Here is a 72,089-nt window from a genome sequence, read left to right as displayed (position 1 = left end):
CGGGCTTCATTGAAGGTAGATCGATAGTTGATAACATTCATTTGGCACAAGAACTACTAAGGAAATATGCTAGGAAACGTGGCTCACCACGATGCATGCTCAAAGTTGACTTAAAGAAGGCGTATGACACTGTTAATTGGAGCTTCTTGAAACATGTTCTGTCATTCTTGAATTTTCCTCCAACCTTTGTTGATTGGATCATGGAATGTGTGTCAACAACTACATACTCAATTGTGATAAATGGGCATTTTCACGGACATTTTGAGGGGCAAAGAGGACTTCGTCAAGGTGATCCTCTATCTCCCTACTTGTTCACTTTGTGTACCGAAGTTTTAGCAAGAGATTTGAAGCGCATGTCACGTAATAATAATTTTGGATTTCATCCTAAGTGCCAAAAGTTTTCAATCACGCACTTAGCCTATGCTGATGATTTATTGTTGCTTTCGAGAGGAGATGTGTGTAGTGTTGCTATCATTATGCGCTGTTTGAATAACTTTGGGGATATGGCGGGATTAAGGATCAATTTCTTGAAGTCAGATGTTTACATTGCAAGTGTTTCGGATACTGTTAGACAGGAAATCATTGATGCCACTGGATTCACGCATGGGCAACTACCATTTCGGTATTTGGGTGTTCCACTTGCGGCAAGAAAATTGACAGCATCGGATTACAGTGCCCTGGTCGATGCAATCTCATACAAGATCTCTTCCTGGCCAAGGAATTCTTTATCACATGCAGGGAAACTTGAGCTTATCAGGTCAGTTGTGCAAGGAATTGAATGTTATTGGTTATCTATACTTCCACTTCCTTCGTGCGTTATTGATAACATTTATTCATTGTGTCGGAAATTTGTGTGGCCAACCAAACACCCACCTATTGCTTGGGTAGAACTTTGCAAGCCAATTGAAGCAGGAGGTTGGGGGTTGAAAAATTTGAAAGCGTGGAATAAATCTTTGCTTGCGAAAACGCTTTGGAATATTCATAGCAAAAAAGATTGTCTTTGGATAAAATGGGTAAATCATGAATACATCCATTTTCAGAATGTCTGGAGATGGGATTGGCACAAAGAACAATCACCGCTTATAAAACAAATTATTGACATTAGAGACGAAATGATTGCTGCTCATGGCTCAGTCTCGGATGCGTTTATAAAATTGGAGGAGTGGTTTGGGGGCATTAAGGGGTTATCTAAGGTATATGATTTCTTTGTGGGCAGATGGAACAATTGGCCTTGGAAACCTCTAATCGTCAAATCTTGCATAATGCCGAAGCACAGGTTTAATTTATGGCTTGTTGCTCATCGTAAATGGCTTACTAGAGATAGGCTGGGTTACCTTGATGATAGATCGTGTGTACTCTGCAACTTTGCTGTTGAATCTGTTAACCACTTGTTCTTTGATTGCCCAATCTCACAAGCAATATGGAACAGTATTCGATCTTGGCTTGGCATGCGAAAACTTATGAGATCGCTGTGCTTGCTGGGTTTAGAAGTGTGTACCGAGGTACATCTGCATTGAATAAGATGCGCTGTGTTGCGCTAGGGGCTACGGTTTATCAGATTTGGAACATAAGAAACAGGACATTCTTCGAACATGAGCAACTAGATATTGATCGAGCTATAATGAAGATCAAGATTCATGTGCTGCGGAACGTACCAAATGCTGACAATGTAATTTAAATTTGGACTCTGGGTTATGGTTCATATGATTAGAGACTGATTATGCTAAATTGATTTGTCCTTGCGGATGCCCAGTGTATTTGTACTTGTACTAACTTTTACCTATTTTAATGAATCATTCATTAAAAAAAAAAAAAAAAAAAAGCAAGAAAAGCTACGAGATTCCGAGAGGAATCGGTGAAGAAAAATGATACGAGGAGTAATAGTAATGAACGGTCAGGGCAAGCCTCGCCTCGTCAAATTCTACGAATTCGAGGTTATCATATTCTTTTCACAGTATATGGATAATTAAACTCGAATTTTCCTTCATTATTTAGTGTTCTTTTACGCCTTTTTTGTCTGATTTTTTTATTAAGATTGTAATTTGAAATGTAAGATTAGCCCGTGGAGAAGCAGCAGGAGGCGATTCGGAGCATCTACAGAAGTGAGTTCAGTTTTTTCATGGTTTGATAATGTCTGAATTGTCTGCAGTTCGTTTATTGTGCTTCTCCTTGCAGTTTTGTGCAGTAGAGTTGAGAATGTCAGTAATTTTGTTAAAGCAGATTCTATTTTTGGAAAGGTACGCTATCTATCTAGCATTCATATAAACCAGAGGATTTGTGTTTTATATCATATGGATTTGTTTGTGATTTAAGTTCTTGACTCGCAGGACGTGCGGCTTGTGTACAAAACATATGCTACGTTGTACTTTGTCTTCATTTTTGATAAATCTGAGAATGAGCTTGCTATGCTAGATCTCATGCAAGGTATCTTTAATTGATCATTTGATGATTTAAGTTTTTAGAGTTCAATCTAGAGGTTTGTGCTCTAATTTTACAGGTCTTATGATAGTTGAGATCGTAACTAGGAAGAGGAATGCATAGTTTAGAAAATGGGAAAGTGACAATACGACCTTAGTTGTGAGTTTCTAAATAAAATTATAAACAGGTTTTCCTGATCGTATACATGGTTTTCCTTTGTATATGTTAAGACCTGTAGTACTACTATCTCAGAGATAATTTTCAATTTCTGATCATGGAGATTCGTTTGAAAATTTTGTTTTGCTGCCAATTATGTCAAGCGGGTGAAGACATAACATTTGTTTAGAGTTGCATGCAGTCAATTGCTTCTGAACCATGTTTTGGATTCAAACATTATTTATGTGTCTCTTCGTGGTATCATGTCATAGTCTTGGATGATATAATCTTCCTAGTTTTGGTACCGACCTTTATAATTCCCTGGTAATTTGGTATCAAGTTGATAAAAGGAGATTGTTGGGATATCATAAGATGGATGCTTAAATTTTAGGTATTATTATCTTTTTCAAGGACTCCTTTTTTTCTCATTTGTTCAATATGCAGTCCCTAATTTGACTTTGTCATTTTTACTCGATGATGGAACTACTTGTAGGTTTGCACCGCTACGATGGTTAACAAATTGCTCTATATTATTTTCTACTTTTTAAAACTTGTTCCTATAATGCTGGTTTTATTTGGATTTTCTCTATTCCTTTTGCTCTGGTTGCTTACCTTTTGTTGTTATGTAAACAGGTTTTGGATTCTCTATTCTTTTCGCTTTGTTTGATTACTTTATTTATTTTAACAGTTTTTGTGGAGATGATGGACAGATGTTTTAGCAATGTGTGCGAGCTTGACGTGGTCTTCCATTTCAACAAGGTCAGACCTTTTTTATGCTTATCATAATAGAAGTGTGTGCAACATTATGGTCTTTTAAGAGCAAGTTGGTAGTTGATGTAGTAATTTTATCCTATTTAATACAACTACTCTAATTTAGCTATGACTACTCTAATCACCCACAAGATGGACCATAAGCCATAAGGGGGTGGTCCTAGTGGAACCAGAGCCTTGGAGTTTGGTGGTGAAAAATTGAGAATGATATTAGCAGAAGAAGAATGTAAACAATCCATTTAATTCACAACAGTTATGTATGTAATATTATAAAACATTGAAAATAAATCAATTGTTTGAGCTGTTAAAAACATTATTTTATTAAGTAAAATTTGTTTTTGATGCATGCAAAAGCCTCCGACATGTGAGCCTGGAGGAATGGGTGAACCAATTGTTTGTGATTGACTGAAGATATGAATGAGAAGGCTCATTTTGATCCCCAATGAGAAAAATTAATTAGTCGTTTTCACATTCTACTTGTCATGTTATCGTGCTTCAGAACAGACACCGATATTAAATCATGCTATAATATATCTATTTAATATAAAAGACAGTGGGTACGTCAGAACAAAATTTTCAAGAATATGTATATAAAAAGAACAACGTCAATATCATACATTTATGTTCTTTTTATAATTAATATATTGAATTTTTGCTGTCTAATTATATTTATATAATTATTTGCATTCTAGTTTGTGATGTGAAGCGGTTATTGAAGTTTAACATGATTAGTTGGTAAGAAGAATGTAATTCTCTCCTGCAAGCTTCTTTCTTTTATAATTCATAATAAAAATGAAAAAAATTGCATTTTTTGGTCTTATATATTTTGTATCTTTGCGATTTTGGTTCTCTATGTTATCAAATTTCAATTTTAATCCGGTATCTTTGTTAATTTTTGATAAAATCCTTTTTTTAATGTGGCGCTGACGTGTGTAGTGTCATATCAGTACTCCTGATGAAAAAAATATTGAAATTGCCAAAATTCGGAAGATACTAAGGCTGAATTTGACAACATAGATGTTCAAAATCGCAAAGAGACGTAATATGAAACCAAAAATACAAAACTATACATTTATGATTTTTTGTTTTAAATTAGAGTTTGATTTTACAATCATCATTTTAGACTTATTTTGTTAAATTCCGACCTCCTTGTATCAGTTTCTTGTAATTTGTTTTTTGGGGTGTGGGGTTTCAACATGTAAAATTCACTACATGGTGAAAATTTTATATCGCTCAAAGTTGAGGGAATTTGATTGAACCCCCATATTATAAAGTGGCTCCGTTGACTTTTGATTAGCTCATGAATGTCTCAAGTCTAAAGTGAATCATATTTAGCATTGAGAAATGAAAAGACTGCTGCTTGGGTTGAGAATGTGGTTGTATCTATCCACGAGCTTGCGAACTGATTGTCATTAGGTAGGCATACATTGTTATAGATTGTTGTTTATCTCTCTGATTGTCATTAGGTAGGCAAGGTTGTTATATATTGGTGTTCATCTCACTGATGGGCTTATTACAGAGGAATCATAATTGGTTGCTCAATTGTTGAGAAGTGGAGAGGGGAGACCCGATCTCAGTTCTATGCTAGTTGTAACCATTTTTCCGACTGGCCTGCTTCGGTATATCTGCCATGCCAAAGTGATTGGCCTTTGGCAAAGTATTCGCTTTACACCATGTCTATCATATTGAATCTCTGTTTGGTGATCAGACCTATGTCACCTTAGCTGAGGCTTGACCAAAAATGAACTTGATCAGCTCCCTTGATTATTATCTATTTGGAAGTCGTGCTAGTGACCGTGGACTGATATCTTTTGTTTGATCTGTTCTTGCAGATGCATACAATTTTAGACGAAATTATTTTGGGTGGCCAAGTTCTTGACACAAATTCTTCAGAAATTGTGAAGGCAGTGGAAGAAATTTTAAAGTCTCTTTTCTGCTCTCTCTCTCTCTCTCTCTCTCTCTCACGCGCGCGCACACACACACATCGATATAGATTGTCGAAAAATTGATGTTGACAACATATGTTAAGCAGGTTGCAGAGAAATTCTAATTCAATCACGTTAGGATCATCAACTTCTGGTTGGCAGGGTCGGTAGCAGCAGTTTAGCCTGCGCGACTTCTTACATCTCAACATATTCATACTGGGTTTGAGTTCTTGATCTGCAGCAGTGACTTGAAATGCTCAGTTTTCCATCGCTAGAGTGCAATATATAACCCGCGACAGTCGACACTGAGTAACATTATTCTGCCTATTTTGAGAAATCTGCCTGCTATAGCTGAAGTAAATCATATTTTCTTTGTAAAGTTGTGTGTGTGTAGTAGAAAATGGGGTGCAAATAATTGATCATGTGGTAATGTAAGGGATCTCACAATCTCGAGAACTTGCATCACGAGACATCGAAGGTAACATTTTGGGGGAGCAGGGAAAAGAAAATCGTTTTTCCGCATTTATTTGGAGTTTGTTTCGAAAATTTCGAAATTGGAGGCCGGAATAATTTGCCAAATGTGGATGAATGAGTTCAAATATCCTCACATTTCATGGGATCAAGTTAATGGTTCCCACAGACTTACTTAACAATTCACAACCAAAATGATGCATTACAAAAAGAATTGTAAATATTTTATGATTAATTATTGTGTGATTATTATAGATTTAAGTTTCTCGAATAAATTTGTTCGTAATAAAATAATAAATATTTGTACTTTTATCTAAATTATTACTTTAATTACATATATAAATATATTATATATTTTTGTTTAATATCATTTCAAAATCAATATATTTAAATAAATATTTGAGAAATAATGATGAATATTATTGTTGTGCCTAAAATATAATCCAAGAAGCCCACTTTGAAGCCCATGAGCAGTAGCCCAACAAAGGAAAACCCACGAGAATAGCGGTTGGCCCAGGGAAAAGCACGATGCACCATTATACGACGTGGAAATCGTGGGGAGATCGTGGAATGTGGCTGAAACTCCCCCGTGGAAGGTGACAAAAGCAGAAGGAATAATCAGAAAAGAAAGACCGACAAAATCAATTCACAAAAATCTACAACATAATTTCTGCATAATTCCATCAATTCTATGTTCATTCATTTCGATTTCCAGTAGTCAAGTATTTGAATTTTTATGTATTCCTCCGATTTTCTTGTAAGAATGTTGATCAAATTTCATAACAACACATTTAAGTTTGATGTTGTTTATGGATTTCCTGTATAATTTCTTTATTTCCCCAGTTTATGCGTTTTAGTTTGGAGCCATTTCGAAGGAATTATAACTAACGGTCGAATCAAGATTCGCAACGCTTGGTAAACGAAGTCAGATTATTTCACAAATTTGGCACGAACACGTGTCTGGCACGCCCGCAAATTTTCGTGACAAAAAAGTTGGCACGCCCAGTGGGACACAATGCCTCCAAAGCGTACTGAGAAGAGTGAAGGAATTCCTCCATCACTGGGGAAAGGTCATCGCTCACAAGAAGAGTTTCAAGAAACTGATGCAGAAAGAAGAACGGTTGAAAGGCTCGTACACCAGTTCGAGGAAGAGACTATAAAGGAAGGAATTGATGTTTCTGGTGGTGATGGGTCTTTGCCGAACTTCATGTTGACCATGGAGAAAAATATCCGCAGCGATCTCAAGGAAATGACTCAAACTTTCGCTACTGTTATGATGGAATTTGTGGCAGAAATGAAAGAATGGAGAAAGTCTGCAAAAGGCGAAGTGGTTATACCAGAGAGTGATAAACTTCAAGAGAATGACGTCAAGCTGCTGAAAGATCAAGGCCAAGTATCAGGAGTTTCTCAGGCAGGTGAAAGTCGCCACTTGGGGGAAGCACGAATTCCTGAATCTGCCAGGGAAGGGAGATACACTCCTCCGCACAAAAGGGATGAGGAGTTGGGGTTGAAATTCCAAAACTGCAGCAACAGTAAACAAATGGCTGGTAACGTGTTCTCTGTGACGTCTCCTAACTTACATCCAGGGATGTACGTTGATGGGGGAATGCGTGGATATTCAGCGCCAGGTTTGGGGAATAACACTCGAGGGGCAATCTATCCTCCTCATCAGTTAAGACAAACTCCAACGTTGGATTTTGAGATGGTACGTGATGTGATTCAAGAGTTGTATGGCCCAGGAGTGAGGCCAATCAACCGACCAGAATTCCATAAACCGTATCCTGATGTTGTGGATCGTGACAACCCTTATCCAAAAGGATACCGCATTCCAGACTTCACGTTATATTCCGGGGAAGACGGTCAATCCAGCGTGGAACATGTGGCCAGGTTTACAATTCAGTGTGGGGAATTGGCAAATTTGGAGAACTTTTCTAATTACAAGTTACGTTTGTTCCCCAATTCCCTGACCAGTACTGCTTTCACATGGTATGCAACACTACCTCAAAACTCTATTATGACTTGGCACGATATGGAACGTCAATTCCATACACAATTCTTCTGGAGAGTACCTGAGATTAGTATAGCGGAATTGTCAAGGGTGGTCCAAAAACCGGGGGAATCTGCCAATGATTTCATTTGTAAGTTCAAGAAGGTGAGAAGCAGATGCCGAGTTTTTCTCCCTGAATCAGAATACGTGAAGATGGCACAGCGAGGACTCGATTTTGAACTTAGAAAGAAGTTCCAAGGGATGGAATTCTGTGATTTTTATGAGCTTGCGGCCAAAGTGTCAGAGTATGAGGAATTGTTACGAGAAGAGAGTCATAAAAGAAAGTCTACAGTGGGCTCTTATTTCCAGGAAGTGGAGGAAGTTGCACTGGCAGAAGTAGCAAATTCCGGCTCACGCACTGTCCCTTTATTGAAGCGCAAGAGTGAAGAACTTTCCAAGAAAAATATTCCTCCAGTGCAAACTCTTTATGCTTTCGATGCATCTAAGACGGAGGAAATCTTCGATCACTTAGTGAAGGAGAAGTTCATAACATTCCCCCCAGATCACAAGCTACCCACGAAGGAGGAGTTGAAAGGAAGAGATTACTGTAAGTATCACAATTCCTTCAACCATAATACTAATGCTTGTTGGGCATTCAAGAATGTCTTGCAGGAAAGAATCAACAAGGGAGTCCTGAAATTTCCCGAGAAAAAGGAAGCGATGATAGTGGATGAAGATCCTTTTCCCCCGGTAGCCAATGTAAACATGGGCAGTATTGACTTGCATTTCTTGATCAATGAGAGGAGAAGAAACGGGTACGGGGACAGGTACATCAAACCAAGATTTACCATAAAGAAGTGTTGGGTGCCTCGAAAAATGATATTTGAGGTTAAGGAGAAGAAGACAGAAGCTGTTCATGAAAAAGACCACTATTACAGTGGAGGCGGTCTGCATTATACTGGGAGGAATATGAGGTATGACAGGGAATCCATGGCCAAAAGGCCAGGGAACCAGTACCTCAGAAGGGGCCCACATCCTTGGTCGATGAATGGCGAGAGGAGAGCTGACTGGCAGTTATTCAGAAGACAAGACAGAGGCCATCCTTTCTGGATACTAATAAAAAATATGAGAGGAAGTCCCGCTTTGTTGTTCCTCCTAGAGCAATCCCCGATGGCATATGGAAGCGGGTAGAACATCCAAAGTTCCCAAAACCTCTTTCTAGGACCCAGAAACGACGTTTGTTGAGAGAAAAAGCTGTTGAACGCAGGTCTGGGGTGGAGGAGTCATTTAAAGAGAAGAAAAAATTTGGGAGGAAGGCTACTGAAGATAATGAGGAAGAAGATGATGACTTGTTATCAGAGGAAGACAGTGAACCAGTCAAGAGGGCTACTTTCAAGGTGAGACAGATTATCGTTTCATTTGAGTGTGCCACTGGCTCGTTAATGCTGCCAGAGGAATTTAAACGCAAAAGGGTGTTTGAGTCTGATGTATCCACTGGAAACAAAAGTATTACGAAATCCATTCAGGCTGACATTTTGAATGATTGCGTTGGTGTTCTTGTGGATGAAGAGAAAAGAGTGTTGATGAAGCGACCTACCAGTGAGATGACTAAACATATCAAACCACTCCATATTATAGCACATGTTAACGGAAAGCCATTGTCTAGGGTACTGATAGATAATGGGTCAGCTGTGAATATTCTACTCTACAGAATCCTTCAGAAGTTGGGGAAGAATGTGGAAGACTTGATTCCTACAGAAGTATTTGTGGCAGCTTGTACCGGAGAATCCACCAAAACCTTGAGAGTTTTACCAGCAAATGTCACTGTAGGGTCTCGATCCTCTCTGTCAACCTTCTTCGTTGTCAATTCCAGTGTTAGCTTCCATACTTTGTTAGGGAGGGATTGGATTCACACCAATCATTGTGTGTCATCCTCCATGCACCAGTTATTGTTAATGTATAAGGAAGTTGAGTTGAAGTGGTACAGGCTGATTCACAGCCGTATCAATATAATTCCAATGTCGTGGAAGCTAGATATTATGATGGAGCTTTTGGTCTAATTATGTTTCGTAACTACAGGGTGTATGGGCAATCGGGAGCAGTATACATGGACATTCAAAAAGTTAATGAAGCAGTTGAGAAGGTGCTCAAACCTACTGCCATGGTCTCTCCTAGACCCATGGTCCGACCTATTATCGAGGAGGTCGATGACTAAGTTCACTAAAGAAGAGACGGAAGTCGCTGCAACTTCCGAGTGGAAAGACAAAATGCAGCAGCTGGTGAACGAAGAGTTGTGGGATATCGATGGAGCTAAAGTAATATTTGAGGAGGAATGTGGAGGTAGTGAGGAAGAAAATTTACATATGGAGGATTTAATCTTAGCTCTGGCTCAGATGAAAGATCGACAGCCGAAGACAGGTGGTTCATAAAGATGGAAAAGATGGGAAGTATTGTACAAAGTAGGCTGGATGACCACTTTGGTTAATTTTGTCATATTGGCCTATAAGAAGTTTATGTAAATATGTGAGGAATAGGCTTTTAAGTCATTCTTTGCTGAAGTTGTTTGTAAATAATGATGGAGCATCTGTGAATAAATAAAAATAAGTGCTCATGGAATCCGCTGTAGTTGATAAATTTTGGGGAGGAATATTTGTTGTGTTAGTTGGTCAAATTGATGACAAAATGAATTTCGTTCAGTACATGTCTTGGAACCTTGGGGAGCATTATTTAAAAAATATTGTTCAACTGTTGGTTGGTAACAAACAGAGTTGACCCGCAATGTTTGCGTCAATGTTGAAGAAAACAGGCTTTTGGCCGTTTTTTTTTAGTTTTTAGAAAAATTTTGGCAGAGTTTCCTTTATAAATGTGATATGCCAAAATTGTAAACACCTGCAAATATATCCCAAGCAACATATACAAGAACAACAATGCATTTTACCAACAAAGTTTGGCTTTCGAGCCACTTTCTCAACTCTACACATCAGAAAAAACACTTGCCAAATCATGGTAAACAAGTGTAAAAACATACACCTACTGTCCTTAGCCTACATATTTTATTTCCTCTCGATGTGTCTGACACTCCTCCATACATATATGCTCAGCCGGTTGCAGAGATATTCATCAAAGCTTGGTAATTTTCTTTTTGATAGGCCAGCGACACTACCACGAGGAATTTTCATCTCTATTGGTCTTTATGATATTTTCTTGTATTGGCCTTTGAGATAAATTCTCGATTTCTCCAACTATGTTCCTGCGAAATAAATGAGACCAAGTGATGAATAACGGAGTGTTGATCAGCAAACTATGAATGCTCAAATAATAGTGCAACATAACAGCGAGGAAGAAGAGCATCTACTAAGCAGGATGGAAGATGACCAAGTGAATGACAGTTGGATGATTTATACATACCTCATTTCCATCTTCTGAAATCCATCAGACTCTGCCATCTCAATCAAAGCTAATTTATACAGTGCTAGCTAATGATCTGGGCAAAAGAAGAGCAACTCGTGTAGTTGTGTTCTCAATATGAAGATTACAGAAGTTGCGCTAGCCATAGGCCAAGCTCTGAATATGCACAGCAAGGTAGCTCCTTTGTTGAAGTGCAACACCCATTGTTACTTATCAAAAATTCATTCAGACATATTCACAAACATCTTGCGTGCAGCATGAAATGTGACATATTCTACAATATTTTTGTGATGGAGGATTGAGAAAGATGGTTAAATATACCTACCTTGAGAAGGTGTGGTTTGATGTAAAGGAGATTGATGATGGCAACTTTCATAAACTTGGATGGCATCACAAAGTCGATGGAGCGGCAATTTCTTCGGGAAAATCGATGGGCACCGATGGAGGTTTGGGGGAAGTGAGAAAGAAAGGGATGAAGGGTTTAAGGAAGGTGAGAGGAATTAGGGGGTTCAGGGAATGCACACTTGGATTTAACCCGATGGAAAAACACGTGTCTCGGTCAATTCATATTCAAGTCCACAGAACCATTCCTTTCTTAACGATATGATTTCTACGTAGTGTATGAATAGCTAGTTTGGCCCATTGGGCCGAATTAGTGGAATTACCAAATAGCCAAAATTGGGCCAAAATTGGCCAAATTGGCCAATGGCCCAAATTGGCTAGGGGAGCAATTGTTGTGCCTAAAATATAATCCAAGAAGTCCACTTTGAAGCCCATGAGCAGTAGCCCAACAAAGGAAAACCCAGGAGTGGAAGGTGACAAAAGCAGAAGGAATAATCAGAAAAAGAAAGACCGACAAAATCAATTCACAAAAATCTACAGCATAATTTCTGCATAATTCCATCAATTCTATGTTCATTCATTTCGATTTCCAGTAGTCAAGTATTTGAATTTTTATGTATTCCTCCGACTTTCTTGTAAGAATGTTGATCAAATTTCATAACAACACATTTAAGTTTGATGTTGTTTATGGATTTCCTGTATAATTTCTTTATTTCCCCAGTTTATGCGTTTTAGTTTGGAGCCATTTCGAAGGAATTATAACTAACAGTCGAATCGAGATTCGCAACGTTTGGTAAACGAAGTCAGATTATTTCACAAATTTGGCACGAACACGTGTCTGGCACGCCCGCAAATTTTCGTGACAAACAATTATTATTTTTTAAAAATAAATCAATTAATTATATTTAAAATTGAACATTATTAAATATACACTAATTCACATTTTTATTTTTTTACCATGATTTTTTTGCGGGAACCAACAATATATAACAACTCTACTTTTATGAAATTGGTATTTGATAAAATATATCGATTATATGAAAATAATTTACTTAGAATATCGCGATTTTAAAATATCGTCAAATATTATTTTAAAAAGAAAACAAATCAATTTGGAATTGCATATTTTGTATTTGAAAGTTGATAGATATAGATTTCGATATTATGTTATATTTATGTATTTTTTTGCTGGTAAATTTCGTTACCAAAGGTCGATGATAGTTTAAAATAATTTCGATATTTAATTATTTATTAGGCAAAGAGACATTTTTGTATCATTTTATATTTGCCGAAAATCTTCCATGAAATCTAACACTACCCTTCTGCTATTACTGGTAGACGAGCAATAAATGGGAAGTCGATTGATTTAAAAGTGAATTGAAATAAAAGTGAGCATTCGAATTACAAACAGAGAGGAAAATAAAAGTTTGAAGGATAAATTTGGATTTTAACACAAGTCATATGCTAATTTGATAAATTAACTAATTCAAGGACCAAATCGATTGGCATCACATCACTTTCAAGAAGGCCATGTTAAAAAATCCCTCCACGGTAAACGAGGACATGTAATTAAGGAACAAAAATCTTATTTTATTGAGCGACCAAAAGACGTTTACATGAATACACAAAGGAGATATGCAATGTTGCTAACTATAAATTACAGACAACAATTTCAAGAAACAAAATACAGTATCCATTAACCAGAGCTTGCAGAAAGGTCACCAGAAAAACCGCTCCCATACGACGCAGAACCACCATATGATACAGATCCACCACCTCCTCGTGAGCTGGTTACGCGAGCTTTCTGCAATTGCCGAATCTTGAAAGCATCTTTAGGTAACGGTTGGCTTTGTGTGGTGGAAGTGTCATCATCTTCTTGCCCTGTGAACATAATAAATATTTGTGGTCAATTCTTTTGGGCCATTATTCTTCTCAAGAATGAAAGCAAATGATGTAAATCATTAGCGTACTCTCAGAAGCTTTTCTTTTTCCAGAAAGTCTGTCCCCCTGCTTATAATTGTTCGAACCATATATGTTGCTGGTACTTGGAGCGGATCAAACTTGCAACTGTGGACGCGCCACAGATATCGCAGTTGCTGAAGTTAAATTGCTTTGCAAACATATGGATATCACAAAGTTAACATCAGGTGATGGGCCTAGAATTGAAGCACCAACAATTCATAATCAATCAAACAAGAGATAATAAAATTCGGTCACATTAGTTGCAAGGGATAAGTTCAGATAGATACCATCAACAGCTGGCAAATTTGCAGCGAAGTTGAATAATGCCGGTGGCAAATCTTTCATGATGCCATTTGATGGATTTAATGCTCCTTCATTACTCAATGTATTACCAAAAGGTAACGTGCTTGGAACTCCAGGAAGCATAGGGGCAGCAGGGCGGCCTAAGAAATCCAGTATTAACTTTTGAAAAATGAAACAAGATTACAATTAAATTTCAAATCTGAACGGCTGTATGTTTACCCACTTAGACATCCACAAAAATAGAGTTTTCCGCGGTTTACAGGTCATTTTCCAAAACATGAGCACAAAAGTGGTCTCATTTTGGAATCGAACCCAATTTAAGAGAAGATGAATCTTACATGTGCATTATAAATAATTTTTAATACAATTTTAAACCAAAAGGAAGATTGCCCAAAATTATTGCAAGGGAGGAAAAAAAATACGGACTCTGTACCAGGAAGTCATCACTTCTCTGAACCTAATGGTTATCACAGAAAAGTAAAAAGGATTCAACAGAATCACTCGAATCCTAGAAATAGGAGATTGCCACTTAAAGCTTCTAGCTTTTGTATTAAACAGATCTACAAATGGTTGACCTAAAAAATTATAAGAAATATACCCGGCCTTTGAGTTGGACCATAAATCACCATTCTTGATGTATCTGGAAATACAATCTTCCCAAAGTAATTTGAAACATTCGGAATTCCCGAAATGCTCCTATCTGCACTTGCAGTAGCAAGATCAGGTGTGCAATGATAGTGCATGAATGGCGAGACAAGTATAATAATTACATCACCTGAAGAACTAGCTCCATTAGGAAGAACAATATTTTCAATCTTCTTGTTGATATTCTTAGAGAGCCACTAAAAGAAAAGGAACGCAGCTCTAATCATTCTTTACATGTTTATTTTCTCAACCAATGCAAGTGAATATTACAATTCATTTGACACTTGTTCCACTGTATTTTTTAGACAGGAGGGAGGGTAAATATTCAAGTACCTCTTGCCGAGTTAAATGATCCAAGTCTCTGGCTGAACATGGCCACAGATCCATAAAACTATAACGTGATAAAACATCTTGCAGAGAACTCTCCAAAACTGATTCTCCATCCTCTCCCATACGAGACAATGCTTCTTTCCTCCTCTGTTGAAAGCACGGATCAGATGCACATCAATGTGGCTAACATAATAACTCACATTTTTTTCTCAGTCCCGTCAAAGCAGTCAATGATCTTTTTTTGCTTTAGTCTCAAAAAACATGATTGTATTTTGTGAATCAAAACAAGGCACTGAGAAAATGCAAAACTACATAATCCCACCAATAAACAAAAGTAAAGACATGAAATGATGAAACTAGAACTTCACATGTAGAGATGCACAAGAATAAAATAACCTTTAACATGCTGGCAAGATCTCCATACGTCTGTTCAAATTCGCTAAATCGTTTCCAAACCTAAAACAAAATAACATCCTTTATGACACAATTTGATCAACAACTATTTCTTTTCATCTGAGGCCTCAATGGTGATCCATTTTGAAGGCATGCAGTATAAAACAGCAAACAAGAACAAAATCATGTTGCTGTAGTCTAATGTTAGAGTTATACAATGACTTTATGATTAACGTCAGAATCCTCAACAGATTCATCTCGCTGGAGCGAGCTCAACGCTCTTTCAAACAAAGCACGGATATTTCTATCATCGCTCAAACGGCACAAGAAATCCACATATCTGCAACGTAAAGCCATCAAAATAAAAGCCCCAATCACAATTTATGACATATAATGTGAAAGCACAAAGGGTCAGAAAAAGAGTCAAATACAAAATATATTTCTTTTTTCTTATTCTGTATTTTGTTCAAACAATTTAAATAGCATGACAAATTGAGATTCCTTTTAAGTTTTTTCAGTGCTCTAATAGTGTTGAATCTGCTGCATCTGTTAATATACAACTAAATGACCACAACTTGACGCATCGACAAGTGTGCCTTCAACATCATAACATGAGTAACAAACGGAAAAACCTAGAGGTGTTTAAAACCAAGACAAAGATCACCAAGACCAGCCCATGAAAAGAGCTGATAAAAATTATTTGCTTGCTTTCTTAAATGTAGCAGGGATATAATGTTCATTGAGCTTGAAAAGGGGTATAATGTTCATAAACTCAGAGAGAAACATCAGAGATTCTTTGAAACTGAGAATGTTTTCCGTTAAACTAACTTCTTCCTGAGTAAATTTTGTAAAGGAACTCACTCAAGAATATAGCCAGGCTCATGCATAAACCGTTTTAGACCCGCTTCAAAAATATTGTGTGCAACCTGCAAAAAAATGTAGAAAAATCTCTAAAACTAGAAGTCAATTTGAATGCATATATTGCAACTTATTCAGTGATCATATTTTCTCCAGCTTTGAAATGAGATTTTCACAGGAAATAAATACGCTATCATATGCAGGCGAAGGAATTAATAAAGACAGAAAGGTAAAATATTAATTTTACCATCATAAAACCGTAAAAACTAAATTAATTATACCTTGGAGTCCTTGTCAAGACAAAAGGCCATCATGGCATATGCAACATACACATGGTAACTGCAACTTGGAGATTTCCGAGCCTCCAGAAAGTATTTGCGAGCTGCCTCCACTCCTTCAGTTCTTCTAAGAAACCGTATGAACTGCAAAACAAAAACATTGTCAGTTGTAACCAATTCAGGAAGTAGATCTGTTGACATTTTACCATAGCTACTAAATACAAAACACTTATAGATGATTGGCCTTGCTCAGGTACTTAGGAGGGTAAACAATCAGTAACAGTAAAATGATACCTCGTTCACCTCAAGGAAAGCTAAAATATGTCCAAACTAATCAATTATATGGAATCTGACTTTTTTCTTTGGGGTCAGTTATGAAAATAGAATTAATTGGCAACTAAGGAGGTGTTTGAAATGTAATGGCCTAACACTGCTCACATCAAGGCTTTCGATAGAAATGAAAGAAAACATAAAATCTATAACTATATTCTAAAATATAACAGAAACTTTTAAATCCACGCGCTTAGTATCTAGCTTATAGTGAAGTCAACCGGATAAGACATGACCTGATCAATGATTCCCAATCATAAATATAAAGAAACAAATGTCATTTTCTTTTTGAGTCTGCTATTGTTATCAGCCCATGTCTCAGAGACATACAGGTTGGAGAAGATTGTTTGACCTTCCACCATTTTCACATCTTTTTGAATGTAAAGTAAAAGAAATAAGATAAGCTCATGCCTGGATATGTGATAAAGCAGTTGCATTCAAACCATCTCCTAGGAGGAGCTCGTAAACCTTCTTTGCAGCCTGCAGAAGCAATAGCACCATGGTAAGAAGTAAATAAAATGCCAATTATTATGTAGTTGAATGTCTTCAAATGAGAGAATTCATGCCTCATATAACAAACCTGAATTGCTCCATGAGATTCCTCTAGTTCAGCATAAGCATACTTCAGCATGTCTGAATCTGGCCATTAAAAATAAACTAATAAAATACCATATAAGAAAAAGCAGAAAGTGGTGTTGATAAGAAAGAGAGGCAAGCTAAAGATGTACATATAAAAAATTTTGTGAGATATGTATGCCAAACAATAAAAAAATTATTGTACTCGTGTACAATTAAAATATCAAATCACAAAGTCATTTTTTCAAAAAAGTTGTAGAAATACCAGGAAGAGCCTTCAGTGCTCGCTGGAAAACCTTAACTGCAGTTTCTATGGAACCACTTTTTGCATGCCATTGGGCATAGTCGTACCATATATCAGGGTAATGACATAAATACATGAGGCACTAGAAATCAAAGAGTTAGTAGTCTTCCCTTTTCTCTGTGCCTATAACTTACATTTTAAAAAATTAACTTATACATTATTTTAACAGCACACAGAAATTGAAATTAAGAAACCATGATCAGAAAGCACACTAATCACTGGATCTCAACACAGATGCTGTAAAGCACAGTCCACTTAAGTGGCAGGTAAAAGGTAAATCAAGAAAAAAGATTGAAACATTAAGAATAGTCATGCTATGTGACATTCTTGAAGGTGATACAAGATCCAAGTTATAAACACAAAATTATGAAATAATTCATGAATCACCATATGAATTCCAATATGAAAATAATCAGAAGCCAAAAACACTCTTCATTTATCAGCATGCATCATTCAGGAGATTGGCAGTCTGATAGAAAATTTGAGCAACGGAGATGTTCTAGCAAAGCACATATTAGAACACATACTTGTCATTGTGTAGTAGACAAATAAAAGTGAGAAAGTCTAAACATTTAGCAGGCTTCAGTGTGAGATTTATCTTGACCACAGAGCATGTGAATTTTCTTTCTTTGTGTGTTTTTTTAGTATAGAGCAAGTGAAATTTCTAACAAAGAAGAAAATGCTAGAAGGCATGAGCACCTCCTTTAATGAGGTTAAGCGTGATTACCTGCTCAAAAGCAAATGCAATTCTTTTATTTGCAGAAGCATTATCAATCCTCTGGGGGTTCCCTCTGTAAACAAAGTAAAACAAGTTTAACTAAACTTAACTTTCATGATGTCAACACCCTGAGTTGTCCAGAAATATAATGATGCCAAGCAACAAAAGGCCGTAAATGACATATAAGAAGCAAAAGTTAATTTCTGTAAAGACAAAGCACTATAACAATGAAAAGACGATTGGCAACGATGAAAGATTCAAAAAGCACATTCTTGTGCAACGTGAAATCAATGATATAAGTCTGAAAAATATTTAACTTCATGCTTTATGTGTCTAAATATACAGAAGATTCGGCAAAAATAAATCATAAATATCAAAGAGTTGAACCTCTTCCATGCTAAAATCCTCAAGGACAAAAGAATCAAGCCGTTAACTATGCATTTTGCCTGACCAAAGATATCAGGAAGCTACCCATCCAAATACCAAGGGGCAAATGTCACCAAGTATGAATGACTCTGCAATCGGGTAAACTATTTACTAGGATTCACACCATTGGTGTACCCAGAGTTCAGAATTATCAGCTTAAAAATACTAAGTTCAAGAAATCGAGGGATAATCTTCCACGAAGGGAACAATACCAATTAACCAATTGCCAATGCCCAAAAAATAAACAATTAGAAACATGAAATCTGAGCACCCTGCATGTATCTAAAACCTTCTAAATTTAATGGGTGAATGCATATAGATTTGAATCCCTCACATTTACACTGCGATATAATTCCTAATAATTCCACTTTATGGGGACAAACATAACAATAGAGGTATCGGCTTACTTCTCAAAGCTTAATAATTTATTCCATGCTATCCATTGCATTTCCTCCTGAAAAGTGTATAGTTTCACCAAATATTAACTTATAAACAATAAAAGAGAGAGAATGAAAATCTGACCATCACAATCCAAAGACATTACCAAATTCAACATATACATATGTAATCAGATGGTTCATGCACAAATACATAGTTTATAAATACATGCATGACTGTATTTATGACTATTCCCAACACATTGTAGTGTTTGAACCTTTAGATGACAGTTTTCTCAGCCCGCTGACCAAGGACCACTTAAGTAACTAAGACCATCTCTCTAATAAGAAGAAAGAAAGGTGGAAAAACATCCATGCTATAAATAATACCTTAGGAGAACCTGAAGGAGGAACAGCAAGCATATTCCAATCAATTTCATCTGCATACTTCTTCCGCTCCCGGTAAACAGCCTTTGCACTGTTATATTTTGGTTGATATTCAGACGACAACCCTTTTGCCTACAAGATTTTTTAAACATGAGATGTAATAACTTACCTTTAAAATTACTTGCAAAAGCATCGCATACCAATATACCATTACTCAAGTTAAATAATTAAACAGATTATCTATCGTTCCATTGAAAAATGATGAAAATCTTAAGGATATTTTCTGATTCTGAAAGTTAGAAGTTTGCCTAATACTCGAGTGTGAAACTCTGTTTTAACATACATCCCTTGCAGTCTTTCTTCTTCAATAACTATGTCTAGAGTTTGCTAAAATGAAAATTTTATCTTGCTAAGAAATCTCATCCAGAAGATATGTATAATACGATATTTGAGGGAGAGGGTGTCATACTAACTGCCTTGATCTCTTGGCAGGGCACTCCTTTTTAATGATGATAACTAAATATATGTGGTGATCATAATGGTAGTCTATCATCTCAAATAGTTAAGACTTTGCATTAAAGACAACTCGCGTGTATTAGTATTTTTGAAAATATAACCCTCAAATAATTATTAATGGCAGTGCATGTATATCATATCTAAAATACAAGCCTAATTGTCATTAAAACTCTATATTTTTCAATTTTAAAAAAAATTTAAATAACACTTCCCAGACTAACACATTAAATTTAGATTTTTAAAAATATTCACACATCATATTTATTAAATTGACTCAAAGTGTACATTTGGTCACTGTCAACATGATTACATGATATCAGAATGATCAAATAAGTTCAACATGCAATAAATTGTCATAGCATGATTTGTAAGCCTTTTAACAAGCATAGTTCTCAAAAGCTTATTTCATGTTGCTGACTTCTGATCGGAACTTTTACAAAGAAAAATATCACGTCAGGCTACCATTTACACTGAAGTCAGAAGCTAAAATCTACCAGGGCAACGGCTAACTGAATTTTCAAAACTCTCATAGTCCCTCCAGAGCTGTTCAACATGATGAGTAGGCAAAACAATAGCCCTTTGGTACGTCTTGCGTATCAAAGTCATCCTTTGCGACTCCTCTAGAGTTGTTTGTGCCTGCTCCATTATCATAGAAATAAGCACAAAAAAAGTGAATTTATTGCATGAAGAGAGCAGCAAACGAAGTAATGGGGATATGATAATCATACCGGCAAAGATTTTAAATATGCAAGATATTACAACCACACGGGACCGGATGCAATGTCAGCTCCTGAACCAATAGAATGAGCATAAATTCGGAAGCCAAATTACTAGGTTGAATGGTGAATGTAACAAATTGAGATGCAAGTTCATAGATACTTTATACAGAGTATTATAGAAGGCTTAAAACCATTGACATAAACACAGGAATACAGGACATTTTCAACAGGTTGAGGGCCAACAAAATTTTGTAATCAATAATATCAAAAAATCATTTTTTTACAGTTTTTTTACCAAAATATTCCGCATGTAATTGCAATCAAATAATAGCACAAAGAAGTGCAACTTAAGTTTTACAAGATCAATTCATCAAGGTCATATCAAACAAACTGGCTGAAACTTCAGGTAATTTTTATCCTTCAATTCTCACCACAACAAGACTGACTTAGAGCTAGAGAAGATAGATGAACTTTACTTTATGGATTACTATATTTATAGATGAAATTAGAAGTCTCTGTATAAATTGGAACATTTTGGGAATTTAACATACCAACATAATTAAGCATGAAATCAAATGCTTTTTTTGTCTCTTCTTGACCATCTATTCCCCTCTTGTCGTTAACTTTCTTAATGAAGCGGATATAGCAGCGCCTGAAATTGACAATGTGAAACCATATTAATCATCATCAAGTCATTTTAAAAACAAGTTAATAAAAGCTCAGCAGCAAGTTAGGAGACAGTAATAAGAAGATGTCACTGTATAACAGTACAACTATAATGAGTACAAAATCAGTGAAATTACAGGAAGATACTCAAATTATTATTGATCGATCCCTCCCAAAGCCACACAGAGCAATCAACTAGAGAGAAGTAGAACATATCTATACCAAAGAGGAACTTGTAAACAATTCAGAAGGCAACGACTAAATACTTGTCTGGTTGCTTCATCATTATTCACAGCCATGTGTGCTTCTACAAACTGCTTCCAAAATTTTGCCTGCAAGTAAGTTTAGGAAACTTGGTCACTCAATGTGTTATCTGGCAAAAACAAATATATACCAAGAAGAATGACAATAATTTGAAATAACAATGCAACACGAAGAAAGTATATTGACAAGGTTAAAAGCGTTTAAACTTACAGATATGTGATAGCTGTTTCTAAATAGAGAAACAGATAGACGATAGTCACAGAATCAAATTCGAAAGAGGGGATTACAGGTTGTAAATCAATAGAGAATTGAAAAAAGAAAACTAAGATGACAAGCGTTAAACGGCCATGCAAACCAAATATATTAGGTCCTGTATTAATGTTGGAGTTCATAACACATACATAGTAAAGTCTATATCAGGTAAATGGACCTCTTTAGTGCTTTCATCTATCAATTCATGGAATAGAACTTTTGATTATATATTCAGCAAAAAACTACCTCTGAAAACATCAGGCATGCACATATCCACATTTTATCTTTTCCGAATCAAGTTCCTATTGACACTTACCTCCACATTCAACACGATACATAACATAGACCACATACTTATTTTACATTACAATGCTGGTATTATTTATAACATTCACTATGCAATTGATATTATACAACTTTGAGAATGAGATTATGGAGAAAGGGGTTACCGCTGTGGGGAATGTGGTCACGAGTTGCTCATATATAGGCACCGCTTCTGAGATTGGTAGATGCTAAAGAAAAATTATTAAAACAATAAGTCACGCACCATATATCTTAAAAAAAACACACGCATGCACCCACAGAACAACAAACCAAACAATCTTACCAATGCCTCATTTGCAAGAGCTTCAGCGGCTTCAACATTGTACTTATCAGACATAGTGTTGTCTTGTGTCTCATTATCCTTAGACTTCCAGCCTTGTAAGATCAAGAAATAATTATCAATTTTTAATGCAACAAGAATAATTTTTGTTGAGTCCAGTAAGTTTCCAGTTTAAAGAACTACACAAGTATGAAGTAAATAATCGAAACAAAAGGAATGGTCCTGAAGATTCAGCAAACGAGTACCAGAAATAGGTATATGATCCACAGTCTAGCTTGTCTCAACCAGATTAGGGTTTATGAAGAATCACAACCCCAATTCTTCTAAACTTGAGGTTATTTTGACGAAAAAACAAACGGTTAAAAATTTTTACAACATGTAATTGCTAATCAGGAAGCGGCAAAAAAAATTTCCTGAATCCCATCAATCGAAACATTCCAATTTATTTATTTTTTGAGAACGAGAAACTCCAATTTAATGAAGGTGCATTAAAGACAGTTTAAACAAGGATGGTCTTCAAGATTCCGCTAACACAAAACTTACAAGAAATGGAAATAAAATTTGATACCACAGTCCCGTTGGTCATGAGCCTCATCACCCAATTGAGGTGTACCAAGAATCACACTGGAGAACCCTTAATACAATAACTACCCTCATTCTTCTAGCTTTGTGTTATTTCAGCAATTAAGTTCAATAAAGTATAAGTTTTACTCCATTTGACGGCGAAATTGGGAAACAACGAGAAATTTTTCTTGATTCCAGATAACAGAGATACGACCATTAACATAAAGTAATCAAGATTGAACTACCAGAAAGAGGTGTAGATTTTGATTCTGCAGTCCCGTTGCTCATGACTCAATCAGGGGTTTATCCAGAATTACACATCGAAAATTTAATTGAACGATTCTCCGATTATTCAATTTTGGTGTTAATTTTCAAAATTAGGTGACAAAGTAGAAAATTCAGCTCAAGCTAATGGCGAATTAAAGAATAATTTGAAGGCGAACACGGAAGAATGAAGAGAGGCGCCAGTTTACGGCGGTGGAAATTTGATTCGTGGCGGAGGAACGGTTGCGTTCTGCTAAACCCATTGTTTGATTTCCGGGGCCCAATGGCCCATTTTACATAGCGGGTCGTGTGGCCCAAATATAAAGACAGAAAGTGAAAACAATATTTTTTCCAAAAAATTAAATAATATTAATGAACTTTGTTCAAAATCCTTGTTAAAATATTTAAACAGGTAATATATAATATACAATTATATTATATACTTAAAAAAGAAAAAGGAAATATTTTATTAAAAAACTATGAAAATAGCATTTTGAACTATGAGTTAATGTTTTATTATCATTAAAATTAAAAATTCACTCATTGAAATAATGATACTGATGATGCCCGGGTAGATTGGGTGAGCTGAGGTAGGGGTGTCAATCGGGTCGGGTGGGTCGGGTTTTGGGTCAACATGTGAAATTTTTTTATTTTTTTTTGCAACACGAACCCGAAGCAACCTGAAAACCCCCAACCCGAACACGAACCCGTCTAACCCGACTCAACCCGTCTAACCCGCTTAACCCGAATTTTATTTATTTATTTTAAAAAAATTAATGAAAAAAATTCGAAAAAATAAAAAATAATAATATTTTAATTTAAACACATAATAACAAAATTTCCGATTTAAATTTGAAAGTTTAATTGTAGAAAATTAAAGTATATTTACTAAATCAAATAAACAATTGTTAAAAAAATTAAAAAATATTCAAAATAAATATTTAATGATGAAAATTTATCATATAATTATACAATAAATTTTGTTCAAACATACAATATATAAAAATATAGGTAATATTTTCAAAAAAAAAATTCGGGTCAACCCGCGATCCAACCCGAAACCCGTTTAATCTAGCACTAACCTGAACTCACCCAACCCGAACCCGACCCAAACCCGAAAAACCCCAACCCGAACCTGATTTTTTTCATATTGGGTCGTGTAAGGTTAACGAGTCGTGTTGTATTTTGACACCCCTAAGCTGAGGTGGGCAATCTACACGAGCAGATAAGTCTAATTTCCCTGTAAAGATTTTAATATGATAGGATGAGTATGACCTGGCCTGATGGGATTATCTCGGGTTGTCTGACCTTGTCTCCCGGGCGCTCTTTCTTGGTCTACCCGGGTGCTCTGGCCTGGTCTGTCCGGGTGCTCTGTCCTGGACTGCCCGGGTGCTCTGTCCCGGTGGGATGACCTGGGTCAGACAATCTGCACACACTCAACAAGATAATGTTAGTGGGGCGCTGGAAGGGTTTCTGGCGTAGCCACTTCAACGCTCAAGTTAATACAAGGTTCACGAAGTAGAGAGAGAATTTATTGAATGCAATTAATTGCAATGTCTGTTTAAATGATCAAACCTGGGTATTTATAGTGGAGAGTATGACCTCGATTATAGTGCATGGACACTGTTCCTGATTAGATTGCTGCACATGCCCTGTCGTCTGACAACTGCCCATACCCTGTCGTCTGACAACTGCCCATGCCTTGTCATCTATTAATAGGCATGGCGAACCATACTGTTCGGGTCTTGTCATGGGCACTGATTATCATGCTAATGATTGTATGGTGACCCATACTGGTCCGGTGAACTGAACCCTGGCGAAAGTACCATGGTCGGGCTAGAGTACTCTGATCGGGCGAAAGTACCCTGGTCGGGCGAAAGTACCCTGGTCACCCTGATCGGACGAAAGTACCCTGGTCGGGCGAAAGTACCCTGTCTAAATTTTACCCACGCTCTACTCTTTGCATCAAATTGGAATTTGACTCGTGTAAGTTTTCTTTTTCCGCTCGAGTCCAAGAATGACCCGACCCCTTTCCAGGGTATCCTCAAGCCCTCCTTAAATAGTCGGGCTATAATCATACTCGATGTCCCGATTAGTCATGCTTTGACTCCACCGGAAAGATAATTAATTTTGGCTATAAAAGTATCGGGGGCTTCATATTTTCCAGAGATGGGATGAGGTGCCGGGCCTCATGTCTCCCGGGCTTACAAGAAGGTGCCGAGGCCTCATGTCTCCCGGACTTAAGATAAGGTGTCGGGGCCTCATGTCTCCCGGACTTAAGTATAATACCGGGGCCTCATGCCTCCTGGGTTTAAATAGAATATCGGGGCCTAATGCCTCCCGGGTTTACATATAAGATGTTGGGACTTCATGTCTTCCGGGCTTACAAGATGGTGTCGAGACCTCATGTCTCCCGGACTTAAGATAAGGTGTCAGGGCCTCATGTCTCCCGGACTTAAGTATAAGGTGCCGGGGCCTCATGTCTCCCGGACATAAGATAAGGTGTAGGGGTCTCATGTCTCCCAGACTTAAGTATAAGATGTTGGAGCCTCATGTCTCTCGGGCTTAAATAGAAGATGTCAGGGCCTGATGTCTCCCGGGATTTTTATCGATACAATATGCTTCGATGGAATTATCTTTCCCTTTCACTGTCTTGTGTTTTATAAACTGAGAAAACTTGCAATATACCCGGCCTTAGAAATAATTAGATTCTTCTTGTTCATAAACCTGCTTTTGATTGCCAAATTTGGAGCCCTGTATTATATCCATAACCAGAGTGCGGAGCCCGGGGCTGGGGAGCATGTCCCGGGACTTTGGAATGGTCGAGGTGTGGTGCCCCGAGCCAGTGTGTAGAGTCCTGGGCTTATTAATAACCAAGGTACGGAGCCTTGGCCAGGGAAGTATGTCCCGGGACTTGGGAATGGTCGAGGTGTGGTGCCCTGAGCCAGTATACGGAGCCCTGGGCTTATTAATAACAAAGGTACGGAGCCTTGGGCCGGAGAGCATATCCCGAGAGTTGAGAATAGTCAGTGTTTGGTGTCCCGAGCCAGAGTACGGATCCCTGGACTTATTAATAACCAAGGTACGGAGCCTTGGGCCGGGGAGCATGTCCCGGGAATTGGGAATGGTCGAGGTGTGGTGCCCCGAGCCATGGTACAAAGCCTTGAGCTTATTAATAACCAATGTACAGAGCCTTAGGTCGGGGAGCATGTCTCGGGACTTGGGAATGGTCGAGGTGTGGTGCCCCGAGTCAGGGTACGGAGCCCTGGGCTTATTAATAACCAAGGTACGGAGCATTGGGCCGGGAAGCATGTCCTGAGACTTGGGAATGGTCGAGGTGTGGTGTCCCGAGCCAGAGTATGGATCCTTGGGATTATTAATAACAAGGTACGGAGGCTTGGGCCGGGGAGCATGTCCCGGGACTTGAGAATGGTCGAGGTGTGGTGCCCCGAGCTAGGGTACGGAGCTCTGGCTTATTAATAACCAAGGTATGAAGGCATGGGCCGGGGAGCATGTCCCGGGACTTGGGAATGGTCGAGGTGTGGTGCCCCGAGCCAGGGTACGAACTCTGGGCTTATTAATAACCAAGGTACGGAGCTTTGGGTCGGGGAGCATGTCTCGGGACTTGGGAATGATCGAGGTCTGGTGCCCCGAGCCAGGGTACGGAGCCTAGGCTTATTAATAACCCAGGTACGGAGCCTTGAGCTGGGGACCATGTACCGGGACTTGAGAATGGTCGAGGTGCGGTGCCCCAAACTAGGATACGGAGCTCTGGGCTTATTAATAACCAAGGTACGGAGCCTTGGGCCGAGGAGCATGTCCCGGGACTTGAGAATGGTCGAGGTGTGGTGCCCCGAGCCAGGGTACGGAGCCCTGAGCTTATTAATAACCAAGGTACGGAGCTTTGGGCCGGGGAGCATGTTCCGGGACTTGGGAATGGTCGAGGTGTGGCACCCCGAGCCAGGGTACGGAGCCCTAGGCTTATTAATAACCAAGGTACGGAGCCTTGGGTCGGGGAGCATGTCTCGGGACTTGGGAATGGTCGAGGTCTGGTGCCCCGAGCCAGGGTACGGAGCCCTGGGCTTATTAATAACCAAGATACGGAGCCTTGGGCCTGGGAGCATGTCCCAGGACTTGGGAATGGTCGAGGTGTGGTGCCACGAGCCAGGGTACGGAGCCCTGGGCTTATTAATAACAAGGTACGGAGTCTTGGGTCGGGGAGCATGTCTCGGGATTTGGGAATGGTCAAAGTGTGGTGCCCTGAACCAGGGTACGGAGCCTTGGGCTTATTAATAACCCAGGTACTGAGCCTTGGGTCGGGGAGCATGTCCCGGGACTTGGGAATGGTCGAACTGTGGTGCCCCGAACCAGGGTACGGAGTCCTGGGCTTATTATAACCAATGTACAGAGCCTTGGGCCGGGGAGCATGTCCCGGGAGTTGGGAATGGTCGAGGTGTGGTGTCCCGAGCCAGGGTTCAGGAGCCCTGGGCTTAGATAATGGTCGAGGTGCGGAGCTCCGAGCCAGGTTACGAATCTCTAGACTTAGAGAATAGCCGGGGCTCATGTCTCCCAGATTTACAAGAATGTGCCGGGGCCTCATACCTCCCGGACTTAAAAGATTTTTGCTTTTCTGTTGTATTATTTTTATTAAAAACCAAATCACTAACATAGAAATACTGAATCCGAATTCATTTTTGGTAAACTGAAACTTCTTTGGTTGAGCTAAATTAGGTGACTAATATAGTTGTATGCTACTGAGTGCATAACAAATGCTCTTCCACGCCAATCCGGGATAGCTGCTGAGCTTTGAGCCCATATGAAATCCACATATAAGATCTGAGTGTCGAGATGGTCGGACTTATTTTTGAATGAAAACCATATCTACGTCTATAGATATGATTTCCCACATACGGCGCCAATGATGATGCCCGGGTAGATTGGGTGAGCTGGGGTGGACAATCTACCTGAGAAAAGAAGTCTACTTTCCCTGTAAAAATTTTAATATGATAGGATGAGTATGCCTGGCCTGATGGAATGATCCCGGGTGGTCTGGCCTGGCATCCCGGGAGGTCTGTCTTGGTCTGCCCGGGTGCTCTGGCCTGGACTGCCCGGGTGCTCTGGCCTGGTTTGTCCAGATGCTCTGTCCTGGACTGTCCGGGTGCTCTGTCCTGGTGGGATGACCCGGGTTCAGACAATCTGTACACACTCAACAAGATAATGTCAATGGGGCGCCGAAAGGGTTTCCGACGTATCCACTCCGACGCTCAAGTCAGTATAAGGTTCACCAAGTAGAGATAGAATTTATTGAATGCAATTGATTGCAATGTCCGTTTAAATGAGCAAACCTGGATATTTATAGGGGAGAATATGACCTCGATTATAGTGCATGGACGCTGTTCTTGATTAGACAGCTGCCCGTGCCCTAGTCGTCTGACAACTGCCCATACCCTGTCGTCTGACAACTACCCATGTCATGTCATCTGTTAATAGGCATATCGACCCATACTGTCAGGATCTTGTCATGGGCATTGATTATCATGCTAATTATGCATGTTGACCCATACTGGTCGGATGACCTGAACCCTGGCAAAAGTACCATGGTCGGGCTGGAGTACCCTGGTAGGGTGAAAGTATCCTGGTCGGGCTGGAGTACCCTGATCGGGCGAAAGTACCTTGGTCACCCTGGTTGAGCGAAAGTACCCTGGTCACCCTGGTCGAGCGAAAGTACCATGTCTAAATTTTACTCACGCTCTACTCTTTGCATCAAATTGGAATTTGACTCACATAAGTTTTCTCTTTCCGCCCGAGTCCAAGAATGACCCGAGCCCTTTCCAGGGTATCATCAGATACAAATATGCTGGACATATTAAAATTAGTGGATTTTGTGCGATATAAATGGAACGATGTCTCCGCCATCATCCCGATTATTTTTTTGAACCAGTTCCTTCACTTAGACATTCAAATTCACGATTTTTTGTTTTGGCAATAAATCAAATATGAAATTTTATTTAAAAAAAAACTAAAATTTTTATATTTTTTATTATATATAAATAAATTTTAATAACAAAATTTTTTACCAGGAGATGCATAAAATTAACTTGTTTTTTTACAAAATATAAAATATTATTGAGATGTATTAAATTTTGATTTTCCAAAATTTTGTTAATCTTAAGCAGCAATAAAAAAAAAGGTATATTTATATTATATTATTTAAATCTTAAAATAATGTTTTTTTCTAAAAAATTTGAATGTATTATAAATTTTATAATTTTTAATAAAATGATATTTTCAACATGTTTAGATATATAAAACGTAAGTTGTTTTCTAACTAAGGGAATATATTCACTAAAAAATTGATTATTGCTTTTTTGCTTAAAAAAATCATATTTTTCGTTATTTTTAAACCCTTAATTGAAATCCAAAAGCGGATGAGACGTTCATTATGCTTCTAACAAAATGTTTCTAATAACAATTCAGTATTAGAATCAATTATTTATCAAACACTACCAACTTTTGATTTTAAGTTTTTTAAATTTTTTTCAAACACTACCAACTTTCGATTTTTCAAGATTTAAAATCTGTAGAACATAAATATTTATTTTAAACAAATATGTTCAAAATAATTGATATATATGAAATTAAACAACCAAAATACAAATTTAAATGGTTCAATATTGAAATTCAATCAATGATATGGCATATCAGAATTTGAGGTGTATTTTAAATTATAATAGTTAAATAATGAGTATTATTATTATTATATATAATAAATAATAATAAAAATAATTATTAAATTTTAAAATATAATTATTATAGTAGTTAACGTGAAAAGAATGAATAATAAGATTTGAAAATTAACTAACATTTAGAAAGAGTAATATTGTAAGTTGGAGTCTGATTAACATATTGTAGAATGCAAATAACATTATCTCGTAAGTTAGTTCTATAAATACAAGCATATATTTGGTACATAAGATAAATTTTATTTGGGAATTGTATAATTTTAAGAATATGTGGGGATCCGGACGCTAATCATGTTCTTAATCATCATTGAGACTATTTAATCAATTATAATAAACAGGATCTAAATTTTTTTAAAAAAAGAATTGCGGAACGTAATGGAATTCATCTATTATACATATCAGTATAAAATAAATTACAAGTCATGTATAGCATACATTCATTCAACTAAGGTTTAACAACTACATATCAAGTGTCCAAATCCAATCTCAAATCAAGGTCCGTAGTCTCCACTCTTATCACGATCTCTCTTCATCTCCTCGACCCTGAACATGTCCCACCTGTTGCCATGCACACATACAAACACGACAACAGCCGGATAACTCCGGTGAGAAATACATCCCAGTATAAATCAATGAAACATGCAATCATATGATAAATATAAAAGCATGGATAGATAACAGCAACATGTATCAAAATCTGAAACATAATCAATATAAAACTGTCAATCATACTCATGACTCCACGACTCAGACTAGACTCAATCGTAGTATAGGGATCCCGGTTTTCAGATGTTGGCATTCCTATATCGACCAACAGTAATAGAAGAAACTCCAATTCTATCCACGTCGATATAACCAAACATCCAGTGTCTTGACCTATCCGTCACAGACTTTGGCACTATCGCCAATTCACTATCCTGTGACATCGTGCAATGTGCCAGTGACGATTCCACCACTATCAGGCACTTCTGTCACAAGATCACTCGTCTAATACTCATCTAATACGTGCTTTCTATAAATCAATAGAACAAGCATATCAAATCAAATCAATGCATATAATAACAATAAGTATGCGATTTAGGGAAACTCAAGTATATCATACTCGAGTCGTTCTCCCGGTACCACATTGACTTATACCTTTCTTTCGTAGTCTCGGTCTGACGAATTGGGAGTTCTTAATTCAAGACTGTCTCTATCAATATGAAATGACATATCGAGAATAATAATATCACATTCTATTCCCAATTCAACACTGAATCTGATCAATCTGAATTTAATTCAAAATCAACGGCATAACGGAACAATCTGAATATCCTCATCAATACAATCTCAACAGATATTAATTACAAATCATAACTCATGTCCAATACCATCTGAAATCAGTTAACAATCCAAATCTGTCCAATTTCCAATCAATATAATCAGAAAATTATAACAATTACATAATCAATCTGTTATTTGATCTGACTTCGATTCTACGATGTCTAATATTTTCAGAACACATAATAATGATCAAATAATAATTCTTCCAACATCATAATTTCAAATGATAACAGAACCTAATAAAACTTACGTCCAGTTGTAGCTGTCGATGAGAGGGTCACAGCACTACGTTCGGATTTAAAATCGGATCGCCGAATCGCACAAATTCACGAAGCTAATATCAAATGAAATTTAAAGCTTTCCCCTGAACCTTGTCTCGTTTTCTTTGCTGGGATGCTGAATGAAATTTACCAATTTATATATATCTCATGCATGGTGTGACAAGTGTCCACTCAAGTGCTGATTGCACTTTAGCCCCTGAAATCTTCACTATTTGTAATTTGGTCCTCACAACTCTTTTTAATTCCATTTCAATCCTAATTAATTACAAAAACCGTGGAATCTAATTTATCATTCCAAAATTCGTAAATTAAATAATCTCGGATTAAAATGATATAATCTCGGGCCTTACAATTCTCCCCGTCTGAGACATGATTTCGTCCTCGAAATCGCAGGCAATCAAATCACATAAGATAAGAAGATATAACAGAAGCTAAAATAAAAGACTCACATCAGTTAAATAACTATGGGAATTCATGTCTCATATCTGATTCAGTCTCCCAGGTAGCTTCTTCAATGCCATGACGAGTCCACTGCACTTTCACAAGAGGAATAGTTTTCGTTCTGAGCTGTTTTTCTTTACGATCAATAATCTGAACTGGTTTCTCAACATAGCTTCAGTGTCTCATCAAGCTCGGCTTCGTCTGGCTGAATAACATGAGAATCATCGGGGAGATACTTTCGCAACATAGATACATGAAAGACATCATGTATTCCAGATAGAGAAGTCGGTAATGCGAGTCGATAGGCACGATCTCCTGTCTTCTCGAGAATCTCATAAGGACCAACGTATCGTGGAGACAGTTTCCCTTCCTTGCCAAATCTGACAACTCCTCTGACATAGATTTCTGCCATTTGGTCATATCTGTACGTCATCTGATACGGAATGAAGCATGCTGATTTGGTCAATCTGTCAATCACGACTCAAATTGCATCACAACCTCTGAAGGAACGTGGTAACTGTGTCACGAAGTCCATGGAAATGTGATCCTATTTCTATTCAGGAATCGATAAACTCTGCAACAATCCTCCTGGTTTCTTTCTTTCAGCATTCACCTGTTGGCAATTCAGACATTTCAATACAGACTCTGTCATATCTGAGCTCATCTGTTTCTACCAAAATCAATCTTTTCAATTTATCATTTATTTTCCTACCATCAGGATAAATGCTAAATCAATTACTGTACATATCTGACACTACCTGTTGTTTCAAATCCGAAACATATGGCACAATAAATAAATTGTTCATATACAATTCAGTATCACATACCTGATATTCTGATCGATGCCCTGCTCTGACTATCGATATCGAGTTCTGTACATTCTGATCAACTTCCTGAACAACTTTAATTCTCAAAATCAGTTCTGATTCGGCTTGCACAATATCGAGTCTCAACTGTTTACAATCTGTCTCAAATACCGATTCAGAAAAATAACAATTCTCAATCAAATTCAACACAACAGTCATATACAATAGCCTGCAAACTCATGCAACTGCAAATATCTGACACTGTCGTTAATCTCGGCCAACTGATCACGGCCTCACTGTACTCAAATCAACAGATATATCGTCTTCCGATGTCACATACTCTGAATACAATCTGTCTCAGTCCAGATTCACATCTCAGCAGTTTCTGTATATCACTATCTCAGTTCTCAGAATATTCAACAAAATCAATCATATTCTTCCAATATATCAGAATATCACAGCTAACACAAGCATAGAATCATCAAAATATTTCTGAATACAGAGTTAATCAACTCATAAACATAGCTGATACATCCCAACGATAAACACTCAATCAGAGGTAACTCTTGGCCAGTAATCTTCAAACTGATTTTTCAATTCTTTCAGTTCTGTCGGTGCCATTCTGTACAAAGTTCTAAAGAAAAGAAACTGTACCTGGTATCAAGTCAAGGCGGACATCAATCTCCCTGACTGAAGGCAAACCCGGAATATCATCTGGAAATAATAGCAACACTCATGCCATTGGTAAATCAGCCAAGAATAGACTCGATTTCAATAAATCAACTGAGTACATAAGGAGTCCCTCCGCTCCTTTCGATAATCATCGAGTCAGAAATAATACGGATATCAAAGGAATTCTAAATCTAGATTCCTTACCGTACAATGTTCAATCTTCGGCCATGTCAGGTCCGAATCTTACCATCTTCTAGGATCGGTCTGTAGTAGCTCTGTACTTGGTCAACATATCATATCAATGATGCGGTCAGAATAAGACAACACAAGTACAACACAGCCTAACTCAATCTCATTCTTATCTTACTGTAGTATACAATATTTCACAGAATTCACTGATATCAAAACTCTTCCTAAAAGGCTAAAGAGATAACAACTACCGCAGACAATGACTCAACAGATAAAGCATACATCAATGCAATTCTTTCAGAAATCAGGGGTAGGATATATGAATGTCTCTCAATACATACGCGTAATAATCATAAAAGAACAAGTACTTGCTACTATATCGTCAAGTGCATCCAGGATCTGTTCCTCTGTCACTACCACCAGATGCTTCTGCTCCCTGGAATCTTCGGGAACCTCTCAGTGGACATACTCTCGCAAAATGTCCGGATCGTTTGGAGATATGGCAACTACCAAATACTCCTTGGCATTGCTCAGTGGGATGTCTTCCTCCACAGATTCTGCAATAAACCCCAGTATAACTCTGACTCGAACTACTGGAGCTAGAAAGACTGCTGCCTAACTTCTTAAACTGCTTCTTTCGAGCTTTCAAATCGTCTTTCTTCCCACCACTGCTACTACCAGTCTCAAGTCCGAGTCTCGATGCTAGAGGCGCAAACGAAGCTCCTTTCTGTCTCATCAAACTGGCTTCGGCTCTCTTGGCTCTACCCAGAGCATCAGCAAAAGTATAGGGTCGGCCTGTGTTCACCAAGGTCAGTATTTCAGGATTCAATCCCTTAACAAACTGATCAGTCACAGCTTCATCATTCCCGGCCACGTGAGGTGCAAAACGTAGCAAGGTAGAAAATTGAGCAACATATTCTTCAATGCTTAGCTGACCCTGTCTCAGATTTTCAAATTCTGCCCTCTTATCTTCTTGGTACGAACTTGGGAAAAACCTTTTATAGAACTCAACTTTGAAGATTTTCCAAGTAATCACTATTTGGTTGCAATCCACCAACTTCTTGCGACTTCCTGTAACTGATGTCCAATCAGTTTGAGTCTACGTTCATCTGGGTACTCAAGTGAATCGAACAGTATCTCTATATCATCCAGCCAATCCTCACAATCAACAGTCGTCTCAGTGCCCTTCAAAATCGGCGGTTGGAATGACTGAAACCTCCTCAACTGTACTTCCATCGGAGTTTCTGATACATCCATCTGATCAATCAATATACTTCTCTGTGCTGGGATTCTTCGAGGAGCTAATCTAATTATCACAAGGGTTAGTAACCAGATACCACAACTTGTTTCAAGTTTCAGTCCTCCTCTGATCATCTTACAGCTGATCAAGAATCGGTTCTGATTCAACCTCAATAATGCATATTACTATATCAAATCAGATAAATCAAGTAACATGTATCAACAAGCAATAAATCATGCTAGCAATCACATGCAAGGAAAGAAAATTTGTTCTACCCCGCTCACTAGCTTCTATCTCAATCTAAAGGATCTATTGCTCTGATACCACCTGTTGTAGGGATCCGGAGGCTAATCATGTTCTTAATCATCATTGGGACTATTTAATCAATTATATTAAACATGGTCTAAATTTTTTTTTTAAAGAATTGCGGAACGTAATGGAATTCATCTATTATACATATCAGTATAAAATAAAGTACAAGTCATGTACAGCATACATTCATTCAACTAAGGTTTAACAACTATATATCAAGTGTCCAAACCCTATCTCAAATCAAGGTCCGTAGTCTTCACTCTAATCACGATCTCTCTTCATCTCCTCGACCCTGAACCTGTCTCACATGTTGCCATGCACACATACAAACACGACAACAGCCGGATAACTCCGGTGAGAAATACATCCCAGTATAAATCAACGAAACATGCAATCATATGATAAATATAAAAGCATGGACAGATAACAGCAACATGTATCAAAATCAGAAACAAAATCAATATAAAACTGTCAATCATACTCGTGACTCCACGACTCAGACTAGACTCAATCGTAGTATAGGGATCCCAGTTTCCAGATGTTGGCATTCCTATATCGACCAACAGTAATAGAAGAAACTCCAATTCTATCCACGTCGATATAGCCAAACATCCAGTGTCTTGACCTATCCATCACAGACTTTGGCACTATCGCCAATTCACTATCATGTGACATTGTGCAATGTGCCAGTGACGATTCCACCACTATCAGGCACTTCTGTCACAAGATCACTCGTCTAATACTCATCTAATACGTGCTTTCTATAAATCAATAGAACAAGCATATCAAATCAAATCAATGCATATAATAACAATAAGTATGTGATTTAGGAAAACTCAAGTATATCATACTCGAGTCGTTCTCCCGGTACCACATTGACTTATACCTTTCTTTCGTAGTCTCGGTCTGACGAATTGGGAGTTCTTAATTCAAGACTGTCTCTATCAATCTGAAATGACATATCGAGAATAATAATATCACATTCTATTCCCAATTCAACAATGAATCTGATCAATCTGAATTTAATTCAAAATCAACTGGCATAACGGAACAATCTGAATATCCCCATCAATACAATCTCAACAGATATTAATTACAAATCATAACTCATGTACAATACCATCTGAAATCAGTTAACAATCCAAATCTGTCCAATTTCCAATCAATATAATCAGAAAATTATAACAATTCCATAATCAATCTGTTATTTGATCTGACTTCGATTATACGATGTCTAATATTTTCAGAACACATAATAATGATCAAATAATAATTCTTCCAACATCATAATTTCAAATGATAACCGAACCTAATAAAACTTATGTCCAGTTGTAGCTGTCGATGAGAGGGTCACAGCACTACGTCCGGATTTAAAATCGGATCGCCGAATCGCACAAATTCACGAAGCTAATATCAAATGAAATTTAAAGCTTTCCCCTGAACCTTGTCTCGTTTTCTTTGCTGGGATGCTGAATGAAATTTACCAATTTATATATATCTCATGCATGGTATGACAAGTGTCCACTCAAGTGCTAATTGCACTTTAACCCCTGAAATCTTCACTATTTGTAATTTGGTCCTCTCAACTATTTTTAATTCCATTTCAATCCTAATTAATTACAAAAACCGTGGAATCTAATTTATCATCCCAAAATTCGTAAATTAAATAATCTCGGATTAAAATGATATAATCTCGGGCCTTACAGAATATATCATGGAGAAATATTCCTTCGACATTATAATTTTTTGAGACGCTCATATTTCATTAATTAAAAATCTCGATCACGAGTTTCTACTTCATAAAAAAATAAATATCACTTAGGTAGATCAATAACGAGACTAGTTCTATTATTTTTATTTTTTTCATCAGAGAAAGACAATTTGAAACTATGTAATTTAATTAGGAGGCGATTCTTAACAATTAAAAATTAAAATACAATTATGTTTTGAGAGTAGGGATGTAAATAAACCAAACCGTTAGCAAGTTATTCGAAGCTCGGTTCGATAAAAAGCTCGTTTGAGTTCGTTTGTTAATCATATCAAGTCAAGTTCAAGCTCGATTTTGAGTTCGAAAATTTAATCAAACCAAGCTCAAGCCTAAATATATTCGGCTCGGGAGCTCGCAAACATGTTTGATAATAGACTCGCGAGCTCGAGCTCGGCTCGTTTATGTGGCTCGTAAGCTCGAGCTCGGGACCGACTCGTTTAGGTGGCTTGTAAGCTTGAGCTTGACTCATTTGTTGAGTTGACAAATAAAAATATTAGTACTAATGTCCATGGAAGGAATTGAACACAAGACAAATAAAAATATTAGTACTAATGTTATTATGAACTTTGCAGGGTAGTTGACTAGTTGTTATTGGAGATGATTTTGTAATTCCTGATTTTAATGGATTCTCTAACGTCCTCCATACTTTCTCACCAGAATTAGTTGAAGTATTAAAGGGGTGCAATTATTTCATTGTTATTTATATGGTGATATCAGTGTATGATGAATATTCTAGATGTATTATTTTCTAAAATTTAATAATATATTGATTTATGTTTTTTTAACACTTATTTGTGTCGTTTTGGTTATTTATGAATGAATTTACATTTTTATGTCTGATTTAAAATTATTTTGTAGATATATTTAATTTTTAACAAGCTTGAATCAAGCTCAAACTCGATCTCAATTCAATGCTTTACGAGCTCGAAAACGAGCCGAGCTCAGGCCAGGCTTGTTAAACATGCTAAACGAGCTATTAATGAATCAAGCTCGAGCTCGACTTGATTAACATGCTAAACGAACTTTTAACGAGCCGAGCTCGAGCTCGAGCTTGGTAATTTCAAGACAAACCGACCTCGAGTCTGATATTAAAAGCTCGAATCGAGCTCGAACCTCAAACAATCTTAAACGAGCCAAGCTCAAGCCTGCTACTATTTGGTTTGGTTTGGATCATGATAAAAAATATTTTTTATATTATTTTTATATTCTACCTATAATATTAAATAATAATAATAATATATTATTATTATTAATAATACATACAATAATTCAAGGGTCATAATTTACATTAATTCAAATTTTAATCAAAGTACAGTTAAATAAAGTTAATAATTTAACAATACACTTTTTATGAAGTAAAATTTATTAAACTAAGGCCATCCACAATAGTAAAAATATTTTCTCCAAATATTTGTAGGTCTCATGTAAAACTCGGGATTTTGTTCAATCGTGATCTTATCAGATTAATAATTTGATTATACTAGGATGATGTAATCTTTGATGTTGATATTATTATATAGAATATAAGATTTCTTTTGAGATTATCTAAGCCGTATAGATAATTTTATCGTGTGCAGAATTTTGAAGCTCGAAATTTAGATGATATTATTTATCGTGCAACTTTAAATTTTGGGAGGAATAAATCTATCTCCATCCAAGAATTTAATCAAGGAATTTCGAAAATTAGCAGATAAGAGATCTAAGATTTGAGTTGAGATGGAGATATCGGGATAAAAAATCAAGCATGAGATAATAAAATCACTAGAATTCTAATTAATCAGTGTACATATATACTATGAAAATTTCGAAATCTTAAGGGATGGAAGATTTGGAATTCGGTTATCACCCAAATCACGGATAGATAGATCACGATTCGAGATAAAAGATTTGAGTCAGATTTCAACGCGATATCACTCGATCCCAATAGCAACCAACCCCTATAAATAGGAGGGCCCTATAGCTCGAAAATTACACCATAATTCTCTCTCAAATTTCGAGACTCTCCTCTAGTGTCCCTAGGATTTTCGAGTACAGCGAAACGTTGCCGCCGTCCAGCCACCGGAACAGGAATTTCGAAAATTCCAGTGCAGTAAACCCTAGCCGTTCACGTTTATTTTCATCAAGAACTTAAGGTAAGTGGGCTTGTTTTAAATTATTGAATTTTGATGCATGTATGTTCGGTTTTTGTAAAAATTCGGGCGAGTACAATTCTTCTTCTACACCCTTCTGGTTACGATGTTTTTGGCATGATGTAAATGTTTTGGCACTGTGAGAATTCAACTCGATATGGGTGGGAATCACAACCATACGTACCCTTACGCGGTGGGGGAGATAACCGCTATACGGCCTCGTCCCCTTAGAGGAGTAAAAATTAGGGACTGATATCAGTAAATCATTGAAAGTAGCTGAATCTCAGTGTCGGGTTAATGATGCGTACGTGATATGAATTATGTTGCATGGTATGTATATTTTCGAAAATTGCATGTTGTTTTTTATTGTACTCGAACGGCCCCCACTTGCTGAGTGACGACCATATCACTCACCCCTTACAACCTTTCCCCAGATAAATCCGAAGAACAAGTGGAGGAAGAGGAATCCGAACAATTTTGGGGCTGGTGATTTTATTAATTTCGAGATTGGCTAGTATAGAGATTCTCGAATTTTTAGTAATTTAAATTTCATGTAAGACGTTTCCGCAGTTTTAATTTATTTCAGTTGTAAAGACTTTGTTTTGAGAAATTATGATTAATAAACTGGCTTTCGATTTATACTATGCTATGAGGCTGGTTGTTTTCAATTGTGTGATTGTTAAACGACGTCGGTGTCAAATCCCGAGTTTCGGGGCGTGACATCTCATGATCCACATCATCAATCAACTATTTCATTATTCAAATATCTCAAATTTCACAATCAAATATCACACCAACCAAATATTTATTGGTTACACTGTCACTTTAATTAATAGTTTATTTTCATTTAAATAAAATAACTTACAATTTTATAAAAATTTATTTCACCAATTTAATTAATTTCATCTATTATTTAATATGTAATTTTTATTCGAATATTTAAAAAATATTAAAAATATTTTTGAATATTAAAAAAATATTAAAATGATTATTAAAATTAGAAAGTTTAATTAAAAGATATTAAAAATGAAAAAAAAAATATGAATAATCGGTTACAAATTTGTAACCTGGTTATTAACTTGACACACAAATCAAGATAACACAATTGTGAATAGTTGGTGGTGAAAAATATTTGGATGATATGGCACCCACAATACTCACTATTGTGGGTGCTCTAATAATAAGAAAAAAAAAAAACTAAACGAAAGGAATAAAATAGGTATAAACAGGCATTTGAGTTTTTAGAAATAACGAACAAAAGCAACCAATTTTTTTTTAAAAAAAAATTAATTCCATTTTTGAAAGAAGCAAATAAACAAAAATAACATAATTCCACCTTCTATATATACATATATACGGATCCTTTGGTTCATTTGACATGATGACAAAGAATGTATAATACTCGAATGATAAACCAATATATACAAATAACAAAATGATATACGACTTCAAATATTTATAGAGCCAGACGTTGAATAACGTGATATGCACGATCATTTGATATTTTATATTTCACACCAAACGATATCTTAGTATATATTCAGGGTACATAGAAAACAAAATGTCATGTTAGTTAAGAGTACTAAGTAACACTGCATAACCACTGTAAAGGGTAAATATTGCTTTATATATGGTAACTAATATTACAACTAAACAAAGAAAAATAACAACAGTGATTCAGATGTGATGAAGTTACATCATGTTATATCATAGAAGGCAATTTTTTTAATCTTCTGCAAGCTTCGACCCCTGAATATGAGTATGAATCAAAGTGCATAGATGATCTCACCACTGCTATCGATGTCGAGATCAGGGTCACTCTCAAGATCTTCGTCCATGTCATCATCGATGTCTAGACTTCCTGTAAGATAGTGATTCAGGCTGTTAGTTCCAGCAGCTGGAATGGTTGCCTCGGTTATTATTTGCATTATTTCATCGTCACTTTGCATAGGCTGGTCTGGCTCCTCGAATTGACGGTTCACTGTTGTCGTCCATGAGATCAGCAGGAAGGTTCTTGAGAAACCATTCGTGGGTTGTTATCTCGGGCATTGTAATTCTCTGTCAGTGTTAAAGGAGTTGGAATACGTTATAGCCAAATGAAACGCTTCTCCAACTAAAAAAAATACACAAGATATTTGTTTTCATTTTCTGAAAACAATACTTTGCATCCCAAAAATGACATCAAATATCCCAGAAACTTATTTCATCTATCATTATGATCATTACTTTCGGTTCAACTTTTCATCACCCAACAGAATATCGAATAATTGTTTTTGATGCACCATCATTTCCTCTACATATCTTTATATGATACTACGTCCATAATAAAATTGTACACACACGCATATATATTATTCGGAGATTGAAACCAAATAGGCAAAATGCACCATGTTATCAATATAATCTCCACACATTTAGAGACAACACATCTTTGAAACCGTTGGGAATTAAACAAGTAGCAAATGATCGTTGCAGATCGATCATGATGAAAATGAGATAAACACCAGCGGTAACTTACCTTGGCAGGGTCCGCCACAAATATCCTTGAGATTAAATGATGGCATTCTGGAGATATATGAACATAATCAGGAATTGAATACTGGACATTCAAAATTCGCTGCCAATGTGCCAAACCTTGAATAAGTAAGATATAACAAAAGTAATAATAAATGAAATTATATTGTGTAGAGAATAGTACCTGTATGGTTTTTCTAAAGTTTTTGGGTTCATCGGGATCCTCGAATGGGTATGCGCCCACCAACATGACGTATAAAGTCACTCCACAAGACCAAACATCTGCAATCTGGATAACCAATAGTAGATATATGATTACCATGTATAAAAGTTCATTTCATTTAACTGATTGGGATGGAAAAAAAAACATTTTAATGTGAGAAGATAGTAAAAGTTAACCGATGGGTATCTGCCAATGGAAAACGATGGTTCAACAGTGGAAGAACTTAAAAATTATATTGTAGACACGTAGGCTTGTCTCCTAGGTACCATGTTATCAAATAATATTTCCGGATCATGCATGAACATGCATGTTTGCTAGGTCAAGCTAATACCGAACTCTTTAAGAATCTTCAGTAGACTTTTAAAGTTGCCCAATTCTCATCTAGATAGTAAAGCTCTAGCTTGGCTAAGATTTCACACCAACAACTCAAGTTCAGCATGGCCAACTTAAAGCTTCTATAAGTTTAGCTCAAATCCTGAGCTGAACGAGAACCCTTCCTCTGGCTGGGTAAAGCAATAAATTGAAGTTAATTATGGTTAACCTAAAGTGTATCCAAGGTGCACTGGCTCCATTCAGCCACTTTTGGTGTATTTTCTTTTATGTATTTATTTATTTAGTATGGAAAGGGGATATTTTAACTTATACCTCTCCCATAATTAGAAGATATTTATGATATTTATGCCATTGCACCATATGGGAAAGGTGGCGATGCATTTTATCTCGCATAACTTAAATGTCATTTTCTTGGCATACTCCATTTGTAGAGCACAATGTTTTTACTCACTGCCGACTCCATTCACTTCAACTCCGCTCTCGAATATATTCTACGATAACTCAAGGAATTCTATCATATAAACTTTTTGAAAAATTGTATGTTTTAATATGACACCAAACACATGCAAATAGACTTCAAAAGAATATAATTAACAAGTAATATGTAAAAAATTAAGTCACCAGTTCAACATGACAACTCGCAAAACAGACAACCAACTCAGTAGTATCCAATGAAAATACTACAAAGTACTCACCTTTCCATCGTATTCTTTTTTAAGCAACACTTCAGGAGCAATATAAGCAGGGGTACCAACTGTTGATTTTGGTTGTGAATGCAGCACTGAGGACTGAAATAAGGTAAACATAACTGTTATGAGAATGCATGAAGAAAGGGCAAATTAAGAGAAGAATGAACGACGTACTGTCCGAGTAATTCGCTTTGCCATCATATAGAATTGCCGGGGCAACGATAATTTTATTTAGACAACTAAATATAATCATGGTTTGGGAAATTGAGTTATATCAAAGTATGATCTGTTTATCATCTAGAAAGCTTAAATGGGATGCAGAGAAATTACGATGTACCTTTGAATACCCAAAATCACAAATTTTCAGCCGAGGAACTGGACTTCCATCCAGTAATGTATTTTCCAACTTCAAATCACGATGGCATATTTGCTTCATACAGATTATGTATATCTCAATTAAATGAACAAAAAATATGTATGTCTTGTTTAAAAATGCACAATTTGAAAAGGGAGTTCGACCAAGTACCATAGAATGACAGTAGCTGACTCCTGATACAAGTTGCTGGAAGAAAAACCTTGCCTGCAGCAAAAGTCATAATTTTAATGCTAAATATAAACTGAGACCAAGAAAATAAATTTAGCGAGAGGCTGTACCTCATCCTCACCGAATCGACCTGCATTGCATATCCTTTCGAAAAGCTCTCCCCCGGAGGCATATTCCATCACAATAGCCAAATGGGTTGGCGTCAGTATGACCTGGAAAAGCTTTGCTATAATAAACACTGACTAGCAAAACTTCAAAATCTCGGGTACCAGGACTGATTAGATACATATTTACCTCCTTAAATCTAACAATATTGGGATGCCTTAGAGACCTGTGGTTAATGATTTCCCGCTGCACATTCTCATCAATCTACCAAAAGCAAGAAGAAGAATAAGGTAAAAAGAAGTCGATATAAAATGGTGAAACAAAAAAAAAACTCTAAAGACGAACACAACCATCTCGCTTCACAGTTAGTCGTACCAATTCCGAGTGATAAGGAATCCAACCAAAGAGAATCTAGTGGTGTTTCGATGGTGAAATTCGACTTTTTATTCAACTCAATAACTTCAATATTTACCCCATAATTCTCTAAAAATGATTCAGATCATAAAAAGAAATGGTAAAACCAAGCCGTAAGAAGGGCCTCACCTTCTCGCCCCTTTCGATGTACTTAACAGCAACAAGCTCGTTGGTTTGCCGATCCCTCATAAGCCGAGCCACCCCAAAATTACCCGACCCGATTTCCTTAACCAGCTCATAGCGATCGCTGTCATGCATTATCGGCATGTCCAAACCATGGCCCATCGCCGCCGTCGGTCGATCCATTCCCAGCTATCAACCCTCCCCCGAAGAACCAAAAATCCACCCCCACAAGAAAAAACCAAAAAAAACCCACAAAAATTCCGAGTTTCACGTGGCAAGAAATCGGTCACAAATCTGGCTAGTGATCAATCCCGTGAAGAGCTCACTTACCCGCACCACACACAAGAAAACACACGTCACCGTTCACATTTCTCATAATTTATTGAGTTGATTTAGCTCGGATTTCAATCAAAGTGCGTCACTTTATTGCACAAAAATTTGGTAAAAGTGGCATTGCTTCCAGGGTTTATCTATGCTTTTATGTGTGGGATTGAAGGTGTACAGGTGCTCTTGAAGGAAGCTGCCTATAAGTTTGTTCCCCAATTATTGGTGCCCTGTTCGCCTTTAAAATATTATTAATTATTAAATATTTTTTTAATAATATAAAATTTTTATAACTTTAAAAAATAAAACTATCATCCAATCAAAAAATAAATAAATTTTTCATGGCCTTTTCGAAATAAAATCATAAATTTTAAAAAGTATCATAATCACTTGGTCAATTTTAAAATTTATTGACAAAGGGGAGGAATTAACCAAAATAGAATGTTTACTTAGTTAATATCCGGTATCATTAAAATCACTTGATCGAGAAATAATTACAGTTATATTTGGATTGAGATATTCCAAGATGACAAAAATTTGTGTGAGACGGTTTCACGGGTCGTATTTTGTGAGACGAATCTTTTATTTGGTCATTCATGAAAAAGTATTACTTTTTATGCTAAGAGTATTACTTTTTATTGTGAATATCGGTAGGATTGACATGTCTCATAGATAAAGATTCGTGAGACCGTCTCACAAAAAAACTACTCTTCGAAGATAGTGATTTCAATTTTAATTTATTATTTGTTTAAACAAATTCACATAATTAAATATTTTAAATATTAAATAATTATTTTTTGATTAACATAAAATCATCATCTCAAATCTAAAATCTTGCAATCCAAGCATAACTTTGAAATATAAAAAACAATTTATTTATTACATCGTTGGGTTAAGCGTACATGAGTGAAAGTGATAATTAAATGAATGACATCTTATGAAATTCTGTACGTCAAGCTGTTGACGTTGTGTCGCTTGATTTAGTTGAATAGATGAGCCGCGAAGAGTGATGTCAGATCTTACCAGATAATATTGTTTATGCTGGAGACATTATACTCAGTAAGGAAAAGATAAGACTGATATCTGAAGAGACATCATCATCAAATAGGCACGCATCTCTCCGGACTCATGAACCTAACAACAAGACTCATCAGCACTCATGTGTTAAGCTGATAATGTTGCGTCATTTGATTTGGTTGGCTAGATGAGCCGTAAAATAGTGACCAGATTTTTAACTAATAGTATCCTATATGAGAGGGACATTTGATATTAACATATACTAATTCAAATTTTTATTATTTGGAGATAAAAATAAAAGTAGACCAACTTATAATAGTATTTCATTATTTCCAAAAGATTTTAAAATATGTCGAAGAAAATTATTATAATCTAAATAAAGACAATAATTATAGCATTTCTGTATCGGTACTATATACCACCAAAAAGGAAAATACAAAACAGATCATTAGTAATGGTGAAGATTTTTATGTTTCTTCTAGAATAACCTGCACTCTTTTTTCTCGTGATGATTTTTTTTCTTCTTTCATAAATTAACTTCATTCTTTTAACTTCTAAAACAATTTTAAAAAGGAAAATAATAATAATTTTTTAAAACAATCAATATTATTTAATTTATGTTCATTTCTTCATAATATATACATGATTAGTAATAGTTTCTTCATTTTAGTTTAGGTCATAAAATATTAAAAGATTAATTACATGTGCTATTTTTATGAAATACTGAAATTACTGAAAACTCTCGTGAAAAAAATATCTATTATATTGGCGTATTTTTAAATCTTGAGTCTACATATTTTTTAAAACACATATAAATAATTGTACTCAATATTTTAAAACATAGAGAGTTAATAAAAAAAATGAACAAACTCAATATTTCACATAAATAAGGTAGTACAGGTCTCTTGTGATACGGTCTCACGAATCTTTATCTGTGAAGAGGAGTCAACCTTACCGATATTCAGATACGGATTTATGTTAGGGGCCATGAGGGCCACGGCCCCCACAAAATTTTTAAAATTTTGTGTTGATATTAACTTTTGAAAAATTGAGTATATATATATATATATATAAAAGTAGCCCACCACAATAAATTGAAAGAGTGTATCTATGTGGTAAGGCAATTAGGCAAGAGTTTTTTTTACGTGTAAATCCGGGTTCGAATCATCAGTTCCAGTCCTAGATTTTTTTTTCCTTTTTAATAATTTATTTAATTTTAATTTAATTTTTTAATACTTTATCACCTATGAAATACCATTTCTACTCTCAGTCTATCACTACGCTCAAATAAAACTCTTCCAAAAATCAATTACCCTAATTTAGTTTTTTCTCAAATCAATTCTTCGTTGGTGGTGCAGTGGTTTTGTAGAAGATCCAGTGAAACCGTTATTTGTGTCTATGGACTATGAGGTTGGAGTTTTTCTCCAGTAATTTTTTCAATTCGGTTTGTGGTTTTGGAAAATTTTCCCGTTCTTTTCCATGGTTAGATCGTTAGAGGAATGCATTAGTTTCAATTACATTAATTAATTCATGTGACACAGTGGCAGCTATTGTTTGTATTCAAGTGAAACATATGGAGAAGACGAATTCAAGTGGGTCCTTTTCCATGTTTGTGTGATTGCAAATGGTCGAGGGCCGAGGTCGGTGCGATGATTGGCATTTTCAGAAATTTTCATCTATCATTTAATAATATGTTGGGTTAAATTTTGCATTTTCAGAAATTTTCATCTCAACATGATATATGATTATTTGAGATGATACTAATATGGACTATAATTTATTTTCGTACTTAATTTATGTAGTGATTGATGTTTGTTTGTTTATATTTTTTATACACTTTGTTTATTATATTTTGTTGAGATTTTGAAGTTTAGCAGTGAATATTGATAATGTATTATTGCATATATTTTATTTATGGTGTTAGTATATTTAAATGACTAGATTTTATTGATTGTGTCAGGTGTGATTTTATTCATAAATGGAAAAATTTGTTACAATTGATAAATTCTTTCAGAGGAAGAAATCAAATCAATTAGATCTTCCCATTTCTACAGGCCCCATCTATACCATCAGATGATAATCTTCCACCCGAGGTTCATTCTCAAAAGTTAAGAAAGGTTGAAAATGCAGGGGTTGATCTTAACTTCTTAGAGCGTGATCCAGGATTACGTCGACAATATGGGAATACTCTCCCAACGAGCAAGAAGAAATTCGTCGAGCTTATCTAAATCTGAAAGCATATAAGCCTATACTTTCAGAATATCCACTAAATAAAAACAATCTTCATCTTCGCAGGTTTCAATCATCCTGGTATGAGCTTTTTCCTTGATTGGAGTATTCTCCAGCAAAAGATAAAGCTTTTTGTTTTCCTTGTTTTATTTTTAACAAGCCATTGGGATGTCTTAAGCAAACTGCATTTACTATTGTTAGATTTGATAATTGGAAGAAGGCTCGAAGTGGAAAAACGTGTTCTTTCCAATGTCATATTGGGAAAGATAATGTATCTTCATCCCATCATATGGCCGAAGAGGCATGTGAGGATTTAATTAACCAACCTCAACATATATAAAGATTTTTTAACAAAATTAGCTCAGAAGCAGTTGCAAGGAATCGCCTTTGGTTGAAAGCTGGTAAACATGTAGTTCGTTTGCTTGCGCTTCAAGGCGTTCCTTTTAGAGGTCATGATGAGAGCTCTAATTCATCTAATCGTGGAAATCTTTCTTGAATTTCTTGATGTGGTGGCCTTGTATAACGATGAGCTTTCAGATGCAATACAGAAAGCTCTGAAAAATACCAAGTATACATGCCATGATATTCAAAAGCAAATACTTCATATGTTCTCAATGAGAGTGAAAAATGTAATTCGTGAAGAAATTGCAGCTAGGAAGTATTGCATAATCATCGATGAAGCCCGTGATGAGTCAAAAAGAGAACAAATGTCTATAGTGTTGATGTTCGTGGAAAAAAATGGATGCATACAAGAACGTTTTTTTGGGCTTGTTCATGTGTCAGATACGACATCTTTGAAATTAAATAATGCTATATATTCTTACTTGAGTCGTTACAATTTGGATGTCCAAAATATTAGAGGTCAAGGTTACGATGGTGCTAGCAATATGAGAGGTGAGTTCAATGGACTGCAAGCTTTGATTCTGAAAGATTGTAAGAGTGTTTATTATGTTCATTGCTTTGCCCATCGATTGCAGTTGGCTCTTGTTACAGCAGCAAAAAATGTAACTCATATTCATCAGTTTTTTGATAAGTTAACTTTCATAGTTAATATGGTTGGTGCTTCGTGCAAGCGTAATGATGAATTGAAGGAAGCTCATACAGATGACATTGCTTATTTGATTTCTATTAATGAACTCGAGACAGGGCATGGACTTAATCAGATATGTAATTTACAACGAGCAGCTGATAGCGTTGGAGTTCTCAGTTTTAGATCATTATCGAGCTTGATTAAGATGTTTAGTACAGCATATACTGTATTGCTCAAAGTTATGGAAGATAGACTTCCTTCCCAAAGAGCAGATGCAACATCTATTTATGATGAAATGAATTCATTTGATTTTGTATTCATATCGCATCTAATGAACGAGATTGCAGAGATCACAGATGTGCTTTGTCAGACATTGCAAAGTAAGTCTCAAGATATTTTGAATGCAATGGAGCTAGTTTCATCTAAAAAAAATTAATTCAAGAGCTAAGGGATGACAAATGGGATTATTTGCTTGAAAAAGTGAAGTCTTTTTGTGTGGCTCGTAATATTGATGTTCCTGATTTTAGTGCTCAGTGTGTGGATAGGCGAGGTCGAGCCCGTCCTCATCAAGGAAATTTCACCATTGAGCATCATTATAGGGTAAATGTTTTTTTTATGCCACGATAGATTCACAAATGCAAGAAATTAATGTGCGTTTTGGTGAAGATGCAATGGGGTTACTCATGCTTAGTTCTTCTTTAAATCCTCAAAATGCAAGTGATTCATTGAGATATCTGGACATATGCAAATTGGTTACAAGATTTTACTAGTGAAGAAAAAGAACGGTTAGAAATGCAGTTGAAGTACTATGAGCATAATGTAGTCAAATGGTCATACTACAAAAGTCTTTCAACCATTTCCTAGTTGTGCCAATGGTTGGTGAAGACTAAAAAAGCTGCTACGTATTACCTTGTTTTTAGAGTGATCGTGCTTGTGCTGACTCTTCCAGTTTTCACCGCTACTACAGAACGGTCATTCTCAGCTATGAATATAATCAAAACTAGGCTTCAGAGCAAAATGGAGGATGATTTTTTCTCGGATGCATTGACGATATTTAATGAAAGAGAAATTGCTAATAATATTTGTATAGATACTATTATTGAAGATTTTGAAAATTTTAAGGAATGTCGAATTCCTTTTAATTAGAAATTTTCTTGTTAAAAACGTACTCTTTATGTTTAGTTGAATATAAGCGATTGAATTTTTGTCTTTCTTCTTTTAAAATTTTGTCCGTATTTTATAAGCGGGCCCCTATAGAGTAGAAATCCTAGATTTGTCCCTGTCGATATTCACAATAAAAAGTAATACTCTTAGCATAAAAAGTAATATTTTTTCATGAATGACCCAAATAAAATATCCGTCTCACAAAATACAACAGGTGAAATCGTCTCACATAAGTTTTTGTCAATAAGATATGTGATTGACCCATCTATAAATTTATCAAACCTATGCTAACGTGCAATACTTTAACTGCAAGATAAGGTATAGCACCGTAGGACACTATAATTTGGTATTGTGCCTTGGGAAGCCAACTTCTTTATCTTTTCATCATTTATAAAACGAGTAAAATTTAATTTTATACACGAACTATTAAATTGACACATAAATTATTATAATAATAATTTAATTAATATATAAAGTATGTATAAATTATTAAATTATCAGAGTAGTACATGATCAAATTTTAAAGTCAATTTTACCAAAATCAAATATACAACTAAATTTTTTTTTATCATATCGATAAAAATATAATAAATAAGTATTGTCACAAGAGAATGTAGATATTGTTTTCAAACTACCGAAGAAAAAAAATCACAATTTTAATTTTGTCAAAATCTGATACCCAATTTACGTAACTAAAAAGGACGAAATCTTCTGCATTTGATTTAGACATTTCTGATAAGTGCATAAAATTTTGGTCATTAAAGTTACGTAAATCGGAAATGAATGAGATTTTCATGCGCTCTCGTATTGATGATGCTTTGGATGCCACACATCAATTTTTTCCCAAAAGATTTGTGTTTTAACGAGTTGTACATTTTCTCGAATTTCAACGGATCATTATCAGATTTTGACAAAACTAAAGAGATGTTTATTTTTATTTGGTTATCCGAAAACAATACCAGTAATCTCTAGTGATGATAATTATTTATTATATTTTAATATGATAAAAAATTATTTGTATATTCTAGTTGATAACTATTCATCATAATATAATTTTAAAAAGTTAAACATGTCCTTAATTGAATTTATTAATGGTAATTGGATTTATAATATAATTTAGGAAATTGACTTTAAAGTTTGATCACATACCAGTTTAACAATTTATTAATATTTTATTTATCAATTAAGTCATTTACAAAATGTTATGCATAAATTTGACATTTAATCATTAGTTCGTGTATCAAATAAAACTTTACACTTTATAGAATAGATTTTGCATTTTTCTTTTGGAAAATCCATATAAAAATAAAATTTTAATTAAAGAGATTTATATATTAATATTAAATTTTAAAAACTGCAATTTAAAGCATAAATCCAAAGTATATACTTAATTTCAAATGACAACTATGTCTTAGTTAAATTGTTTTACATTTTTAAAAGAAAAAAAACTATGCCGTATAAAAGTAAAGAACTTAAGCTAATATACATAGAATTGAATCAATCGATTTAAAATATATGACATAAAATAATCGAATGGAAAACACAAAGACGAACTTTTTTACCAATATATTTAATTTCAATCGTGTTGAGCTATAACTCTCCTCAACCAGGATTGTAATACTAAACTTCACATGATTTCATGTGGATACACAATGGGGACATTTAGATGAACACGAAAAAGATTTTTACTACGTAGAGTTTTTGGTAAGAAGTTAAATAATAATAATAATAGTAGAAACAATAATAATTTTTTTTGTTTCTGTTGGATTTAAACATTGCAAAAGATATATACATGACAATATGAGAAAGAGGAACAATTTAAGTCAACATGTAATTTGTATTGTCAAGAACTATACAAAAAAAAAAATTGTTGCACAAATAGAGAAAAAAGATTCATCCGTCAACACAAGTTCCTATTGATGTATGAGTTACATGGCAGATTGTTTAAAGCGGGGTAAAATGGAAAAAAATCAGAGATAGCTATGAAAGGAATATTTTATTTCTTTGTTATTTTGATAAATTGATATCATCAATTTAATATTTTGTCTTTCTAGATTATGAAATCTTGATTGATTTATTTCTAAATGATAAGATCTTGGTTGATTTATATCTAGATATTATAGGATTTGTTTTTAATATTATTTTTATCTCCAATATATTTTATCTTTGTTTGAAAGAGTTTTATATCTAATGAAAATCTTGTTTCCATATTTTGTAGGATTCTTCTATGGAATAACTTTTAGGTTAAACCATTTATATAAATATGTATAGCCTCACAGCCGTACAAGGGTGGTTGAGGAGAGAGAAAAAAAAGGCTTGAGAGAGAGAGGTTTTGGAGAGAGAAAAAGTGTGGCAGAGAGGGACTTTTCATAACGTTGGACATAGAGCTTTTCATTGAGAAGAAAAATCACAAAAAGTCCAACATTTATTTTGCTCTACAATTTTTGTGTGATCGTGTGGTCACTTTGTTGTGGGGAGGAGCTGCTGGAGTTTTTGGGAGTGCACGTGTAGGTCGGCTAAGGAGCGCATACATAGAAGAAAAATACAAAAGCCGAACCTATATTTTGATGAGACGTTTTTGTGTGATCGGTTGATCACTTTACAGCGTATGAGAGCTGCTAGATTTTTCTGAACACACAGAGAGTTCAGATATTGAAAATTTTCGTGTTGAAGATTTTGTGTGATTGATTCACATATACCGTGTTGCTGATTGGTGTTGCCAACACTCAATAACAACATTGACGCAGAGTGTTGATCGAAGAGTGGTTTCTTTGGTTTTAAGCAATACGTTTTTTTTATTTTATGCATCTAGTTTTTATGTGATTTATTTTGATGCATTTTTAATTCCTTGGAGTGTCAAGGAATTTGGTTTTGTTTTCTCACTAGTATTGTTTTAGTGTAAACGATTTACATAATTTTTCTAGTGAATTTTTTGCCATGAGGCATCGCAGAAGTATTCGTACTTGTGCATAATTTAATCCAAGTGTTAATTTATTAAAGTTATATTTGTGTGTTAATACTTAATTTCCGCTGCATATTGTGTGCTCGTGTTAACTACACCAGAGCATAACACTAACTTCTGATACACACATTATAATATTTTAATTAATTTCCTGTACGTTTACAAGCAACAATTCCTTTCAAGTGGTATCAGAGCCAACGCTTGATACACTAAGTGATTGATTCTGGTTTATTGTTGTTTTTGTTTGCAGGAAATTTTACAGAATCCCAATGGACGTACGATCTACAAACACTGCTGGTTTGAAGGAAAAATACTGGCTGCAAGTCAACCCGCACGGTGTTGCCTCTGGTGTTGCAACACCGGGCCGCAACACCACTTCAAAATCCTTGTGTTTCAATGCTAAATCTCACAATGACTCAGGTAATCATGAAATCCAGGATACTGATTCTGATGAACTCACCTTTGAAAGTGTGCATGCTATGTATGAAGAGTTATACGAAGATTGGATCAAAAGAAATAAAATAAATTCTATGCTCTCAAAGGAAAATACTGAGTTAAAGAGTAGCATGTCTCGACTGTAAGTCTTGTTGAGTAAGAAGGACCTCGAACTGTGCAAAGTCAAGGATGATCTTGAGAAGGCCACAAAGACTATTGCTAAATTCAGCTCAAGTTTATCAAAACTTGACTCAATGCTAACTATGGGAAAGGACAATAGAACTGGTCTTGGATATGTTGAAAGCGCATATGAACATGGTGAAACTTCCAACTCTAAATCAAAATCAACCGTGTTTGTAAAGGCAAGTGAAGACTGCTCTGTCCCCTTAATAGTGAAACCTCCCATGAAGACTCTGCCAATCTCAAAGCAAGCCTCGGAACGATTGGTGAAACAAAACAGAGCTTCCTCTTCTCATTTGAAAGTTGACCCGCTAGTGAAGATGTCACAAACCAAGAAGCCAGTGTCAACTTCTAAATCAAAGCAAAGAAAGCGACATTTTATTTGCCACTACTGTCATAAGCCAGATCACATCAAACTTTCTGTTTTAAACTGACAAATGACTATATGAACTGGCATGCAAATCTAGTGTTGCCCACTGTGTTGCCCAACACCAGGCGCAACACAACAGTCAAAAACCTCATGTGAAGAAAGTTTGGGTACCAAAAGCTGTTATTCATTGCAATGTCATTTATACTTTTTTAAAAACTAACATTGCAGGTGCATGGTACTTTGACAGTGGGTGCTCACACCACATGACCGGATCTAAAGAACACCTCACGGATTATGTTAAAGTAAAAAGTGGGCGTGTAACCTATGGTGGTGGTGCCAAAGGAAGAATTGTAGGCAAAAGAACCCTGAATGTTGACGGACTTCCTGAACTTCATAATGTTCTACACGTTGAAGGACTTAACTCAAACTTAATAAGCATAAGTCAACTTTGTGACAATGATTTACATGTTAAGTTCAATAAAAATAATTGTGAAGTTTTTAATGATGTCAATGTTTGTGTAATGTCAGGTACTCGTTCTGCTGACAATCGCTATCAATTGGGAGAAGTGATGGTTGCCGAAGTGCCAAGGTGAGTGATTTAGACCTATGGCATCAAAAATTGGGACATGTGAGCTTCAAGACTTTGAAGAATCTGTGTAAGTTTGATGCTGTGAGAAGTATGCCAAATTTAAGTTCAGGTAACTCATATGCCTGTGGACCGTATCAGAAAGGTAAACAAACCCGTGTTGCGCACCCGGTGTTGCAACACTTTGGGACAACACGGTGCCTTGAACTCTTGCATATTGATCTAATGGGTCCGATGGAAGTTGAGAGCTTGGGTGGTAAGAAATATTCGTTTGTTTGTGTTGATGATTTTTCGCATTTTACTTGGGTAAGTTTTCTTAGAGAAAAATCTGATACATTTGATGCTTTTAAGAAGTTGCATGCTAGGATAACAAATCTGTATGATATGAGGGTGGTTAAAATAAGAACCGATCATGGTGAGGAGTTCGAAAATTCTCATTTTATTTCTTTGTGCCATAAAAAAGGTATCACTCATGAATATTCATCTCCGAAGATCCCTCAAAAAATCGGCATAGCTGAAAGGAAAAATCGAACCCTCCAAGAAATGGCTCGGGTCATGCTTAGTTCTAAGAATGTGTCAAAATGTTTTTGGGCTGAAGCTTTAATACGGCGTGTCACATTTCCAACCGTGTTTATTTAAGGAGTGGTTCTACAATGACCTCATATGAGATTATCATGGGAAGAAAACCAAACCTTAAATATTTTCATATTTTTGGATGTGTAGGTTATGTGTTGAATGATAGAGATCATCTAGCTAAATTTGATTCCAAAAGTGATAAATGTCTTTTTCTTGGATACTCTACTAATGGTCGTGCTTATCGTGTATTTAATTTGAGAACTAAGACTACAATGGAATCAATTAACATTGTGTTTGATGATCTTGCAGATCTGACAGTTAAAACACCGGAGGATGATGTAGAAGAATTGCTGGATATAAGTGAGCCACTGACCAGAAACAGTGTTGAGTCTGGCGTTGAGACCAGGGAGGCAACACCAAGCACAACACCGCCTCTGAACCAAACAGAAACTGTGGATAATGATAATGATAATGTGGTGATCAATTGTGAAAAAGAAATTCCCAGCAAGATTCAGAAGAATCATCCATCATCACAAATCATTGGTGAACTACATGAAGGTGTGCAAATTAGAAAAAAAGAGAAGGTTGACTACCGAAAGATGATTAGACTAATCTGCATGAGCTCCACGTTTTCCCAGCTAAGTCACTCATTTTTTGTTTCTCAAATTGAACCCAAGAATATTAATGATGCAATAAAAGATGAATTATGGGTCAATGCAATGCATGAAGAACTTAAACAATTTGTGCGCAATGATGTATGGGATTTAGTGCCTAGACCTTTAAATATCAATGTTATTGGAACAAAATGGATTTTCAAGAATAAAACATGAATCTGGTAACATTGTTCGGAACAAAGCTCGGTTGGTAGCTCAAGTGTATATTGAGTCTGTCCGATTGTTGCTTGCTGTAGTATGTCACATGCGTATTAAAATGTATCAAATAGATGTAAAAAGTGCTTTCTTGAATGTAATTCTGAATGAGGAGACCTATGTGAGTCAACCTAAAGGATTTGAATATCCTCACCACTTGGGACCATGTCTACAAATTGAAGAAGGCTTTGTATGGACTGAAACAAGCTCCACAGGCATGGTATGTTAGGTTGGCCGAATACTTGATAAACCTGGGCTTCAAACGAGGTGAGGTTGACAAAACCCTTTTCATTCAAAAACTGAAATATGATATTTTGATCTGTCAAGTATATGTACAGAATATTATTTTTGGTTCTTCATCTCAAATACTTGTGAATAACTTTGTGGATTGCATATCATCACAATTCGAAATGAGCATGGTAGGAGAACTAAATTTATTTTTTGGATTACAAGTTAAGCAATTACATGATGGTATATTGTGATAACTCAATTGTTATAGACATTTCTAAGAATCCTGTTCAACACTCTCGAACAAAACACATAGACATAATGTGTCACTTTATTCGAGATTTGGTTGAAAAAGGCATAATTCGACTGAAATTTGTTAGGACTGAGAATCAACTGGCTGATATATTCACGAAACCTTTGAACTTTGATATATTTTTCAATCTTCGGAAGTCTCTCAGTATGCGCGTACAATAATCACACACACATGTTGTCATTGGTGTATTGTGATAAAGTCTGAACAGTGAAGGCAATTTCTGAAAGGTACTATCTGAGTGTTCATACTTCCAATCAAATGTTGAGGAATAAATTATGCTCAATCCAAGGCATCGAGTAGTTGAGGATATTCATGGAAATCATGATCTTATCTAATGTGAAAAAGTGACTTGGAAAATGTGAGCATAAGGAGAAAAACAGAAAAGAGGTAAATAAAAAAAATTGTTTAGAAGAAAATGAAAAAAGCTACCTAGAGGAGTCCATTGAAGACCGTTCTTCTAGTGTGGAAGCTACCACTTCTAAGTAAAAATAGTAATGGAAAAAGCTACCTAAGGGAGTCCATTGAAGACCGTTCTTCTAGTGTGGGAGCTACCATTTCTGAATCAAAATAAAATTTTATGGAAGTTTGAATAAAACTCAGTGGTGTTGCCAGGAGGTGTTTCCAACACCAAGTTTTAACACATCAAAGTTTATACACTGCCTGACATTTTGATAATTCATCATATTGGAGGCATATTTAGGACATGCATATTGATTTTTGTTTCGTGAATTCATCATGTGCAGTGACATATCAGTGTTGACCTATGACAGTTGATAAAAACCTTGATTACCTAGATTTTGAATTTATGTGAATAATTGTGTCTGTGAGTTATAATCGACGTGGGTTTTACTGGATATTCTTTTGAAATCGTTGTAACACGAGTTTGGATCAATTTTACTGTTTGTTTTTGGGATAGAACCGTAATTAGTGATTTGGGTAAATTTTGGAAATATTACCTTTATCATGTGGATTTTTTTGAGCTGAAGAATTGAATCGGTGTATTTTTTTGAGTAAGACCATATATGTTTTGTTACAGTTGAATACCTGATAATTACTCTTGCTTGTTCTCATTTACCCTTGCAATTTTTTCTTACTCTCGTGATTTCTCTTGTGCGTCTTTGTGTATAACTCCTGATATACTTTTATAACTTTCTCTTACGTTCTACAGATGGCTGAAGATATTGCTGATGTTAAGTCCAATGTTGTCAACATTGTGGACAATATTGACTCTTTTTGATTATGATGTTCTTCAAAGATCGATGACTGCTTGCTACAATTGTCAAGCTCTCCCCGACTGTCATCAACGAATTCTACAATACCCCCGCGGATGAAGAAAATGAAATCACAGAAGAAATCAATGCTTTCACTGACAAACTCCTTTCTTCTTCATGACCTTTGGAATACTGGAGTTATAGGGGTTTCTCAAAGAAGATGATGAGACTTTTTTGATGCCCAAATTGAGTTTGTTCAATAGCAGATTCAAAAGCCCAAAGAACCCATTGCTTAATAAGAAGAACAAGTGGCTGAGTAGAGGGCACTTTTGGAAGTTGGCTTACATTCTGGCCAAAAAGGGGGAGTAGGAGAACCAAAAATGACACAGACTATGGATGGTGCTGAAGCATCTCGAGTTGCTGAGATTGATGAGCTTACAGACACAGAAGAAGATAAAGGATGAATACTTGCCTTTAATGATGTTTTTGGATTGCTCTTATATCTGTTTGCGTGATTATTGAATTTTTCTTTCGCATGTCTTCTTATGTTTTCAGGTGCTCTAACGATGGTGTTGACAACAATGTCAACAACACCAGTGCTCTAACATGTTTAATTCAGGGGTGCTTTGCGTGATTAATGAATTTCTCATTCGTATGTCTTCTTATGTTTTCGGGTGTTCTAATGATGGTGTTGACAACACTGTCAACAACACCAGTGCTCTAACATGTTTAATTTAGGGGGAGATACATTCTAACGCAGGGGGAGCTTAACTGACTGTGATGCTTACCAAGATTATCATTTTTGGATGTTTTGTCCAGAAATGCAAAAAGGGGGAGATTGAAAGGAATATTTTATTCCTTTATTATTTTGATAAATTGATATAATCAATTTAATATTTTTCCTTTCTAGATTATGAAATCTTGATTGATTTATTTCTAAATGATAAGATCTTGTTTGATTTATATCTAGATATTATAGGATTTGTTTTTAATATTATTTTTATCTCCAATATATTTTATCTTTGTTTGAAAGTGTTTTATATCTAATGAAAATCTTGTTTCCATATTTTGTAGGATTCTTCTATGGAATAACTTTTAGGTCAAACCATTGATATAAATATGTATAGCCTCACAGCCATACAAGGGTGGCTGTGGAGAGAGAAAAAAAAGGCTTTAGAGAGAGAGAGGTTTTGGAGAGAGAAGAAGTGTGGCAGAGAGGGGCTTTTCTTAACGTCGGACATAGAGCTTTTCATTGAGAAGAAAAATCACAAAAAGTCCAACATTTATTTTGCTCTACAGTTTTTGTGTGATCGTGTGATCACTTTGTTGTGGAGAGGAGCTGCTGGAGTTTTTGGGAGTGTACGTGTAGGTCGGCTAAGGAGCGCATACATAGAAGAAAAATACAAAAGTCGAACATATATTTTGATGAGACGTTTTTGTGTGATCGGTTGATCACTTTACAGCGTATGAGAGCTGCTAGATTTTTCTGAACACACAGAGAGTTCAGATATTGAAGATTTTCGTGTTGAAGATTTTGTTTGATTGATTCACATATACCGTGTTGCTGATTGGTGTTGCCAACACTCAATAACAACACTGACGCAGAGTGTTGATCGAAGAGTGGTTTCTTTGGTTTTAAGCAATACGTTTTTTTTTATTTTATGCATCTAGTTTTTATGTGATTTATTTTGATGCATTTTTAATTCCTTGGAGTGTCAAGGAATTTGGTTTTGTTTTCTCACTAGTATTGTTTTGGTGTAAACGATTTACATAAATTTTCTAGTGAATTTTTTGCCATGAGGCATCGCACAAGTATTCGTACTTGTGCATAATTTAATCCAAGCGTTAATTTATTAAAGTTATATTTGTGTGTTAATACTTAATTTCCGCTGCATGTTGTGTGCTCGTGTTAACTACACCAGAGCATAACACTAACTTCTGATACACACATTATAATATTTTAATTAATTTCCTGTACGTTTACGAGCAACAATTCCTTTCAAGCTAAAAATAACAGAATAGTGATGTGACTGGCACATGCACTGAAGTTACTGAGCACACGGCTGGATCACGTTCTATAATTGAGCATACTTTGAAATTGGTGAGTTTCAGCGAAAAACTGATTGTTGGGAGGTGTTTCCAATTACACATCGTCACAAAGATGAAACATTTGTCGATGCTCGATCTCAGGCTATAGATGTAAGTATTAAAAATTTATTTAGTAAATAATATAGTTCCACCATTTTCAATGCTTGAGTGCTAAAAGCTCATCTTTTTCTATTGGATTTAATTTTACTTGCTGAATTTTTTTCTTTTACATAGGATAATATGACCACAAAAATTTCCGATATATCTCAAACTACTACAGAGGGGGAGAAACCACATACTTGATCACAAGATGCCATGAACGACATATATTATGAGGTTGTTGGAGAGATGAAGAAAATATGCATTTATGGACTTGGCTCCCAAGCAAAAGTTGTCTTTCCTCATGCGATGTCTACTTCTACAGGAAGTGTTCGTCCAAGTAGCTCATGTGTTGAGATGCAAAACTTGAGGGCAAAGAACACATATTTGAAGACTGGAGTTACTGAATTGGAGGAAAAGATGCGTGGATTTATGCGCTCGTATGATGTTTTCTCAAACACTAGACCGTCCTTCTGCTTTTCCAGACTTTTCTTCACCCATTATAGATTCTGATGAGACTCAAGCCCCTTAGACACCATCCCAAGAGTTAAAGTTTGAGTTTCGATTGGATTGACTTGGAAATGTTTGGAAGTGGTTGAACATTTTGTAGAATAAATGGACATTTGTTTTGAGATATTTCACACTTGAATAGTTGGTATAAATATTTGTATTAATTTTGGTGTTGATAAGTCGCGACTTGGAGTAGTTGTATTGATATTAATATTGTGTTTTGCTTTTTGGATGTTTATATTGATTGATTATGGATATTGTGTTGTGATTGTTTGGATTGGTGTAAATAAAAGAGATTGAAGATGGAAAAACAATATCTAATTTAGAAACCGATTTCATAAATTCGGTCTCTAACTTAGAGACTGATTGTATGACACCAATCTCTCATATAGCGACCGAATTATGAATCGGCCTCAACATTAGAGACTGACTTTTTTATCCGGTATCTAAAATAGAAACCACATATAAAATGTCGGTCTCTATTTTAGAGACCGATGACGTAAATGTGGTCGCTAATTTAAAGACCGATTAATGGTACCGGTCTCTCATAATTAGAGATCAGTGTTATTGATACCAACCAAATTGATCGCTAATCGGTCTTTATTTTGCGAGAGAGACCAAGTAGATAAAATGATTTTTCGGTCTCTAATCCGTGTTTTTCTTGTGGTAAACCAGACTAAATAGTGGTGTGATGGTGAGAAAAAACCCAAGTAAAACTCCACGTGTAGCATAATTGTTGCCTCTTTTGTGTCATGCTAATCTTCATTAGCCTCATTTAATAATGTGCTCGACTCACCATTTCTCCTTACTTTATCACAATACATGTCTCTCCAATCAAATCATACGCCGTCTACCCTCGAGGTGGCAGCGAGGCAACCAGCACCCATGATCCAATGTAGCATCAACGGGTGCAACATTTTTGGTTAATGAATCTCAGCCACATGTGGTCGAACCAAATAAAAATAATGATATCATTGTTTTGTTCATGTACCGTTTGGTGTTATGAATGTGATCAGGGCCGTGCTTATTCAGAATCAAATGAGTCTAATGACTCGAGCCCATCTCTTTTTTGGGGCCCCAATTTTTTTTTTAAAATTATTATATGTAATACTAGATAGCCCAAAACCATCTTTGTTGTCCTAAGGTTATGTCATTTTTTGGATTATTAAAAATGATATTAATGGATCAAGCAATAAGGTGTAGGCAGAATGTCCAAAATTTAGTAGCCCCAAATTTGCCTACGCTGCACTTCTGAAATGGATCCAAGCAATTAGGTGTAGGCAGAATGTTGAAGAAGCTCAAAATAGAATTTTTCTGATATTTCCAAAAGGATTCGAATTACACAAATTTAAAATTATAAAAAAAAAAGTGAAAAATTTCCTGGTTTGAATCCGATTTTGAGTTTCATACTACATATAAACAATAAATAAAACATAATTCATTTTAATTTCACAAGAAAAAACAATATTTATTATCAACTATTTATTTGGATAAAAACTAATACACTTCATTCTTGAGAAATTTTTTATATTCATTAAATGAATTTAAAATAGTCATTTTATGCTATAATTATTGAAAAGAATAACCTTGCAAAACGATAAACTAAATATAATATAAAAACAGAAAACCACAACATAACCTTTGATCTAGCTTCAATCTAGATCTAATCATGTTTGATGACATGAAATTTAATAGTATAGCTCATAGTTCAATTGATCATTTAATATTAGAGCTTATATCACGTAATAACTTTATTTTTCCTATTAAATATGTGATTTGTTTAAAACTGTGTTGTTGTCCTAAGGCTATGTCATTTTTTGGAGTAATACAACGGATCTATACATTATTCTCCTCTTGTACCAAGCGGTGGAAGATTTTCAAAGATCGCGTGAAGGATTTGACAGTTAAGCCATTGTCACAAACACGATGAGAAAGTCAGGTTGAGAGTGTTAAACCTATAAAGGAGCAAATTGCACAAATAAGAGATGATTTGTATGACTTGGCAAATGATAATGAAGATCCCAAACGAAGAGTGACGCTGAGTCCTTAGTGTTATATGAACTTGAGAATTTTGAATTCTTGCTTGGTGTGGTAATTTGGTACAAGTTGTTGCATGCTATCAACACTGTGAGAAAATTTCTTCATTATGAAAATATGGATATTGATGTTGCTATCAAACTTTTACAAAGAATTGTTTTATTTCTTGAAGAATTCAGAGAAGATGGTTACGATAAGGCCATGGTTAAAGCTAAAGAAATGGCATGTGAGATGGGCATTGAAGCTGTATTTCGAGAGAAACGTGTTATTCGAAGAAAGAAACAATTTGGTGAAAGTAACAGTGAAGAAGTGATACAGTCAGCTGCATAATCTTTTCGAATTAACTACTTTCTCTTTATAATCGATCAAGCTCGTTCTTCTATGAAAGCTCGATTTGAACAGTTTCAAAATATGAAAATCATTTGGTTTTTTGTTCAATCTAGAGAGATTACAACGTGCAGACGATGAAACATTGTTGAGGTCTTGCAAGAATCTTGAAAATTCTTTGACTCATAAGGGTGTTATGATATTAATGGGGATGATCTATTTTCGGAGTTGACATTCTTGAGGTGCTCATTACCAAGAGAAGCAAAATCGACCATTGATGTAGTGAATTACTTGAAGAAAATGGATGAGTGTTTCCTAAACGCTCATATTGCTTATAAAATCTTGTTGACTGTCCCAGTCACAGTAGCAAGTGCAGAGCGAAGTTTCTCAAAGTTAAAGCTTATCAAAAATTTTCTCCGATCAACCATGTCACAAGAAAGATTGAATGGATTGACTATGTTATCGATTGGGAAAGAATTACAACTTGATTATACAGACTTGATTAGTATTTTTAGCTCTAAAACTGTTAGGCGGTTGTTTTTTAGTGATAATTTTGGACATGTTTGATATTTTTATTCATTTAGTTTTTTATATTGTCTTTAACGTATTGATTTAATTTGAAAAATTGCTATAGAACTAAAAAAAAATATGAACACACATTATGATTCGGAGGTCTCTTTTTAAAAGTTAGACTCAGACCCAAATGTTGTTAGGATCGGTTCTGAATGTGATAAGCAAGAAATATTAGTTTATATACTATTTTAGTAGTATAGTAGATTAAATAAAAATGTATTTATATACGGAGTTTGAAGGCAAATTGGTACATGTATGATGCATCATTTATACGTAAGCAAAATTTTTTATGACCAGTTTACCTTATTTTTATCTCTAATAGTTTCAATCAATTTAGCCAAGTAAATATTTGGGCAATCCAGTAATCGATGTTTTCTAACCAATTTACCTTCTTTTTATTGCTGCACTGCTTTTACTTGCAGCGACTGATATATTCACACCTTGTTCCTTTAAAATTTTCTAGAGAATGGTGCCCCTTCCGCTCTTCCCTCTGAATATTAATAGAGAGTCGAAACTTTAATTTATAGCTATCAAACAGTTATTTAGTATTTATATATTGTTGAGATCAAATTAGAGTTAAGAAATGAATTAATAAACTTTTTAAAATTTTCTAAATTTTGATTCGCTATTAATTTTAGGTTGTTAAGAAATATTAATGAACGACAAGTTTTGTTGGACCGCTGAAAAATGAATAAGTGTAGAAATGGTTCGGTTTGAATAGTGATAAATTATATAATGCAACCGACGGTTAACAAGAGACGACTTGAAAATAAGTGCGTGATGAAATGAGACAAATATTTTTATGGATGTTCAGAGACAAAACTTTTACGTCACCTCTTCTTATACTTAAGAAGATTTCCACTAAAGTAACAAATCACTTCGGCTATGGATTATTATTGGTAAAGTTGAAATTCTTACTGATCACTTTAAAATATCTGTATGTTTAAGAACCATTGGTTCACCAGAAAACAAAACAAAATAACCCAACTGTTAACTTGACAGCTTGAGTTGGTAGTATAACACATAATAATCTTTGGAGATATGATAGATTCTGATAAATGTTTGCTGAGTGAGCAGTTTGATATTGAAAGCATGAGTGTTCTCGGAATTATTGAAAAATATGCATGCTTTTGAGAGAATAATCAAATATTTCAAAGTTTAAGTTTTTTTCCTTCTTCTATTTGAAATTTGCATATATAAACTTGAAAAACTCCAATTGTCGGATTTGTTTTTCAACGATCATATGTACTGTTACTCAATAGAATGGACATGCCACTTTCAATCGTCGTACATATCATTAAATGATCATTTAATATTCCTCGTGCTTTTGCGACTTTAAGCTCCTTGATTTTAATAAAGCTGGCAGACCATGTTTGAATATATAGATTTATGTTATTCGAGAGTTGGTAGGATATTGCGTAATAGTTCTAAATAGGACAAATGTTGAATGGCTTCACTTGGAGCATCATTTTTTAAATTACTCAAATCTGACTGGTTGCATTACGGTTGGAGTTTCAATTTTTTAAACACGTGCACTGCCTATCGGTTTGAAAGATGATATCTTGCAGCTAGAGCTCAGATAATCTGCGGCTTGACTTTCTTGCCAAAACGGCTTGAACTTGTGATGTTTTGTCTGAACGTCTAGAAATACTCCAGCGGTCTGAAAACCTGAAATTACAATTAAAAAAAAAGATTTCATCTGAAACAACTTTATACGGTTATTTATCGGTCACCAAAACTTTCTTGATGTTTTGGGATGATTCGAAAGAAATTACTTTTAGTATTTGTAAATTTGATTTAAAAAAAAAAGTCAACTTCGAAGAATCACATACATATCTTCGTAAATGCAAGTTAAGTTTATCTAAATCAGGTTCTAATAATCCAAGCAATATTCTTCCCAATCTAACACAATCCGAGTAAATACTGTCAAAATAATGAAAAAAACTGTCATCAAAAGCCATGTCATCTCTTTACTCTCGGAAAGATCGGACGATAGATATGAATAAGATGAGCACCACAAAGATGTTTTAGGAGGTAGATACGTAAAAGTATATGAAGGACCAAAGAGGTTTCATCAAGATCCAAATAAAATAAGGCAAAAACTTATGTGAAACGGTCTCACGGATCGTATTTTGTGAGACGAATATCTTATTTGGTCATCCATGAAAAAATATTACTTTTTATATTAAGAGTATTACTTTTTATTGTGAATATTGCCAGGATTGATCCATCTCACAGATAAAGATTCGTGAGGCCATCTGACAAGAGAGCTACTCATAAAATAAATTCATATACGTTTGGTTATGGGAAAAAAATTTTATAATAAAAACAAATATATAAAAAATACAATATTACTACCATTCGACTATTTTTTCGGAAAAACGTTTTACAAATATCAATTTTATAAGATCACGTCACAGACAACCAAATCAGTAGATCTATTAGCGAAAAACATGAATAATATTTTAAAAAATAAAATATTGTATTTCTTTTTGAGGAAAAAAAAGTTTCGACTTTAATCTTTTCGGATCTAAACGTTTATTTATTGCTATGGCGAGATTCGAGCATTATTATTCCCAAATTAGCAGAATCCTTATAAGTCATGTCAAAATTATTAAAAAAACAGAGTAGATTTCTTGTGAGACGGTCTGACGAATTTTTTTTGTGAGACGGGGTCAATCCTGCCGATATTCAAAATAAAAAATAATACTCTTAGCATAAAAAGTAATATTTCTTCATGGATGACCCAAATAAGAGATCTGTCTCACAAAATACGATCCGTGAGACCGTCTCAAGCAAGTTTTTGCCAAAAAAACATTCATCAAATGCCATTGATTCTTTATTCAGAAAACTCGAAAGAGTATATCTGAATAAATAATCACCATAACGATATTTTCTGAGGTAGAAACATAAAATAATATGAAAAAAATTATAAATCGATGGTGAATTTTACCACTAATAAATCGATAACATCAAACAATAACTTAAATGGTATACAATAGTTAAAATATTAGTTTCAATCATTTAACGAGCATGAATCTAATTTTCAAAATAAAATTAGTACATGTAATAATTATAGTTTACAAGAATCAATTACGTGACTTTGTTTGTGACATTATTTGTATATTTACTTGATAATATTCATTGGATTAATAATTATTGTTTGTGATTAAAATGCAACTATAACTAATTAAAAAAACTTGGCAATTTGAGTATAATTAATACAATTTCAGTACTAATTTGTTTAAATTAGGCAAAAAACTCGGCCATTTGAGTGTAAAGTTTGAGGGGCACTGGTGTTGTTGTTTAATTAATAGGCATCATTGTAGAACCCGTAATTAGACTGCGTATAAGTCATGCATAATTCTAGTATTTTAAATTTAATTGACTTCATTGCATGAGTATTTAAGTGTTTTCTTTGAAGTTAATTATTTTATCCAGTAGCTTAGATTTTTCTCTTTTCAGTTAATTCGGTGAGGCCGGACCGGAGTTGGAGTAAAGAGATAAAATTTACTAGTAAGAAAACATTTTCCAAAATTTATTTAAAGATAAATAATGAGTAAATTTATTGTAAAAGAAGATTTAAGGAATTATTTAAATAAATTGAGATAAGTAGTAAATTGAGTTCAATAATTAATTCCTCAATTCTTTAAAATATTTAATGAGTAGATAATACACTAAAGATTTAAAGTTCAATATTTGAGAAATATTTTCCCCTCCTCTTTTATTATAATTTTCGGCCCCTATGATTTGATTTAAAAGTTTATTTGGCAACCCATTTAATTAATAGTCTTTCCTATCCATTTTTATTGGGAAATAGTTTTATCACAACAAATCTTCCATGATAAGTAATTGAGCAAGATCCCACCCCACCTGGCTAGATAAAAATCGGCCATGCTCCTTTTTTTTTTTAAAGATTTAATTGTGATTTTATTTCAACTCATTCTTTATTTATCCCCTTAACTTTTCTAGATGGATTTATCCTCCCCAACTTTTAAATCACTACCAAGATTTAATTAAACCAATTCTCCCTTGCACCTAGACCTTAAAATCTCCCATATACACCTCTAGTATCCCCAAGAAAAATCTTTGATATCATTCTTTTCCTTATCACTCAAACTAGTAGATAGAAAGAATATTTTCCCTTCCCTTTATCTTGTATCTTCCCATTTAATTTCCTAGACTCCCTCCCACTCCATAATCTGGAAAATTCCAGCCTCCTTCAGCACTGAAAACCGTGAGAGCCTAGGGTAAAAACAAGGAGGAAAAAACTAGAAAGAAAACAAGAGAAGCAACTCCGTCTCCTCCGCGCCGAGTCGTCGTATTCTTTCGTTTTTCATTCAAACGAAATCAAAGGCATGTTTATATTCCTTTCAAACCTCAATCAAGTCCTATTATCATTTATTTAACATTACATGATCGTCTTTTATGTGCAAAAACCGAAACATGGCAAAAATTTTCAGAAAAACCAAAACATGCAGATTTCGGTTTCATGACAAGCTTCACGGTTTCATTGGTTTTGTGAGTTTCAGGTATTGGTTCGGTTCCAAGCTCCCAAGGCTACTTCTAGACATGTTCTAGGATGGATTAGGACAACTTTGGTCCATTATTTCAGCCCCATGCATGAGAGAAACCGAAGATGACAGCAACTCACCATCGTTGCCATTTTTTTTGTGCTTCGAAAATTCTGTGTGTGCTGTCAAAGGAAAAGGATCTGATCTTGGCTGCCCTAAGGGCCTTTAGCCATGGTTAGATCGCTTCCCTAGCATGTCTAAGACGTGACTAAGTCGCCCTTTTGGTGGCTTGGTCCACGGTGAATCGGTTTTCAATTAAAATGCAAGAACAGCCCTGCACCCCCTTCGACCCCTTCATTTGACAGCATGTGTTGTTTCAAGTTTTGTGGAATGGTATGGATCTTGGTTGGCCTATGGCCCTTAGCCACGGTTCATACCCTACCACTGGATGTCTAGATCGTCCCATGGTCAATCAAATGGCCACTGGAATGAGTCGAGACAGCAAGCAAAGCAAAACACCCCTCACGCGCGCAAAGGTGCTCTCGGGTGGAACTTTTCTGATGTTGCTGGAATAATTCGAATTTTGGCTGGCCTAGGGCTCTTAGCCATGGTTCAAATAATTCTTTGGGATGTTGGTAAGAGTCTCTGGTCGGTGGTTCACGCCCCCAATGGCCGGTAGTCTCGAAAACAACACAAGACACGCGATTGCACAGCTGCTTGAATTTGACAGCAACTTGCTGTGACGGTTCGGAGGCTCGTTCGAGTTCTTGGTTGGCTTTTAGCCTATGGCCTTGGACTGGACAGTGCCTCATCGAGTTAGGAAGGCCATGTTTTTGGCCGTTCGTGATTCGGATCATTTTTGAAGTCGTACGAGAATTTACGGTGCGATGTGCCAAATTGACTCTCGAAAGAGCATTTCATGTTTTGGCCTCCATTTCACCTAAATTTCGACCCTCATCATTTTAGGAGCATAAAATCATAATTTTAAGCGTATTTTAATCATGACGTTACGTTGGTTCAGTGTTGGTTCGCGTTGGTTCGGAGTCATGATTAAATACGAAGTCGTTAGTAGTAATTGTCGCATTTTCACACTTAATTGCATAGTTTGGTAAAGAAAAATCTATTGCATATTTTTCATGGAATATTTAGGTCGCAGCGAGCCTGTGGACGATCCAATCCAGTTGGTAAAATAGTACAGGATTTTTCATTATGCCATTTAATTATATTACGTGCATAAAAATAGAAAATACTTATTTTTGAGATTTATGCGATATTGCTTGTGGTCAATTCACTATTATGGGAGCATTATTTTACCCGGTCGCCAGTGACCGATCAGTTCAATTTGGTACTACCCGGTCGCCAGTGACCGGTCAGTTCAGTTCAGTTTGATACTCCCCGGTAGCCAGTTACCGATCGGTTCAGTTCAGTGCAGGGACCACATGCGTAGACCATAATCTCAACCGAAAATTATTATCAGTCATTTCAGTACAGGGCTCCAAGGAGCAAACATTTTTACTATGATATTTAATTCAGTCATGCACGTATTATAATTGCTCAGTACAAGTTATTTTCAGAATGCCTCATGACATGATATTTTATCCATGCAAATTATATTTTACTCGTTACCTACGATACATGCATGCTGAGTCTTTAGGCTCACTAGACTTGATTGTTGTAGGTACCGATGAGGTCAGGGCCGAGGGCGGGGACCAGTTAGCTAGCTTGGGTCGGCAGTAGTGGCACCAGAGGACCTCAGTTCAGCATTTATTATTTTATTCCTCAAACAATTTTTATCAGTTGTTGGATATTCTTAAATTGGTATTTCGCAAACAAATATTTTCTTCCCCATTTTGACTATCAAACTTTGTTTATCGGTTTAATTATGAATGAGGCATTTTAATTATTTAAAAAGAAAATTTTTAATTTTCCTCAAATTTTCAAGCAAGGATTTTCGGGCCTTCACAATCATACTATAGGAATAAGACATAATTTTGGATGGTTGTTTTGTACGTTGGTCTCACGTGCGGAATTTGAGATAATAAAACCCGAAAATAAAGAATAAAATGGACACCGAGATTTACGTGGAAAACCCCTAAAAATTATTAGGGTAAAAACCACGGGCAAGATGAAAAGAATTTCACTATAATATTTTGTGGTGTACAACTCACTCACTGTGTTTCCAAAGAGAACACGCACTCTCTTAATACAGAAGAACAAAACACCTCACAAATATTATAGAACTAAGCACTCAAATGCTTATAAAATGAGAGAAAACTCGAAGAAGGAATAATTTCAAAATGAAGGGGGAGAGCTCTATTTATAGAGCCTCTTGACCGTGTGAATACGCGTACTTCCACGAAATTTCCTTCTGCTGCCAACCCACGTTTCAAAACATGCAAACATGCTGTCCCCACCTTATTTAATTTTTGCCTCTGACTATTCTTGCCGACATTTCTCCCACTTGGAGATTTGATTGACAATCAAACACATCTCCACACATCCTTTCAATCTTGCAATTCCCTGCTGCTTACGTTTCCGCTAGACCACTTGAGGATCCACACCACTCAAACTTATCAATGTTCACTGGCTTGGTCAGAAAATCAGCTATGTTGTCCTTCGTATGGATCTTCTGCATATCCACGCTTCCTTCTTCTACTACTTCTCGTACAAAGTGAAATTGCACTCCAATGTGTTTAGTCCTGGAATGAAAGGCTGGATTACTTGCGATGTGCAAGACACTCTGACTATCACAAAACAAAGGAACATTCTCTTGTTTGTGCCCGATCTCCTCCAATAACCTTTTGATCCATATTGCCTCCTTGCAAGCTTGAGTAGCTGCAATATATTCTGCCTCCGTTGTAGATAACGCCAAAACTGTCTGCAGTTTTGAAACCCAGCTTACTGCTCCCCCTGCAAGCGTAAACATATAACCAGTAGTAGATTTCCTTTTATCAGGATCACCTGCATAATCTGAATCGACATAGCCCCTGAGTGTAAAATCCTATCCTCCATAACATAATGCAGCATTCGAGGTACCCTTAATGTATCTAAGGATCATCTTAACAGTGCTCCAATGCTCTCGTCCAGGATTCGCCATATACCGACTAACTGCTCCCACTGCTTGAGCAATGTCCAGTCTTGTACAGATCATGGCGAATGTCAAACTTCCCACTGCTGATGCATATGGTACTCGAGACATCTCCATCCTCTCTGCTTCACTGCTAGGACACATCTCGGAGGATAACTTGAAGTTAACAGGAAGAGGGGTCGAAATTGGTTTACTATCTTGCATGTTGAAGCGGTGCAAGATTTTCTTCAAATAATTTTTCTGGGAAAGCCAAATCTTTCTGTTACTTCTATCTCGGTGAACTTGCATCCCTAGAATCTTGTTTGCTGGTCCCAAGTCTTTCATATCAAATTCCCTAGCCAACAGTGCCTTCAATCCTTGGACATGATCTTTGTTGGGGCCTGCTACCAACATGTCGTCCACATACAACAGCAAAATAATATAATCATCACCAGACCTCTTGAAATATGTACAAGGGTCTGCACTCAGTCTGTTGTATCCAAGGCTCATGATATAGGAATCAAATCTCTTGTACCAACACATCGGCGCCTGTTTGAGACCGTACAGAGATTTCTTCAACCTACAAACCAAGTTCTCTTTGCCTTTTTCCGCAAAACCTTCTAGCTGGAGCATATAGATTTCTTCTTCAAGATCTCCATGAAAAAACGCCGTTTTCACATCTAGCTGTTCTAGATGTAGGTCAAACACCGCACACAATACCAACACCACTCTGACTGTTGTAAGCCGAACCACAGGGAAAAATATCTCATTGAAGTCAATGCCTTCTTTCTGAGCATACCCTTTTACCACCAATCTAGCACGATACCGCTCCACTTGGTTATTGCCATCTCGCTTGATCTTATAGACCCATCTGTTACCGATGGCTTTCGAAAATATCTCATTGAAGTCAATGCCTTCTTTCTGAGCATACCCTTTTACCACCAATCTAGCACGATACCGCTCCACTTGGTTATTGCCATCTCGCTTGATCTTATAGACCCCATCTGTTACCGATGGCTTTCCTCCCTCGTGGTAGTGTAACAAGATCCCAAGTTTTATTCCTGTCTAATGCCTCCAATTTTTCTTGCATTGCTATCACCGACAAAGATACATCCGAGCTTTGAGTAGCCTCGTGGAAACTCGATGGCTCACCATCATCTGATAATAAACAATATGCAATGTTGCTTTCAGTGACATAATCTGAAAGCCAACCTAGTGGTCTTCTGTCTCGAGTTGACTGCCTCACATTGGAAACCTCAGACTCAACATGTTCTTGTTCTTCGTGCTCTGGTACTGCTTCACAAGAAACTTGACCTT

General features: G+C 35.8%; 2 protein-coding genes and 1 pseudogene across 3 annotated transcripts; 1 reads left to right on the top strand and 2 right to left on the bottom strand.

The window, feature by feature from the left end:
- Nucleotides 1–1,803: 1,803 nt before the first annotated feature.
- On the top strand, nucleotides 1,804–5,924 carry LOC142541750 (AP-3 complex subunit sigma-like). Of its 2 annotated transcripts, XM_075648225.1 has the most exons (7): nucleotides 1,804–1,934; nucleotides 2,060–2,102; nucleotides 2,176–2,237; nucleotides 2,328–2,424; nucleotides 3,263–3,333; nucleotides 5,178–5,269; nucleotides 5,378–5,923. In XM_075648225.1, exons 1-7 carry the CDS (start codon nucleotides 1,866–1,868, stop codon nucleotides 5,439–5,441), a joined length of 498 nt encoding a protein of 165 aa, XP_075504340.1. In that variant the 5' UTR covers nucleotides 1,804–1,865; the 3' UTR covers nucleotides 5,442–5,923. The 2 variants fall into 2 exon arrangements, with proteins under 2 accessions (XP_075504340.1, XP_075504334.1); XM_075648219.1 differs by having other exon boundaries at nucleotides 5,178–5,924.
- Nucleotides 5,925–13,047: 7,123 nt separating this feature from the next.
- On the bottom strand, nucleotides 13,048–23,490 carry LOC142541740 (cleavage stimulation factor subunit 77-like; annotated as a pseudogene).
- Nucleotides 23,491–40,589: 17,099 nt separating this feature from the next.
- Nucleotides 40,590–44,600, bottom strand: LOC142541730 (serine/threonine-protein kinase SRK2E-like). The gene is given in 10 exon segments (XM_075648198.1): nucleotides 40,590–41,098; nucleotides 41,100–41,176; nucleotides 41,637–41,735; nucleotides 41,817–41,921; nucleotides 42,884–42,976; nucleotides 43,215–43,307; nucleotides 43,404–43,457; nucleotides 43,532–43,633; nucleotides 43,716–43,790; nucleotides 44,070–44,600. Coding segments are annotated over 10 exon segments (1,089 nt in total). The 5' UTR covers nucleotides 44,247–44,600; the 3' UTR covers nucleotides 40,590–40,884.
- Nucleotides 44,601–72,089: the final 27,489 nt, after the last annotated feature.

This window comes from Primulina tabacum, chromosome 1 (assembly GCF_025594145.1).
Source record: "Primulina tabacum isolate GXHZ01 chromosome 1, ASM2559414v2, whole genome shotgun sequence".
Classification (NCBI taxonomy): domain Eukaryota; kingdom Viridiplantae; phylum Streptophyta; class Magnoliopsida; order Lamiales; family Gesneriaceae; genus Primulina; species Primulina tabacum.
This window is presented reverse-complemented; position numbering and strand designations above follow the sequence as displayed.

Excerpts from the sequence above, each read along its gene's own strand:
- LOC142541750 (XM_075648219.1), top strand. The coding sequence starts at position 1,866 with ATGATACGAGGAGTAATAGTAATGAACGGTCAGGGCAAGCCTCGCCTC. Across the intron at positions 1,935-2,059 it reads TCAAATTCTACGAATTCGAG|CCCGTGGAGAAGCAGCAGGA; the intron begins GTTATCATATTC and ends ATGTAAGATTAG. Across the intron at positions 2,425-3,262 it reads TATGCTAGATCTCATGCAAG|TTTTTGTGGAGATGATGGAC; the intron begins GTATCTTTAATT and ends TTATTTTAACAG.